The sequence below is a fragment of the Archocentrus centrarchus genome, chromosome 4, assembly GCF_007364275.1.
Source record: "Archocentrus centrarchus isolate MPI-CPG fArcCen1 chromosome 4, fArcCen1, whole genome shotgun sequence".
Classification (NCBI taxonomy): Eukaryota; Metazoa; Chordata; class Actinopteri; order Cichliformes; family Cichlidae; genus Archocentrus; species Archocentrus centrarchus.
In genome coordinates, this window is record NC_044349.1 from 6950807 (window position 1) to 7021259 (window position 70453).

A 70453-nucleotide genomic window follows, 5' to 3' on the forward strand; every position below is an offset into this window, starting at 1 on the left:
TGCTCTTTGTGGATTACAGCTCAGCGTTCAACACAATCATCCCGGACATTCTCACCACCAAACTGCACACCCTGGGCCTCCCCCCTCTCACATGTTCCTGGATCAAGGACTTCTTAACCAACTGGCCCCAGACTGTGAGACTTGGCCCCCATCTCTCCTCCACCCGCACACTGAGCACTGGCTCCCCACAGGGCTGTGTGCTGAGCCCCCTCCTGTACTGCCTCTACACCCATGACTGCAGTCTGGCCCACAATAACAACCTCATCGTCAAATTTGCTGACGACACCACAGTGGTCGGACTCATCTCAAAGGGAGATGAGGCAGCTTACAGAGAGGAGGTCCTGAAGTTGACAGCCTGGTGTTCAGAGAACAACCTGGTACTGAACACCATGAAAACCAAAGAGATCATCATCGACTTCAGGAAGCACAGGACTGACCCAGCCCCTCGCTACATCAATGGCGAGCGTGTGGAGAGGGTCCACACCTTCAGGTTTCTTGGTGTCCTCATCTCTGCTGATCTTTCTTGGTCAGATAACATCACAGCTGTTATCAAGAAGGCTCAGCAGCGACTTCACTTCCTGAGGGTCCTCAGGAAGAACAACTTGGACTCAAACCTGCTGCTGACCTTCTACCGCTCATCCATTGAGAGCATGCTGACCTACTGTATCACAGTATGGTACGGCAGCTGCACTGAGGCAGACAGGGTCAGGCTTCAGAGGGTAGTCGAGACAGCACAAAGAATCGTTGGCTGCCCTCTCCCCTCCCTGATGGACATCTACACCTCCCGCTGCATCAGCAGAGCCAGGAACATCATCAAGGACAGCTCACACCCTGGCTTTGACCTGTTTGACCTGCTGCCCTCTGGCAGGCGCTACAGGTGCATCAAAGCCAGAACAAACAGACTCAAGAACAGTTTCTTCGCCAGAGCAATCACCATCCTGAACTCACACACTCACACACTGTAACTGTGCAACACCCACATCTCTGTGCAATATTAGATTATTCATACTGAACAATATCTAACATTCCTATATTGTGTAATATCCAGTATTCATTCACTAGTGCAATATTCATCATCTTCATTTTTATATGTATGCACTTATTTACTTTTCTTACAATGTACAGATGCACCAATGTATGTATATATTTTTATACATTCTATTTTTTGTATATTTTATACATTGTTTATTTTCTGTATATTTCTTGATTATACTAGACTATAATATTTTTTTTTTTTATTTTAGAGAATTTGATTTTCTATTGCATGGCACTGAACAGGAGTGGCCCTCCTATCTCATTGTACATCCTGTATAATGACAATAAAAGGCATTCTATTCTATTCTATTCTATTCTATTCAGTTCTCATCTGGAGTCTAATGCTTCTGTATGGAAAACAATTGCAATTTTTTTTTCTGATTAAGATTTTACATTGAAAATGTAAATGGATCATCTTAAAGATTAAGGTATATAGGTAGACAATAACTGATCCACAAACCTCTCAGACTGTTTTCATCGTTTTAGATTAAAAATGAATTTACATCCTCATTTGCATCTTTTCTGACTGGCTGTAGGACTCAGAGAGTGAATCTACCACTGTGTGTGTGTGTGTGTGTGTGTGTGTGTCAGCTTTTCCCTTAGATGTGCTTTAAGGTGTTGAATTATTTAAAATATACCTAATGTACTTTTGTGCTAGCACCATGTTGAATAAACATTGAATAAGAATATCATGAAAATAACTTTATAATGACTTTAATTTTTCATCTAATTTTTTCATCTGAGGACATGTTTACATTTGCAAGTAAACTAGAGGGTGAGACATTCAGCAAAGGCACTCACTGCGAGTGTAACAGAATTATTCATAGCAGTCTTTGTAATAAGATGTTTTGTTCTGAGGGTTTGGAGAGAATCTGGCTGTGTGTGTGGAACTGTGTTGCTCTTGTAGAAAATAAATATGTAGATGCTGATTCCAGGAATGACCGCAGAGACTCAAACCAGCAATCAACAAGTTACTTGTCAGTTGGTCAAATTGCCTGTCTTCATCTCAACCTAGTTGCACACCTGCAACGTCCAGCTGCTCACCCAAACTTAGCAAACTCCAGCGTTGATTGTAAGAGCTATGAGAGGAAAACTCCACATGTTTAGATGTTCAGGTGATGTATGTGTATGTGTAGATGTATGTGCTGACACATGTAATATCCCACTTCTGTGTATCAATAAAGTTATTGTTACGACAAAGAAAAAAACTCTTAGTCAATGAATTAATTCAGTTTAATTGATTGACAGTCTAGTACAAAAGATTACACTGTTTTTGTGTCTTTATTGGCGCAGGACCTGAAAGGAGACCATTCAAGCTGCCCCCAGCTGGTCACAATGGGGACCAAACTGCAAGTATGGAAAGCTCACTCCTTCCCACTTATATATTTGGGGTTTTAAACTTGTTTATACAGCAAAGCAAAATATAGGAATATTTGGGGGGGGGGGGGGGGGGGGGCGTATGTGTTTGTTTATATAGCATATAGGTAGCAAATAAAATTTTTAGACGTGTTCATCTTAACAGTAAAACTGCTTGTTAAAGCAGATTTCTACTTGCAATGCAATTATGTACTTTTATTTTCCAGGTCTTCAATAACCTAAAAATACACGTTATTGAGATTATTTTGTCTTATTTTCCATTTCAATGAAAATTTTACGTGTCCTCTCAGTCCTGCCGTGACCCGGATTCGAACCGGGGTTGCTGCGGCCACAACGCAGAGTACTAACCACTATACGATCACGGCGAGCTACACGGGGGATGGAGACAGTAAGAGATCAACAGATGTACTATACTCCCATAGCAGTGAACCACTGCGGTTCCGGGAAACACAAAAAAAGAAAAATATGAATTATGATTACAGATTTTATCAGTTTGCCCGAACGACCAAGCAAGTCACTTCTAAAATGGAGGCCCACTTTCTTCTTTAAAAGAGAGATATCTGCAGCCTGTTTGCTTTCCTGTTATTAAAAAGGTTAATTGCAAGCGGCTCAACTGTCTTCACGCAGCAACGTAGAGCAACACATCCGCACCTTGCGTTGTGAGCGTGGCCTACGGCTTTTAAAAAACGTATTCGCATGCTGATTGGTCAAATGTTGTGTATTCGTACGGTTTCGATACATTCTCTTCATCCATTGGGTATGACGTGGCTATCCCTCGCTTGTCATTGGTAGATTAAAAAACGCGACCGGATTTCAAACTAGATCCCCTTTCAGTGTGTTGTTGAAGGAAGCGAGTGTTAACGTTTGCTACTTAGCAAGTGTCGGGCCTAAACGGCCATTAAGAGACAGATTACATGAATTAGCTATTTTTGATCAATTTTAAAGCTATCGGATTATTTTATTTTTCTCATGGCTCAAGCGATCCATTCCGGACAGAGAGGATTTTTGGACTTCAGTCCAACGAGGAGAGACGACGCAGATAAAGAGAACGATGTTCCCGTCCTGAGTTTGATCCAGTTTTCAAAGGCTCCATTTGTAACGTTTGGATCAGTAAAGCTGGGCACCTCCAGGTCGGCTGTCCTGAGGATTGAGAACCCCACAGAGTATGCTGCAGCGGAGGTCGCTGTTGACAAGATCCCTTCAAATAAAGGCTTTTCAGTGGACTGCAGCACGTTCACCATCCAGGTATGTTTTAGCTTACACTGAACACATCAGATTCCCCCCACGTGGATATTCATATCAGTCAATACACTCTTAGATATTTCTGGATTTCTATTTTTTCCCCTCCTTGCATTTATTATAAGAGTCGGTCCTTATGTTTTGTGTTTGCCGTCTCCAGCCTGGGGGTTCATTCAGTTTGGTGGTCACCTGGACGCCAACCGAAGAAGGTGGGATCAGAGAGCTCATCATCTTCAATGCCAATGGTGTCCTCAAACACCAGGCTATTCTGCTGGGCAGAGCAGAGGCACCAAAAAAGAAAAAGGTGACTATCCTCAGCTTTACTCTGAGACTCTTATAGCTACTGTAATTTTTCCCTTTTCTTTTCACGGTGTTTTCATGAGCAGTTTTGCCAAGTGTTTAAATTGCAGTGAATACATTTCTTATAACAAAATGGACTGTTCATCAATTTGTGATGAAGCCAATATTACTTAAGAGTGAAACATTTCACTCACAAAAATTGTAATGTCCATGTAATGACAGACTCAGTAAATTTGGGAAAATTTATATCAGGATGTTCATCTGTTTTGTAACAGGATCATTAAATGTGAAAAAAGTAACAGGAAATAAAGGAGTGGGCTAACCAGTGCCTTTAATTTGAGTGTCTGGTTTTAGCATTTTTATTTTATTTTTTTGTGTTTGTTTTTTATTTTAAATGTTGACGATTGCCATGTTTGTTTGTTTGTTTGTTTGTTTTTTCATATGGTATGCTTATTGGTCTGGACCACTCCAGGTAAAATTAGGCAGTATGCGAATGAATGAATTAAAGTTCATTTGAGTCTCAGACTTAAGGCCATGTTTAGGTAAAGAATATCATATCTGATTTTATCAAATAAGAAAATGTCTTGGCTTTCTTTGTACCAACACTAAAGTATACAAATCAAGGTTTCTGATGATATTCTCCAAGTTCAGTGCAGTTGTGATGGGTGCTTTCAATAATAACTGACATGACTATTTGATTTGATTTTTTATGAGTGCAGTTGCAGCCTCAATTGGAGGGCTAATTTTCATATTTGTACTTGGCACAAAAATCAAAAATTTACATTTGCACTTGTTCTTCTTTTGTTTCAGAAGAGCTTATGGGACACGATCAAAAACAAGAGAGAGGGTGAAAAAGTGGGCAGGAAGGTAACACAGCCCCCTCTGAAGATGGCAGCCAATAAGACCTTCCAAGTGTCCCGAAAGCCGCAGTACCAACGGGACAAACCCCGCAGCCCGCTTGCTTCACTTAATGAGGGTAAAGGTGCCAGGGAGAAGTCCCTCACAAAGCACAGCCCCATCGAGGATTGCTGTCTGAAATCAGAAGAGCAGAAAACCTTAAATCTGAGCCAAGAGCAACAGTCTCTGGTCTTACCAGAAAAGGAGAACATCCATCAAATTCATAGGAGCTCCCCTCTTGTTCTTCTTGTCCCGGCTGCAAAGGTGATAGACTCTGGTAACATGTCTGCAAGCCCAGACGTCCTTGCAGGAAAACCTGAAAACAAAGATTTTACCAAAATCCTCAACAGGACACTGTCTCCAATCGGGACGCCAGACAGGTTTAAGAAGCTGATGCCTTGGATTCATTCAGAAAATCCACTTCCTGCTACTGTAAATTCTGTGGCTGCTGCTGCTGACACTGAGTTACCTAGAAGCCCGATCCCATCTTTGAAAGATGCTCTGACCCTCATCGATTCTGATCTGATCCATATTAACACCAGTCCTCGAGACAATAATTCAAGTTGTGACTTTTCAGATTCCCTGGAGTCTAACAGTGAAAAAACTGGCTGTGGACCTGACAAAGATGTCGTCAAAGGGTTAGCTGATTGCCCAGAGCTGTCAGAGTCCAGTGAGCCAAGACTTACTTTCTTTGTCAGCAAAAAAGTTCACCAAGTGAGTGAGGCTGGCTTTTCAGAGGCTGATGAAGTTACTGTAAGGATAAAAAAAGGTTCTTTCGTCACTACTACAGTGATAAAGAATAAGGCACCAGTGGAGGCAAACAGTTTGAGTGGAAGGAAAATAAAGAAGTCGCGACGAAGGCTCCTGGAGAAAACACTCGAGCTGTCTGATGGCAGCAGTCCGTGTGAGTCTGGTCCAGGAACTCCTAGCCTTCCTGTCATAGACTCGGACACAGGAGTCAGCCCGTGTGACGACAGGCCTCCGATCCCAGAGTTTATCTCCTCCAGCCTGACCCTGAGGCTTGCTGCCTCACCTGCACCCATCACCTTCCCTATCTCCTCCTCTCTACCTGTGGCTCCTTCTCACTGCTCTTTCTCAATAACTTCCTCCCCTCCTTCAGTCTCTGCACTCACTGCTTTTACCGTCACGTCTCCAACACCTGTCGGCTCATCTTCTCCTCATCACTGTGGCCTTTTGTCGAACTCTAAAGTATACGAGCAGCCCGCAACTGTTTTGACACCTCCTCATGTTCAGGAAGAGTCGTTTCCCATTCATGTGGTGGCAAAGAGTAAGAAGAGGAAGAGTGAGGAGTTTTTGAAAATTGATGGGAAGATCGAGGATGATAGGAAAGCCGAGCAGGTCAAAAGGAGCAGGGTAGTGACTGGGAAAACCGAGCCCTCCAGATCAATCCAGGAGCGGAGAGGTGGCTCACAGCGGCAGAGAGCATCAGGTGGGCCTTCTTCATGGCTGTTCATGTCTTTATTGAGATGCCGGCTACCGCTTGTGTTTCTGCTGTTTTCAATGTGCTTTATACTAACAGTTCTTTCTGTTATGTTAACATCAGAGACAAGAGGATAAAAAATAGAAGCATCTCCACAAACTGATAACTTTGAATCAGCACTTGTGCACATAACACATAATATATTCTCTTTTTGTATCACATATTTAGTAATATCACTGAGATAATAAAAGGAATGCACTGATATATCATCCAAATATTGGTATCAGCCGATAATGTTCCTGCTGACTGATATTTATGGATATCATTGGTTGATATTTATCTGTCACATCAGTTTTGCAAACTAGCTACAAAACCAGTACCAGTAAATGTTAAAATACTGCAACAGGTCAGTTCATTTAAAAAAGATTTTTTTTTTTCCCCTGAAGAATTGAAAAGATATCTTCTGTCAGCTAAATCATTATTTTAAGTGGTGGCATTGCAATCTCTACATACAAAGGTATTACACTGAATACAAAGAATTTGAATATTATTTTTTTTTTTTTTCCCCAGGCTCAGTACGCTCAATGACTGCATCATCTCTAAAGACTACGAGGTCTGCAGTTCCTGCCCAGGCTAAGCAACCAAGTTCCAAAGCCATCTCACGAGGTACACAGTGATGTGTTGATGAGTGTGGGTTAAAGTGGTACTGTTGTGCTTTACCGCACTGTTGCAATAATGAACATTCATATAAACCAGAGCCAAAGTTTCAAGTAATAAGTTGACTACTTCAGGTAAGCCAAAGGCTTGCGGCTTCAGACTGATCAGTTTACTCCCTTTGTCTTTTCTTTGACCGTGATGGAAAATGTCACAAAGGCTGAGAGGCAGGGTACACCCTGACAGGTCGCCAGTTTGTCACCGAGCTCTCACGCTCTGGGTCACTTCACTTGATTGGGAACCTCTCTAAGGGAATTGACTATTCCATCACAGCCATGGTCATCTCAGTAACACAGCCATAAGACAAATACACACTATTTTGATCTGTGAAAAGTTACTGTAGCAGAGTCCAAAAATTAAAATATGGAGCCAGAAATGAGCATAATATGTACACTTAAGGTGCATTAATGTGTAATCACAGCAAAGCTAAGACCCGAATACTGAAGGTAATAGAGTGCCAAGAGAGGAACTGTGGTATTGTATGAGGACAGACAGTGGTGAGGTGTGCAGTAGGAGTAACAGATGGATTCATGGTAGGGGTTGAATTACATCAGGGATCAGCTCTGAGCCCCTTCTTGTTTGAAATAGTGATGGACAGGCTGACCGATGATCAGGAGTCTCTGTGGACTGTGATGTTTGCAGATAACAATGTGATCTGTAGTGAGAGCAGGGAGCAGGTGAATGAGAGCCTGGAGAGGCGGAGGTATGCTCTGGAGAGAAGAGGAATGGAATTAAGAAGCAAGACAGAATACATGTGTATGAATGAAAGATGAAGTGCTGTGATGACCTCTAATGGGAGCAGCCGAAAGATCAGTAATAATTTTCTTCTGTTGTTCGCAGGTGCTCCCTCTCTAAAGACTCCCTCTATGAAGACGGCAAAAGTGGTTGCTGTAGCACAGTCGAAGCTGACCTTTATTAAGCCTGCACAAACAGGTATCTGGTGGCTGAACATTGTGAAATGAGCTTTTGAAATCTCTGTAAATGTATTTTGCTTTTATATTAAAATTCTTTTGTTTTGCCTCCGCTCTCTCGTTTCAGCTTTACCGAGACACCCGATGCCGTTTGCTGCCAAGAACATGTTTTATGACGAGAGGTGGATAGAGAAGCAGGAGAGGGGGTTCACATGGTGGATCAACTATGTCCTCACCCCGGATGACTTTAAAGTCAACACTGAAGTCGCCAAAGGTAAGCGGGCGGCAGGCTTTCACTGCTCAGACGTGAGACGGGAAGAAGATATTCTTAATAAGAGCATGAAGATATCCGACCTGTTAAACCTGGTCTCTATTTATGTGTCTCTCACGTAGTAAATGCTGTGTCCCTCACTATGGGCAGTGACGACAAGTTCAGTGTGCCCAAAGCTCCCACCAAAGAGGAGATGTCTTTCAGCACCTACACAGCCAGACGCAAGCTAAACCGCCTCCGTCGCTCCGCCTGCCAGCTGTTCACATCTGAGACCATGGTCAAGGCTATTCAGAGGCTCGAGCTGGAGGTGGAGGCCCGACGGCTGCTTGTCAGGAAAGACCGCCACCTTTGGAAGGACATAGGTAAAGATTCCTGCGTTACGAAAGCTCAGTGGTGTGAGATTCCTGTCACTGAGCCCTGTTTATTTCATCTTTCAGGTGAACGCAGAAAAGTCCTTAACTGGCTCCTCTCATACAACCCGCTGTGGTTACGGATTGGACTTGAGGTATTCTCACACATGAGCGTTTTCTTCTGCTGTTTAGCGTTTGCCTTTTCTAACAGTATTAGTTTTTATTTGACCATGAATATTGCTTATCTTCAGACGATCTATGGGGAGCTAATCTCGCTGGAGAGCAACAGCGACACCTTGGGCCTGGCTATGTTCATACTCCAGCGGCTGCTGTGGAACCCAGACATCGCTGCAGAGTTCAGACACCCCCGAGTGCCTCACCTTTACAGAGATGGTAATTTTTAAGAGGGTCAGGTTGGGGTCAGAGCTGCAAAAGAACAGGAGGTGTAGACTTTTAGTTTAATTGAATCCAGAGTAATTAAAAGGGGGGCATTGTTTGTGTTATCAGCTCAGGTTTTATTTTGTGTTTCCCACTCGAGCTGAAACACAAGTCTCCTTTGCCTTATCATCACCAGACAGAAACACTTTTATTATAGAAAATTAATAACTTGGCCATGAGTGCAACTTTAATTAACTAACTTCTTGTTATTCCTTCACTGCCTCTAACTTTTAATTTCCTTCTAACAACACAAGAGCAATTATATTTTGCACTGGAATAGACATGCTTTACATTAACAAGACAAAAAAAAAAATACAAATTTGGGAATATACCTGAGAAAACGGATAGCACAACCAACATGAATATAGACACGATGCTTTCAGCCAGTATCTCTAAAATGAGAGAATGTAGTTTTAATTAGGGAGTCAGTGTGTTCTCAAACCCCAGTGTGTGCAATCCTACTATCAAATTATGCTCTAGAACTGCCTGAAGTGTGCAGCTGCAGTGCTGTTATCAGTTAATGCGATGATTATTTGAATGGTTTATTGATTATTCAAATTAAACCTTTATTAAGATCCCATGTAGGGAATTTGGTTTCTGGATAACAGTCAAACAAATAAATACACGAGAAATGGTGACGGTAACATGTAGCACAACTTTCAAAGTAGTTCAGAGTAAATATAAAGCTATAAAAACTACATGTAGGTCTTTATTATTGGAGATAAAATATTAAGTCGTTCTGCCCTGTGAGGTTGCCACAGAATGAATGAGATCAATCTTATCCAAGTCCAAAAACAGCTGCAGGAGCAACTTGTTAAAACTGATATATCCCGTGTTTCAGTAAGGCAGCTGAAATTAGCTCTGGGGTGAATAAATGTCAAGATTTAAAAAAAAAAATCTATCAAAAGAATAATAACTGAGATAGTCCAGCCAAACAAACTAAAATACAACTGCTTACCTCCCTACCTAACAGCATATATAGGTGAAAATGAATATACATTTGTAATGATTACTTCTAATCTTTAGTAATTATTACAAATATTCAATTTAATACATATATTTTTGAAGTATTTGTATTTTGAAGTATTTTTTGGGTCCAAAACACAAAAGTAGTCAATTAACACTAATGTGAAACACCAAATTCTCACTTTTTGTGTAGCCAGAAACAAAGAATGTTTCACCTTTTTCCCACTTTGATGGAGTAACTGGTTACTTGGATGAATTATTTGGTTGACTCTGATAACCTGTCGTGAGGGTTAAAGTTCAGTGTTGATTCACTGGAGGTTCTCTGGGGTCCAAAGACATGCAATTAGTGGGGTTAGGTTAGCTGGTGATTCTAAATTGCCCATAGGTGTGAATGTGAGTGCGAATGGTTGTCACTGTGTTAGCCCTGCGAAAGACTGGTGACCTGACCAGGGTGTACCCTGGTCAGGTCACCCTATGACAGCTGGGATAGGATCCCCCCACCCCACCATGACCCTGAATTGACTAAGTGGAAGAAAATGGATGATGAAAAAGAGAGAATAAGATTTCCTTTGTGAACTGTAACTTTATTCTGCACATCATCACTGTGTGAATGCCTGTTTACCTTTCCCCGGTTAGGCCATGAGGAGGCGCTGTCCCGCTTCACTTTGAAGAAGCTTCTGCTGCTCGTGTGCTTTCTGGACAAAGCCAAAGAGTCACGGCTCATTGAACACGACCCCTGTCTGTTCTGTGTTGATGCAGAGTTCAAGGTAGGCCAGAGCCTCACTGTATCCACAACAAACACTGGGGGAGTCCCTGTTAATAAAACTGCACATTTTAATTATCTCTCCATGGAAAACACTGATAGTCCTCAGGGTTTTGTCAGTGTAATCTGTCTTTAAACACCACGATGAAAACTCTTTAAAGTACATTTATTTATATAATGCCTTTCAAGACCAACCTGAATGCCAGTTTACAAAGATGAGTCTTCAGCTGCTTCTTGAATCCGCTGAGCTCACGGGTCAGATGGACTGGAGGACAGAGAAATCCAAAGAGGGGGTGCAATGATTGGATCACAAACCCTGATCAGAGGACCTACAGTAAGAGTCCTGCTGCTGACATATGGCCATAAAAGTTTAATGCTGGTACTTCGAATTGAATTCTAAATTTAATGGGGAGTGAGCGTACACTTACTATTTATGTGTTCAGTATAAAGGTCTGACTGATCCAAATAGTTTTCACTGAGGTATGTGAAGAGTGAATTGCAGCAGTCCAGACAAGATGAAATAAAAGCATGAATAACAATTTCTGTTTGAGATTTCCATCTTTAGATCTTTTTGGATTGGGTTAACGTCTGCCGTGCCATATGCTGCTTGACTCTTTAACAGGCAAGTAAAGACCTGCTGCTGGCCTTCTCGAGGGACTTCCTGAGCGGCGAGGGGATCCTCCCGCGGCATCTCAGCTACCTCGGGTTACCCGTCTCCCACGTTCAGAGGCCTCTGGATGAGTTCAACTTTGCCGTGAAGAATTTGGCAGTTGACTTAAGATGTGGCGTTCGTCTCGTGTGAGTGAGCCGACACAAATTCTAATGCAGTGCTCTGATCCCAAATGGATATTTGCTTCTCTCAGAGGTCAGGCTCAGATAGGCAGCAGTATCCCTGATCCTCGGGGGAAGTGGGAGTTAAGGACTCTCAGACGAGAGAGTTTCAGACGGGGGATTTCCTCCCCTGGATTCTCACTGAAGGATTGTCTCTTTGACAGCCCTGACAGTGGTTCAGTTTCTCGTGTGTAAGTCTGTCAAAGGATATGATGCCATTTAATGTTACTTATTTCTCAACCTTCCTGCTAAAATAAAACATTCTCACCTTTTAAGATGGTATTTTAAAAATCTTCTGTATTTGCCCCTCAGGTGAGTGCAGCATTCAGGCCCTGTCCACATGTGTGTGGGTATTTTGGCAAGTGGAACTTTTTTGTGTGCATTTTGGCCTTTTGTCCACACTTAAGTGGCATTTTAGGTCACTGAACACAGAGCTTTTCAGGGATGTTCAGAAACTCGGTTTATGTGTGGACCGGGAGTTCGGCTCACAGCGCTAAAGGTGTGCGCCTTTCTCTCGATTTTTGACCTCAGATTTTGCGCTGTTGTAGGCTTCTGTTTGGCCAACATGTCTGTGTAGTTAGGGTTATATCGCCACCTGTTTGCTTTAGAGCGCTCTCGATGGCGTTGCTTGCGTTTTCATGTGGAAGGAGATGTTTTGTTTAGGGGGCTCACAGAAACCACATCACTAAGAGTAATGATGAAAGCTATGGATTGTCATCAGTTTTTTTAAATAAATATATGATGTTGCTTCCAGGCGTGTGATGGAGCTCCTCGCCCAGGACTGGAGTTTGTCTGTGAAGCTCCGTCTGCCGGCCATCAGCCGCCTGCAGAAGGTCCACAACGTCGACATCGCTCTGCAAGTTCTCAAAAGCAAAGGGATCGACCTCAAGGATGAACACGGTAATTCCTGAATTTCTCAACATCAGATTGAATGTCTGCTCAAGAAAATAAGACTTGTATTTGGCTGTCTAAGATATGAAGTGTTAAATATTTATTGTTTTTATATTCTAGCACTTTTTAAAATTTCATCACCTTTGGTCTTCTGACCTTTTTCTTACTAAATTTTAATCAGCTTAACAAGAAAACAGACCAAAGCAGGAGAACAAAGAGCTTGAAACATATTTAAGTGTTTTTATTTTCAGGCTCAACCACTGATTCAAGAGACATTGTGGACGGACACAGAGAAAAGACACTGAGCCTCCTGTGGAAAATCATCTTTGCATTTCATGTGTGTATGCCTCTTTTTTTTTTTTTTTTTTTTCTCCCCCCATTTGGGGAAAAGCAGTGGTTTTTATTTTTCAGCAAGTGAAAAGAGTTGATGTGTTCAGGTGGAGGTGATTCTGAATGAGGACCAGCTCAGGGAGGAGATCGGCTTTCTGAAGAGAACCCTGAGGACCAAACGGAGGCTGGCCTCTCTGAAGGCCGATCGGGGTCTTCGGCCGACGCCTGTGAAGACCAGGGTGCCGTATGAACACAGCAGCAGCAAAATGACCCTGCTCATGGACTGGGTCCGTGCTGTGTGCGACTTCTACAACCTGCAGGTGAGACTAAATAGTTTATTTTCACCTAACAAGCCAAATAATACATTTTCACATTCAGAATTGAAGGAATGTGATCAAAAATAAATGAAATTTTGGCACTGTGAACAGGCAGTGTTTTCGAGCATCGAGGAAACATTTTTATAGATATAACTAAATATTTTACTTGCGATTAATGTTGCATACTGAATAAAACATTCCCTTGAGCTTATTAAACTCTAATACAACACATTTTTGTGTATTTGAAATATTTCTGAACAGTTTTGCTGGTAGCGTATCCTCTTCACCTTTATAGTCTGTGTGGGTTCTCATCCTCAAGTGTTTTTGCATTTCTTTGCAAATAGATAAATAAATAAATTCTCCACTTGCTGGTGGTCTACTCTGGTCTGCTGGGTCTCAGTTAATTTGTAGTGCATGTCTTCTAACACCCATGCAAAGAGCACAGTCATACCAGTCGTTTGCGTGACTTAATATCTTCGTGCTTTTATTTCCAAATACACAATTAAATCAAGCGGCAGCCTCCAGGGTGAAGAGTGAAGGTGACGAAAAACATGCCAAAAACTGCAGCTCCCTGAGAGGCCTCTTGAGGGTGCTCCAACAGAGTCAATCCCCGAAAGTAGCCCATAACACTGAATTGAACTGAGTCAAACCGGTGCCTTTCAAATTAGATAAGCCAACACAAAATCAAATTCCAGAAACAGATGGATGAGGTCACTATGGCCATGTCCATCTTCCGTATACAGCCTGTTGGATACACAGGCTTTCACTCTATTGTGTCAGTTCGGAGTTTGATTTGAGATTTTTTTAATTTATTTATTTTTTTAAATTTTGAACATTGCATATATGATATTGAAAATATGACAAAACATCACTACAGCCTCACCATTAATTGGCTAAAAAGGGCTAAAATGTACTTTTTTTTTTTTTTTTTTCCTTCTATTTTAGCCCTTACGTACTGCAGCAGTCTGAAATGTCTTCAGAAATTCTAGTGGGATACAACAAATGAAGTCTCTCTCCGTCTGTGTGTGTGTGCGCAGGTGGAGAACTTCACTGTGACGTTCTCGGATGGCCGCGTCCTCTGCTACCTGATCCACCACTACCACCCGGGTCTCCTGCCAGGAGCGTCTGTCAGTCACCGCACCACTCAGACTGTCGAGTGCTCACCGAGGGGCCGGCTGGAGCTCAGCTGCTCAGCCAGCGACTCTGACAGCTCCTTTGACTCCCTGCCCACAGGCCCAAACGGTACGTCAGCTGTGTGGTGCAACCTTAGTGCAACCATCTGTCGGGGTAGGGGAGCGCTTTTTAAAAATGTTCAGTTTGGATGTTTGTACATCACACAGACATTTGTAATCTATCAGAATGTGAAAACGGGGAATATAAAACAAACTCTGAATTATTTAAAAAGAAAAAAAGAAATGTAAGAAATACAGATATTTCACAAAAATATAACAGTATGTTTTTCCAATGTGTTAATACAGTTATTACATTACAATAGTTTAGTTGTTTCTTTGTAGATTTCTGCACAGCAACTCTTGGGAAAAGGACAAAGTCTTTAAACTCAAATGCATAAAGATTTGTGCCTTTTATTATATCCTTTTTTTTTTCCATGTCTCTAAGAATAAGATTATCTTTTTTTTTTTTTTAAGTCAGCTCAGAAAAACTGTGATGCCATGTCCAAAGTTCATTTTTTTTTTTTTTTTTTTCAAGTTTACAAAATATATTGCAGAGTTGTTTCCTACATGTGCCAGCAGTGTCTGTTATTTCACCAGCAGGCCCAGCTTCACCATCGCTGGAGTTTAAAGAGCTACTGGAGAACGAGAAAAACAACTTCAGACTGGTCAACGGTGCAGTGGCTTTTCTGGGTGGTGTGCCCGCCATGATCAACCCGGCTGACATGTCTAACACAATCCCCAGTGAGAAGGTGAGACCAGATGGGAGGCGTTTCTTGGCACCTTGTTAGGAGCGCATGTCATTGTTTTGGTGTAATTCAAAACCGCTGTTTGCTACTCCAAGTCCACATTCATTGTGTTTTATATGTACTTAAATAACAAAGAGAACCTCCACATTCTTCAGTAGTCTGATTTCCCTCTCTGCTTTCCCTGCCTGCAGTCTTATAGTGCGTATGTGCAAATGTAAAAACATTAATGCAATCTAACAGAAATGTAGCTTTCTAATTCAGCGACTCTGTTAGGTTTATAAATGACTTTACAAGAGAACGATGAGTTTCTGATTTTTATACGCCCATCAAAAGACGGGACGTATTATGATCACCGATGGCAGGTGGGCAGCGTCCGCTCACTAACTCGAGCCTACGTTTACCACACGTCATGGGTAGATGGTTTATGATTGGGATTGTATATGGGATCACTGGCTTCAAGTTCAAAGGTCAAGGTTGTATGGTTAAATCTTTTTGTTAAGTTTTTAACATCCACTTTATATCTGAGAACAGGGTTAAAACAGTGTGATGGGTGTATTTTGTCCCACTAGGTGGTGCTCTTGTTTGGATATATTTTTTCCCCATGCGAGCACAAACATCTTGTTTTCTAGGATCGAGAATTTTTGTTTTTTTGTGAATTTTTTTTTGTAATTATTTTATTAAATACTGAAAGTTATTCAGTCTACAGGAGTTTAGTTTTGTTTTCAACACTAATTTCTCTTAATTCTAGGTTATTTGTTTATCTATAATAGATCACAAGAGATCATTTTAACTGATTTCCAGGTTGTGATGTCCTACCTGTCCTTCCTGTGCGCTCGTCTGTTGGACCTGCGGAATGAAACCAGAGCGGCGCGGGTCATACAGGGCGCCTGGAGGAAATACAGGCTCAAGAAAGATCTCGAGCTCTACAAGGTTGGTGGTTTTTATTTAGTAATCAGATTAAATTAAATGCATATTTATGTCACATGTGAATGAGACCCGTTAGCCTTGTATGTCTGATATGAGCATTAATAACTACAGTAACTACAGGTGTCAGGTGTGTAGGTGTCAGCGTGTGATGCTTTTTTTTTCTCATTTTAATTTTGATTTATTGATATTTTTGCTGATTATGTTCCAAAGAAAGTGAATACTGGACTAAGATTTATGAAGTAGACAGAAACATGACTACAAAGTAATGCTCTTGGCTTCAGGTTAAATGCAAAAGAATCACTTTAACATTTATTTTGTCCTTCACTAGCTAATCGCCCCCCAAAAAAACCAACTCAATTAAAATGTGTTGTTGTACTTGTACTTCAGCTTGGTTGCACTATTACTGAAGGTAGTGAGAACAGACAAGCACTGAAGGAAGATTTTTTTAAAAAATGTTTGTTTTTTTTCAGCAATATGGATGTTTGTCGTTATTTTCAGGAAAGAAACATGGCTGCCATGAAAATCCAAGGACTGGTAAGGAGTTTTCTCCAGAAGTGCAGAGCTGAGAGGCAGAATCAGGCTGCTGTCGTCATCCAGAGCTTGTGGAGAGGTTACGTAGCCCACAAAAGGCTGAGACTTAGAAAAGAGGCTCATCTTCGGGCTGTGCAGCACGAAGCAGCAACCCTCATCCAGGTGTGTGTGTGTGTGTGTGTGTGTGTGTGTGTGTGTGTGTGTGTGTGTGTGTGTGTGTGTGTGTGAGTGTGTGTGTGTCTATTAGATACCTGAGGAAGAGAAGAGCTGTTTAATAAAGTTTAAATTTGGCTTTTTGAATTGGTAGCTAGACTTTGGCTGATAAAATAATCCCATAGCAGATGCTATCAGATTTAACCCTGGTTGTGAATCACTCTGTTTGAGGACATTTGGATATTCATGGTCATCCAATAACGTGCTGTCTTGTCAACATTGTGATTTAGCTTTTTTTTTTTTTCTTTTTTTGGGGACAGTTTCACTGTGTTTTGTTACAGCAAGGACAAATCCTGCATAATGGAGCTACCATGTGTTTATTGTTCTTTGAATAAATGGTTCTTATCTTGTCTGTGCAGGCTCAGTGGAGGATGTTTTCAACCATGAGGGCTTACCAGCGCCTCAGATATTATACTATTGTTGTCCAAGCACAATGGCGAATGAGGAGGGCAGCCTCTGCTTATGGAAAAATCTACTGGGCAGCAACAGTCATTCAGAAGTATTCACGAGCATGGGTCTTTTCAAGAAGAGATCGGGCACATTATCTCTTACTTAGGACTGCTGTGGTAACAATGCAAAGAGGCTACAGAAGATGGAAAGCTCAGAAGATACAAAAGGAAACCCGCGCGGCCGAAGTGATACAAGCTGCATTTAAGAAGTGGTGCTGGAAAAAAATGGAAAGATCCGCTGCTGCTGTCAGAATTCAGTCCTGGTACAGAATGCAAATGTGTCTCCGTCAGTACAGAAAGATCAGGGGAAGTGCTGTGCTCATTCAAGCCCAGTACAGAGGCCATGCACAGAGGCGCCGCTTTCACGTGTTGAAACTGCAGCACCACTGTGCTGTTGTCATCCAGAGTGCCTTCAGAGGGCATGTTGTCAGAAAGGAGGTGGCAGAGATGAGCTGCGCTGCAGTCGTAATCCAGCGCTGGTTCAGAGCCTCCCGCACAAGAGACATAGAAAGGAAAAAGTTTGTCAGGATGAAATGTGCTGCTGTTACCATACAGGCAGCTTATCGTGGGAAAGCTGCCCGAGAGTGTCTGAAAAAACAGCACAGGGCAGCAGCTGTGATCCAGGCGACTTTTAGGAAGTACACTGCCCAAAGGCGCTACTTGCGCTTGAAAAGAGCTACAGTTAAGATGCAGCAAAAGTATAGAGCAACAGTTTTGACTCACAAGACAAGGAATGAATATAATGCTCTTAGGGCTGCTGTGCTCACTGTACAAGCTAACTGGAGAGGTAGAGTGGACAGGAAGAGGATAGAAAAGTGGCACCAGTGTGCATCTCTTATACAGGCCTATTATCGTCGGCACAAAGTGCAAGCAGAGTACAGATCCAAGAAGTCAGCAGCTGTGGTTATACAGAACCATTACAGAGCTTTTTTGGCTGGAAGGAAGATGAGGAAAGCATACCTAGAGAAGAAAGCAGCATGTGTTACTCTCCAAGCTGCATTCAGAGGCATGAGGGTTAGGGGAGAGCTGAAGAAAAGGCACCAGGCAGCGACTGTCCTTCAGGCTTCAGCCAGAATGTTTTTATGTAGGAAGCGTTATTTCCTCCTTCAGGGTGCAGCAGTTGACATCCAACGCCGATACAGAGCTCTTCTGCTGTGCAGGGTGCAGCAAAATGAATTCAGAAAACTAAAGCAGGCCACCATAAAGATACAAGCTGTCTTTCGGGGGTTTAGAGTAAGGCAGGATCTAAAGAAGAAACACAATGCAGCCAAAACAATCCAAGCACAGTTCAGGATGTACAGAACCCGTATGGCTTACCTTGCCATCAAGTGTGCTGCCATCATTATTCAGGAAAGGTACAGGGCCAAAAGGCTCAGGGAGCAACAGATGCAGCGATATAAATGTGCAGCTGTAGTAATCCAAGCAGCATACCGTGGCCACAGGGCCAGGAGGAAGATTGCTGAAATGCACCGAGCTGCTACAGTCATCCAGAGAAAGCTTTTGGCCATCCGAGATAGAAAGCAGTTCCTAGCTGTCAGGGAGGCAGTTTTGGCCTGTCAGAAGAGGTACAGAGCAGTGACCCTGGCAAGAAAAGTGCACCTGGATTATCTGTCAAAGCTAAGGGCAGTTGTTTGTCTGCAGGCAGCCTACAGAGGTTATGTAGTTCGAAAGCAGCTGCATATCAAGCATGTGGCAGCTATAAAGATTCAGTCTCACTTTAGAATGTACCAACAGAGAACCAGTTACAAGAGGCTCCGCTGGGCCTCAATTGTATTGCAAGCACGTTACAGAGCTAACAAAACAATGAGAGCAGAGGTGCACGCCCTGAGTGTTAAGAAAAATGCAGCTGTTGTCTTACAAGCTGCCTTCCGTGGGATGAAATCCAGACAAATGATCAGAGAAAGGCATCAAGCTGCCAGTGTTATCCAGAGAGCTTACAGAGCCCACTGTGAACGCAGGGAGTATCTGACTCTGAAATCTTCTGTGCTGACCCTTCAGAGAAGATATCGAGCCTCTGTAGCAGCAAAGGAACAAACACAAAGATATCAAAAACTGCGCAGAGCTGCTGTTGTCCTTCAGGCAGCATACAGAGGGCAGCAGGTCAGAAAGGAAGTTATTCGTTGGCATCGGGCTGCTACTGTGATCCAGTCCGCTTTCAGAAAGCTCAGAGAAAAAGCCAAATTCCAGGCCATGCGTCTGTCTGCCATTATCATCCAGAGACGCTATCGGGCTGCTGTTCTTCAGAGGAGAGAAAGGGGAAAGTTCCTGAAAATGAGACATTCTGCTGTCGTCCTTCAAGCAGCTTTCAGAGGTCGTCGTGTCAGGACTGCCATTGCCATGATGCACAGGGCAGCCACTGTCTTTCAGGCAAACTACAGGAGACATCAACAACAATCAGCATTCAGGAGACAGCGGTGGGCAGCCTGTGTCTTACAGCAGAGGTTCAGAGCTCAAAGAACCAGAAACTTGGAGGTAAAACATTATCAGGAGGTTAGAAACGCTGCCATCGTTCTACAAGCTGCCTTCCGTGGAATGAAATCCAGACAAATGATCAGAGAAAGGCATCAAGCTGCCAGTGTTATCCAGAGAGCTTACAGAGCCCACTGTGAACGCAGGGAGTATCTGACTCTGAAATCTTCTGTGCTGACCCTTCAGAGAAGATATCGAGCCTCTGTAGCAGCAAAGGAACAAACACAAAACTATCAAAAACTGCGCAGAGCTGCTGTTGTCCTTCAGGCAGCATACAGAGGGCAGCAGGTCAGAAAGGAAGTTATTCGTTGGCATTGGGCTGCTACTGTGATCCAGTCTGCTTTCAGAAAGCACAGAGAAAAAGCCAAATTCCAGGCCATGCGTCTGTCTGCCATTATCATCCAGAGACGCTATCGGGCTGCTGTTCTTCAGAGGAGAGAAAGGGGAAAGTTCCTGAAAATGAGACATTCTGCTGTCGTCCTTCAAGCAGCTTTCAGAGGCTGGCGTGTCAGGACTGACATTGCCATGATGCACAGGGCAGCCACTGTCTTTCAGGCAAACTTCAGGAGACATCAACAACAATCAGCGTTCAGGAGACAGCGGTGGGCAGCCTGTGTCTTACAGCAGAGGTTCAGAGCTCAAAGAACCAGAAACTTGGAGGTAAAACATTACCAAGAGGTTAAAAACGCTGCCATCGTTCTACAAGCTGCCTTCCGTGGAATGAAATCCAGACAAATGATCAGAGAAAGGCATCAAGCTGCCAGTGTTATCCAGAGAGCTTACAGAGCCCACTGTGAATGCAGGGAGTATCTGACTCTGAAATCTTCTGTGCTGACCCTTCAGAGAAGATATCGAGCCTCTGTAGCAGCAAAGGAACAAACACAAAGATATCAAAAACTGCGCAGAGCTGCTGTTGTCCTTCAGGCAGCATACAGAGGGCAGCAGGTCAGAAAGGAAGTTATTCGTTGGCATTGGGCTGCTACTGTGATCCAGTCCGCTTTCAGAAAGCACAGAGAAGAAGCCAAATTCCAGGCCATGCGTCTGTCTGCCATTATCATCCAGAGACGCTATCGGGCTGCTGTTCTTCAGAGGAGAGAAAGGGGAAAGTTCCTGAAAATGAGACATTCTGCTGTCGTCCTTCAAGCAGCTTCCAGAGGCTGGCGTGTCAGGACTGCCATTGCCATGATGCACAGGGCAGCCACTGTCTGTCAGGCAAACTTCAGGAGACATCAACAACAATCAGCATTCAGGAGACAACGGTGGGCAGCCTGTGTCTTACAGCAGAGGTTCAGAGCTCAAAGAACCAGAAATTTTGAGTTAAAAAATTATCAGGAGGTTAGAAATGCTGCCATTATTCTACAAGCTGCCTTCCGTGGAATGAAATCCAGACAAATGATCAAAGACAGGCATCAAGCTGCCAGTGTAATCCAGAGAGCTTACAGAGCCCACTGTGAATGCAGGGAGTATCTGACTCTGAAATCCTCTGTGCTGACTCTTCAGAGAAGATATCGAGCCTCTGTAGCAGCAAAGGAACAAACACAAAGATATCAAAAACTGCGCAGAGCTGCTGTTGTCCTTCAGGCAGCATACAGAGGTCATCGTGTCAGGACTGCCATTGCCATGATGCACAGGGCAGCTACTGTCTTTCAGGCAAACTTCAGGAGACATCAACAACAATCAGCATTCAGGAGACAACGGTGGGCAGCCTGTGTCTTACAGCAGAGGTTCAGAGCTCAAAAAACCAGAAACTTGGAGGTAAAACATTACCAAGAGGTTAAAAACGCTGCCATCGTTCTACAAGCTGCCTTCCGTGGAATGAAATCCAGACAAATGATCAGAGAAAGGCATCAAGCTGCCAGTGTTATCCAGAGAGCTTACAGAGCCCACTGTGAATGCAGGGAGTATCTGACTCTGAAATCCTCTGTGCTGACTCTTCAGAGAAAATATCGAGCCTCTGTAGCAGCAAAGGAACAAACACAAAACTATCAAAAACTGCGCAGAGCTGCTGTTGTCCTTCAGGCAGCATACAGAGGGCAGCAGGTCAGAAAGGAAGTTATTCGTTGGCATCAGGCTGCTACTGTGATCCAGTCTGCTTTCAGAAAGCTCAGAGAAGAAGCCAAATTCCAGGCCATGCGTCTGTCTGCCATTATCATCCAGAGATGCTATCGGGCTGCTGTTCTTCAAAGGAGAGAAAGGGAAGAGTTCCTGAAAATGAGACATTCTGCTGTCGTCCTTCAAGCAGCTTTCAGAGGCTGGCACACCAGGAGGGACATTAGCCAACAAAACCACGCTGCTGTTGTGATCCAGTCGTGCTGGAGAGGCTTGGTGGAGCGGCGTCTCTTCCAAAGAAAGAAAGATGCAGCCGTGAAACTGCAGCAGAGGATTCGGGCCGTGCAGGTCGGCAGGAAGGAGAGGAACAAATACAGCCAAGTGAGGCGAGCTGCCATCACGCTTCAGAAACACTGGCGAGCCTGGATTGTGAGACAGCAGGTAAAGTTTGTTTGCAGTCGGTAACCTTGTACAAAATTAAACAGGATGTGCTTGCAGTACTGTAATTAAGAGAAACTACAGCTTATTTGGAAGAAGACTGTGTTCAAATGTGATTTGTAGCGGACAATCTAAAAAAAGTGCTGAACAAAAAAAATTGCAGGTTACATGTAAGCCAATGTTTTTCAGGCACTAGAGGCAGCCCGGGCAGAAAGAAGGCTGCGTTTTACATCAGCTGTGTTTCATCATCTCAGTGCCATAAAGATCCAGCGAGCACTCAGAGCTCACTGGGCGTTGGAGTCGGCTAAAAGACAGATCCATTCTGTCATCACCATACAGGTACAGTGAAGAAAAACCCACAATACCACATCTAGTGAAGACTACAACAGTTTTTATAAATGACCCCTTTGCTTTTCTTAGCGACTGGTGAGAGCGAAGCAGCAGAGGAGACGTTATCTGGAGGACAGGCTGAAGGTGGTTACAGCCCAGAGAGCAGTCAGGCGCTGGCTAGCCCTCCGCCACAAGGCTGCATCTGTCATCCAGCAGGCTGCCCGGAAATTCCTTCTCCTCAGGCGCCAGAAGAGGGTGCAACGGGGTATTTTCAAGGCCCAGGTACAACAGTCACTGCCGAGTGTGGTACACATGATAGCTGTAATTCTAATGGTAAGGTTCACAGATTTCCAGGTGGATCTTAAATCTATATTTAAAGTGTGGAAAAGTGTCCAAAGTCCATGTGAAGTTCAGTCACCTGAACAAGTCTTTAAAGATTTGCTAAATCTCTGCTTTTTACAGGATTGCATCCAATCTCATTGTACATAATGACAATAAAGGCATTCTATTCTATCTGTGAAACACTGTCAGAAGGATACACAAAGAAAGGACACACTTTAAAAAGTGCAATCTTTTACTGACTGTGGAAGAATTGGACACATTTTCACTGCGAGTTCCACTGACCGTAAATTTGGAAGAGTTTAAACATTATGGACTGTTGTTTTTGTGAACTTATCCTTTAATGGGGAAAAGTAAAGCAGCAGTTGTTTGCTTTCTAATCTCTACATTGATATGATATTGTCCACCAATGTCATTTTTGATCATTTCTGTCATTGTGCTGTTACAACCTTCAAAGTAGGACAATAACAGCCTCGCTGGGATCACAAGGTGTGATGCTAATAGGCCGTAATTACTGTAATTTTGCTGTTAATGTTGAATACTGGCAGCACGGTGGTGTGGTGGCTAGCACTGCGCCTCACAGCAAGAAGGTCTGGGTTTGATTCCACCTTGGCCCAAGACTTTCTATGTGGAGTTCGGATGTTCTCCCTGTGTCTGAGTGGGTTTGCTCCCACAGTCCAAAGACATACAGTTACTGGGGTTAGACCCTGAACAGGATAAGCGGACGAGAATGGATGGATGGATGGATGGATGGATGGATGGATGGATGGATGGATGGATGTTGAATACAGAGACTACTATGACGTGGATGACTGAGAACCTACACAGACAATACTGTTGTAGCCTGGGCGGCTTAGTGGTGAAGCCGGCGACCACATACACACGCCGCATTGCAGTGCGGGCGGCGCGGGTTCGTGTCCCGGCCCGTCGCCGATTTGCCCGTGTGTCTTCCCCTGTATCTTTCCCCCATTTCCTGTCTCTCTCCACTGTCACGAAAAGCCGCTGTGGCCAAAAAAAATGCAAAAAAAAAAAAAAAAAATACTGTTGTAACCATAATTTATAATAGCGAGATGTTTGCTTAGAATTGATGGCAGTTAAATAAGTTCATACACCCCCCCCCTCCCCAGGCTCTGTGGAGAGGACACCGCTCCCGCACACTGAATGACAATCCCAAGGTTGTCAAGCTGAGGCATCGCTTACGCCAGATCACTGCCGGTGTCCGAGAGGAAGACAAACTGTGCAACAAGACTTCATCGGCGTTGGACTACCTCCTTCGTTACAAACACTTTTCCTACATTCTGGAGGCCTTGAAGAACCTGGGTAAGACTTTGCACTGTTTACTCATTTCCTTCATACTGAGTACAGAAATGGTTTTAAAAAGCCTTTCCCCTGCGGGTTATCCTGCTGCTTTGCATGTGCCAAGTTGTGCAACACTAAACACCTTGATTAAAACAGAGTGCTGACCAATCAATATTCCTGGCTCACCCCGCTGCAGCACTGAACAAATATCAAGCTTATTCATGTTATGGAGACAGTAAGCCAAAAGAAATGATAAATGCTTACTTGTTATTATAACCCCCCCCCCCCCCCAAAAAAAAAAAAAAAAAGGTGGGTAACTGTGTAAAATTAAATTAAGAGGATCCTGGGTTTGAACTGGAGAAGAGCCCTTTTGTGCAGAGTTAGCATGTGCTCCCTGTGGTTGCACAGCTTTTACTTCCAGGAGCTTTGGTTTAACTCACTATGGAGAAATAGGCTGGGTTAATGCTGCTTATCTTTGACCAGGACACGTTCACCCATTCCTGGCGTGGGGGGTCAAGGTGTATGTGGTCACAATCATTGGTGACTTTGGAAAAATGCCAAGCTCTCTGTTGTTTGTGGTTGTGTGCTCTAATTAAAAAAGGTTAAGTCATGTTCCCAAATTTTAGTCTATATGTAGTCTACAGTGTGTGAACCAAAATGTATAATTCTGATTCTGAGTGCATCTCACGATTTTCCCTGGCACCGACTGAGGACTCATTGTGTGTTTGCATGTTGCACGCGTGCACAGAAACCACCACCAGGCTGTCCCCAGAGTGCTGCGAGCGGCTGGTGGAGAGCGGAGCCACCAACGTCATCTTCACACTAATCCGCTGCTGTAACAGGAGTGTCCCCTGCATGGATGTCATCACCTTCTCCATCCAGATCCTCCTCAACCTTTCCAAGGTACTACAGACAGAAAGCAGCGCAGTCTATTTAATGCTGTCTCTTGAAGTAATCTAGTACTCAAGGTCTAAAACATAAAGGTGAATTAGTTAACATACAGTGTTTTCACATTAAAGCTGCTCTTTGATCTCAAAGGTGGACAGCTTTTTTTAAGCCCCACCATCACATTAAGTTGCTTTAACAGTCTGAACACACAATAAATGGGGAAAATTTATTAATTTATTTTATCATATTTTGGTTAACTGCACCCTTAAATTCTGAGTTCCAGCATATTTAAGAATGATACGGCAGAATGACCATGTCTACATGTTAAAAGATAACGGCTGGGCTGTGATTTCAGCTACTTTTACATGTGAAATGATGACTGAGGAAAAAGTTAGAAGCAACAAAGTCTCTGTGCACACTCACCAAATGACCAGAGGTGAGACAGAGCACAAACAAGAGAGCTGCTCCTGTTCAAGAAGAGCACAATATAATTTTGAAGTAATCGGAGAAATCTATAATCAAAGTTGCTAATGGCTCAATAGGATGGCAATTTTATTGCAACTGGTAAAAATCAGTGGTTGGTCGGTAACGTATTGAATTTTTTCACATGCAGCAACAGATATTAGACATAGCGGCTAGGGATGTCACTATAGCAGAAATGTAGTAGTTGCTACCAATACCATTAGAATTGCACAATTCTTGATGCCCAATTCGGTACAAAAACATAAAATCATCCCACATACTTAAACATAAACTGCTTAATTAAAATCATTTTAAAACAGGTCTCCAAACTGAAGTAGTGCCAACTGCTGTCTACTGAAGGCAGCACACTGACTCTTCAGATAATCTAGTTATAATATCTAATACAGAGGTGATGACAGAGATCATCACAGATTCCTCAAAACTCAGCATGATTGTGGCTTTATCAGCTTTGCTTAAGACCATCATAACAGGCAAGGCTTGAGGGGATGTTGTTCATTTTGCAAGTTTTTATCCATCTCAACCATGTTCCAAGGTCGTTCATCAAAAAGTGGTTGCAGGACTAACCTTGTCTTCCCTCTCTCAGTTCCACAAGACCATCGAGGCGGTGTATTCAGTGGAAAACTCTGTGGAGACACTACTGGATCTGCTGCAGAGATACCGCGAGAAGGCAGGGGATAAAGTGGCTGAAAAAGGAGGAAGCATCTTCACCAAGGCCTGTTTCCTTCTCGCTCTCCTGCTGCAGGACAAGCACCGCACTGAGGTCCCATAGATACTGTACCATAAATACCGATATAAAAGTATATTTTTCCACAAGATAAAATGCTAACTTTATTTTCTTTAGGAGGTCAAGAAGCTGCCCAAGGTCTTGGATAGGATCCACAGTATTTACCGCCTCACTGTTCGCAAACACAAGATGGACACAGAAAGAACAATTATCAAGCAGAAAATGAACGCGTCAGTCAATGGGAGCTTCTTCGTTCCAGCGACGCCTCGTAAATCCCGCGCTGCACCAAAGTATGGCTATTACTGAGTTAAAGTATGCTGATGGTATGCTGTGTGCTTGCAGAGGTAACAAAGTGTTTTGTTTTTTTTTCCCTTTCAGGTTTGCACCAGATTGGGTTCTCAGAAGAGACAAACTCAAAGACATTGTGGACCCTCTCAGAGCCATTCAGATGGTGGCAAACACACTGTCCATTGTGTTGTAAATAGACATGCTGTTATATATATTTCTAAGTCAATTAGCTTTTTTTTTTTTTTTTTTTTTTAAGCATAAAAAATGTTAATTTTTTTAAAATAAAATTGATCTATTTTAAATGTGTTAACATGTTTCTTTTGTGGATCTACTTGCAGTCAGAAGTGATGCAAGTTTAACCTTTAATAACACATCACAGGTCACCATTTGCTCCCAAATTGCAGCTCTTTATTAAAACCCTTTTGATGTAATGCTTGCCTGTGAAAATATACACAGTACTGATTTTTAGCAGGTAATAGCTACAATATTCTTTTTTTTATTTAGCATTTTTAGCATCATAGAGCTGAACCTGATGAAATCATGATCAGCGAGCCACTTTAGTCTGTTTGAAAAAGTTTTGTGGAGATTGTAAAAGAGCAGTCACAGACAGTACAAAAGATGGACCTCTATCTTTTATATTGTCTATATTAGCAGGAGGCTATTTTTAATCTTTAACAGGTAGGGGACTGGCCAGTGGTGGCCAGGGAAGGCCTCCAGCACCAGAATATGTTACTATATATAAATTTAACAGTGCATTAAAGAGGGAAGCTTTTATTTTAGCCATTAACGTCAGTTCAGTAGAGCCTGTAAAAACAGTTGAACTGTGTTTTCTGTAATTTTGGAGGAATTTGGTCAAATCTGAAAAAAGACTAGAGGATGGAGGCTGGGAATGACATGACAATGGCAGCTGCAGGAAGTTTTTACTTGAATATCGTTTTTAAAAATAGAAACAAAATGGCCTCAGTGGTGGTGACCACCTTTTGTTACATGGTGTATGACTGGTGAGAGTGTGCAGGAACTGCCTGTACACTCTCACCACATGAGGCCTGGCATTGTTGTGCACCAGGAGGAACCCAGGACCCACTGCACCAGCATAGGATCTGACAGTGGGTCCAACTATTTCATGCCAATGCCTAATGGCAGTTAGGGTGCCATTGCCCAGTAGAGGTCTGTTGATCTCTCCATGGATATCCCTCCCCAGACCATCACTGACCCACCACCAAACCAGTCATGCTGAATGATGTTACAGGCAGCATAATGTTCTCCACAGCTTCTCCAGACTCTTTCACATCTGTCACATGTGCTCAGGGTGAACCTGCTCTCATCTGTGAAAAGCACAGGGTGCCAGTGGTGGACCTGCCAATTCCGATATTCTATGGCAAATGCCAATCAGGCTTGATGGTGCTGGGCAGTGAGCACAGGACCCACCAGAGGATGGTGGACCCTCAGGCCACCCTCATCAAGTCTGTTTCTGATTGGTCAGAGACATTCACAGCAGTGGCCTGCTGGAGGTCATTTTGTAGTTCTAGCAGTGCTCATCTTGTTCCTCCTTGCACAAAGGAGCAGTTGGCTGATGGGTTAAGGAGCTTCTACAGTCCTGTCCAGCACTCCTAGAGTAACTGTCTGTCTCCTGTAATCTCCTCCATACTCTTGAGAATGTGCTGGGAGACACATCAAACCTTCTGGCAATGGCATGTATTGATGTGCCATTCTGGAGGGGTCGGACTACCTGTGCAACCTCTATAGGGTCCAGGTATCATCTCATGCTACCAGTAGTGACACTGACCATAGCCAAATGCAGAACTAGTGAAAAAACAGCCAGAAAAGATGAGGAGGGAAAAATGTCAGTGGCCTAAACCTGTAAAACTATTCCTGTTTTGGGGGTCGTCTCATTGTTGTCCCTCTACTGCACCAGCTGTTAAATTCATGAACACCAAAGCAGCTGAAACTGATTAATAACCCCCTCTGCTACTTTGAGAAGTGTGAATTCCTTGTTATGACCATAGACTGTATATAAAAGATGGATGCATTGACTGTGTGTTATTGGTTCTGAGCAGGACCAGGCCATCTAAATTTCAAATGCATCCTTGATGTATGAAAATCTATCTTGCCAACAGGTATTTCACCACACTGTGTAGAATACTGAGTACAGGGAGACTGAATCTCATTTTCTCATAGACCAACAGGTACTATATTCTGATCAAGCACCTGCTTGAGACCAGGAAGCAGAGTTGCAGTCTTACACGCCTCTCTGCAGCTTCTCTCCTCCTGCCATCCCCCCAAAACCCCATCCCCATAGAGTCGGTGCCTGCTCCCAGACCACCAAAAAACAAAGCTAAAATCAGCAAAAAGCTATTTAAGCATAAAAATTCAAAAACAATAAATAATACAGCTTCATCAACTGCACCAAAAAATAAAACAACTAAATGTGGATTGTTAAACATTAGGTCTCTCTCTTCCAAGTCCCTATTAGTAAATGATTTAATAATTGATCAACATATTGATTTATTCTGCCTTACAGAAACCTGGTTACAGCAGGATGAATATGTTAGTTTAAATGAATCAACACCCCCGAGTCACAGTAACTGTCAGAATGCTCGAAGCACAGGTTGAGGAGGAGGATTAGCTGCAATCTTCAATTCCAGCTTATTAATTAATCAAAGACCCAGACAAAGTTTTCATTCTTTTGAAAGCCTGACTCTTAGTCTTGTCCATCCTAATTGGGAAAATCAAAAACCTGTTTTATTTGTTATTATCTATCATCCACCTGGTCCTTACTCAGAGTTTCTGTCTGATTTCTCAGACTTTTTATCTGATTTAGTGCTCAGTTCAGATAAAATAATTATAGTGGGTGATTTTAACATCCATGTAGATGCTGAAAATGACAGCCTCAACACTGCATTTAATCTATTGTTAGATTCAATCGGCTTCTCTCAAAATGTAAAGGAGCCCACCCACCACTTTAATCATACTCTGGATCTTGTCCTAACATATGGCATAGAAACTGAAGACTTAACAGTATTCCCTGAAAGCCCCCTCCTGTCTGATCATTTCTTAGTAACATTTACATTTACTTTAATGGATTACACAGCAGTGGGGAATACGTTTTATTACAGTAGAAGTCTTTCTGAAAGTGCTGTAACTAAGTTTAAGAATCTAATTCCTTCATTGTTATGCTCTTCAGTGCCATGTGCCAACACAGTACAGAGCAGCTACCTAAACTCTGCTCCCAGTGAGGTCGATTATCTCGTCAATAGTTTTACATCCTCACTGCGTATAACTTTGGATACTGTGGCTCCTCTGAAAAGGAAAGCTTCAAATCAGAAGTGCCTGACTCCGTGGTATAATTCACAAACACACAGCTTAAAGCAGATAACCCGAAAGCTGGAGAGGGAATGGCGGCTCACTAAATTAGAAGATGCTCATTTAGCCTGGAAAAAGAGTTTGTTGCTCTATAAAAAAGCCCTCCGTAAAGCTAGGACATCTTACTATTCATCATTAATTGAAGAAAATAAGAACAACCCCAGGTTTCTTTTCAGCACTGTAGCCAGGCTGACAAAGAGTCAGAGCTCTGTAGAGCCGAGTATTCCTTTCACGTTAACTAGTAGTGACTTCATGGATTTCTTTACAAATAAAATTTTAGACATTAGAGAAAAAATTATTCATAACCATGTCAAAGATTATTCTTCATGTTCGGCTGCTTTCAGCACTGCTGGTATTTGTTTAGACTCTTTTGCTCCAGTTGATCTTTCAGAGTTAACTTCAATAGTTACTTCCTCCAAACCAGCAACATGTTTATTAGATCCCATTCCTACTAGACTGTTCAAAGAAGTCTTTCCAATTATTGATGCTTCAATCTTAAAAATGATCAATCAGTCTTTATTAGTTGGCTATGTACCACAGACCTTCAAGGTGGCTGTAATTAAACCTCTACTTAAAAAGCCATCACTTGACCCAGCTGTCTTAGCTAATTATAGGCCAATCTCCAACTTTCCTTTTCTCTCAAAGATTCTTGAAAGAGTAGTTGTAAAACAGCTAACTGATCATCTGCAGAGGAACGGTTTATTTGAAGAGTTTCAGTCAGGTTTCAGAATTCATCACAGTACAGAAACAGCATTAGTGAAGGTTACAAATGATCTTCTTACAGCCTCTGACAGTGGACTCATCTCTGTTCTTGTCCTGTTGGACCTCAGTGCAGCTTTTGATACTGCTGACCATAACATTTTATTACAGAGATTAGAGCTTGCTATAGGTATTAAAGGTACTGCACTGCAGTGGTTTGAATCATATTGAATCATAGACTCCAATTTGTTCATGTAAATGGGGAGTCTTCTTCACACACTAAGGTTAATTATGGAGTTCCACAGGTTTCTGTGCTAGGACCAATTTTATTTACATTATACATGCTTCCCTTAGGCAGTATTATTAGAAAGCACTGCATTAATTTTCATTGTTATGCAGATGATACTCAGCTTTACCTATCAATGAAGCCAGATGACACACATCAATTAGTTAAACTGCAGGAATGTCTTAAAGATATTAAGGCCTGGATGACCTCTAATTTCCTGCTTCTAAATTCAGATAAAACTGAAATTCTTGTTCTCGGCCCCACAAATCTTAGAAACATGGTGTCTAACCAGATACTTACTCTGGATGGCATTACTTTGGCCTCCAGTAACACTGTGAGAAATCTTGGAGTCATTTTTGACCAGGATATGTCCTTCAATGCACATATTAAACAAATATGTAGGACCGCTTTTTTGCATTTGCGCAATATTTCTAAAATTAGAAACATCCTTTCTCAGAGTGATGCTGAAAAGCTAATTCATGCATTTATTACTTCTAGGGTGGACTATTGTAATTCATTATTATCAGGCTGTCCTAAAAGCTCCCTGAAAAGCCTTCAGCTGATCCAAAATGCTGCAGCTAGAGTACTGACAGGGACTAGAAAGAGAGAGCAGATTTCTCCCATATTGGCTTCTCTTCATTGGCTCCCTGTTAAATCTAGAATAGAATTTAAAATTCTTCTCCTCACCTACAAGGTCTTGAATAATCAGGCACCATCTTATCTCAAAGACCTCATAGCACCATATCACCCCAATAGAGCACTTCGCTCTCAGACTGCTGGCTTACTTGTGGTTCCTAGGATACTTAAGAGTAGAATGGGAGGCAGAGCCTTCAGCTTTCAGGCGCCTCTTCTGTGGAACCAGCTTCCAGCTTGGATTCGGGAGACAGACACCCTCTCTATTTTTAAGATTAGGCTTAAAACTTTCCTTTATGATAAAGCTTATCGTTAGGGCTGGATCAGGTGTCCCTGAACCATCCCTTAGTTATGCTGCTATAGGCCTAGTCTGCTGGGGGGTTCACATAATGCACTGTTTCTTCTCATTCACCTTATTTACTTTGTTTATACTCCACTCTGCATTTAATCATTAATTGATATTAATCTCTGGCTCTCTTCCACAGCATGTCTTTCTCTCCCCTCAGCCCAACCGGTCGCGGCAGATGACTGCCCCTCCCTGAGCCTGGTTCTGCTGGAGGTTTCTTCCTGTTAAAAGGGAGTTTTTCCTTTCCACTGTCGCCAAGTGCTTGCTCATAGGGGGTCGTTTTGACTGTTGGGTTTTCTCTGTATTATTGTAGGGTCTTTACCCACAATACAAAGTGCCTTGAGGCGACAGTTTGTTGTGATTTGGTGCTATATAAATAAAATTGAATTGAATTGAATTGAATTGCCTAATATTACCAAAAACGGCTAGACCTCTGAAGGTGTGCTGTGGTATCTGCACCAAGATGTTAGCAACAGCTCCTTTAAGTCCTGTAAGTTGCAGTGACGTGCGGTGAGGGTCGTGACTGGTGAGGCACTGACGTCATCACATCAGATTTACAAACATATAGCTTATTCACCATTTGATTGGCAACAGTTGTTTTGTTTAACATTAACATAGTCTGAAGCAAACCTTTTAGCTCCGGTGTTGGTCTTCCTTTAATTATTATCTTCTGCTTCGATTGAAAGTCCAGTTTAGAAAATTCTTTCAGTTGAGTTATGTAATCTTCCATGTTGAACATAAGGCCAAGCAACAGGAAAAACTAACTGGCCTTGCTAACTGTTTATGGTAGCTTGCCGCCGAGGAGTCGTAGAGTCCCTGGGATCACCAGCGCCCCCTACCATGAGGCACGAGAACTGCGTGCCTCACCTAGTGTCTCTTCGCAGCAGTTTCATGATCGCTCAACACAAGAATGCATTACACACACATACAGTTGTTAATGAAAAAACAAAAAATAAACTGTGCATTATATACACCAGCTAAAATATGGAAATTTAGTTCATATAGTAAAAGTGCAGTGAGACCGGAAAGTAATCCGGTCTCACTGCATAGCATGCCAGCACAGTTAGTAGTCATTGGCAATGACTATACTGAGCCGCACCACGGATTGCGCAATCCGTGGTGCGGCTCGCCGGGCTGGTGCCTCACCGTTCGTCTCTTAGTATTTGACCGGCAAATGCGAAAATTCAGCGATTTTGAAAAAACTAATCTAAAAATGGTGTAGTTAAATGGAAAAGAACTTTAAAATACAAATCACTGAATGAATATAACGATTTAATTTATTTTTTAATTTTATATTTCCACGATGACAGGTGAGGCCGTGCCTCACCTGCCTCCCCTGACTGCACGTCACTGGTAAGTTGTGAGGTGGGGGGCCTCCATGGAGCAGACTTGTTTGACCAGCACATCCCACAGATGCTCAGTTGGACTGAGATCAGGGGAATTTGGAGGCCAAGTAAACACCTCATACTCGTTTTTGTGCTCCCCAAACCATTCCAGGAACCATTTTTGCTTCCTGGAATGGTTATCCTGCTGAAAGAGGCCACAGCCATCAGGGAATACTGCTTCCATGAAAGGGTGTACATGTCAAAGTAACATCTGCATGGATGGCAGGACCCAAAGTTTCCCAGCAGAACATTGCCCAAAGCATCACACTGTCTCCACCGGCTTGCCTTCTTCCCATTGTGCATGCTGGTGCCAGTTTAGGTGCCAGTTTAAGATACAAAACAAAGTTGTAACCTTAACATAATTGTGGATATGAACCATTGCATGAAAACAGTTTTCAGAATAGAAGTAAAACATACCAGTAATGTTAGGACAAAGTGAGTCAATGGCTCAATGTACCCCAGAAGGTTTGTTCTGTACCTTGTAACCTGTGTACTTAAAGTGTTCTTTTCTGATGTTCCACAAATAAGATAGCAAGGTAGTAAAAAAGAGAGCTCAGCATTTTTAGATTATCTAAAGTGAGCAGCAAGTCAAGTGTCAAAGCGAAGGTCCAGTTGTTCTGTAGCAAAGGACCACAAGGTAGAAGGACATTGAAGATTTTTGATGATAGTGTGGAGTCTGAACTTGTCAACCACACCAAGGAACTTACAGATCAGTTTGATGGGCTAACTCATATATCTAGAGTGCTGTACAAAAGTCTTGACCCACCCCTCATTTCTTTATAATTTGCAAGATAATGAGAAATAGGTGCATCAAATTATTGAAACATAAATGGAGATACAGGATATAGGGCTAAAGCAAAGTGTGTACTATGGTGAGCAGGCATTGCATGGTGGATCAGAATCTGATGGTACTTATTCTGTCAGCTTTGACAAGATCCCCAACACCTGCGGCTGAAATGCAGCCCTAAACCATGACAGAGCTGTTATTTTAAAGAAATAGATTTTTATTTTGCAGTAAAATCATCAAATGTAAAAAGTGGCTCTTTTTATCCCGTTCTCTCCAATGATGCTAAATGAGCGACTGAGACAAGAAAGGAAAGTGTTTACAGAGTTGTAGAGGACTGTTTTCCCATGGACTTCTATAGGATTGGAAGTCTTTTTGTGACCACAACCATTGCCCCCTGGTGTCCTTTAAAAAGAATGCAGGTTTACATGGCATTTAAAAAAAAAACTTTAAAAAAACTTAAAAAAAAGGTATGTCTTCACTTAAGAGTGATTGTAGAAGAAATTATTATATTTTAATTTTGATCCATGCACTTACACAATGTGAGAAATATGTCTTTATGAGTATGTATGAGTTTTCCTTATACTGTGATAAATACATGAAGGCAGAAAACAGACCAGATCAGATAATTTGACATTTTTCAAAATTTCCACATTTGTAAGCAGAAGATCAGTAATATAATTTTAACTTTTCACTCTCTTTTTCACATCTTTTTTTGTCTTTTCTAATTAACTGAGATCCTCTCGGCATGTTGGCAGGACAATCACTCCACTATTACATCTCTGACGCATTGCCACTTTACCAACAGGTAATCCGTTGGCACACTTGAACTCTATTATTTCATCATGAACTAAATACTTATTATAGTCATTTGATTTGAAAGTGATATTATGCTGCCTCATCTCATCTTCATTTGCAACACAAGGATCTGCAAGACACAAAAGACAAAAAGGGTTTTGTTAATGTCAGAACTGTTTCCGAGGATGACCGGAAAAAGTGTTTTTCATATAAACGATAAAACCAATCTATATTTATGGAGCCATTTCCTGTTTACAATGTGAGTCACAAGGACAGCAAAATGAAATGTACAAGTCCTAAACCTCTGTCCAAGGATTCAAGCAATGTACTGCTTTGTATAATACTGAAAGGTCAGAGATATAGCTTATATAGAGGGAAGGCTTCTGTCTATCACCTGTTCCATTGTCATCTTTGAATTTGGTTGACCTTTAATCATCTGGAATGTTCTCCATATTTGTTGAGGGCATCCCCATGTCTTGCTTGATTGACCTGATAAGTTGAGAATCCCATGTATATACTGCACAATATATATAGTAACCAGTTGTCCATCCCTTTTATATTCCATAATTTATTCTAGCATCTTTGCATTCTGCACCATTGCACATATGAATATGCATATTATTATTGACTGTCATGTTGCTATTGTCTGTACTGTCTGTCCATTCTGTTTACATCGAGGGCAAAGAAAACGTCGGTTTGTGTACATACTTGGCCAATGACACTGATTCTGATCATTTTCACAATAAAAAGTCATTGAATGGAATGCAAGATGAATATTAAGATCGGTGAGAGCTGTAACTTACTGAGGCATCGCATCTGTCCAGTCCATTTACCATTGTAGCAGGTTCTGTAGGGCTCTCCCTCCATAGTGTAGTAACTTTGACACATGTATTCAATAGTTTCACTGTGGTTGTAACGTTCTTTTGTGGTGTTCTTGACGTCTCCATCCTCCAGGGCTGGTGGTCTCCCACAGAGTGGAATTTCTGAAAATAAGTAAAGGGCCAAGATAGACAAAAAGATGATAATATGGTGCAGTTGTGATACTTTCAAACCTAATGGCACATCCTTTGAGAAAGATGCTCCATTATGCTGAGAAACAAACACTTAAGGGACTCTGCCATTTTTTCTCACCATGAATAAATGATTCTTTGGTAGCAGCCTTTGAGGCTTATGCTTGATCAAAGATGTTCAGCAATTAAAAAAAATGTTTTTTTTTCTTCCTTGTTTTCTCAAATATGGAATAAAATTAAAGAAATTAAAGAAATGAAACTAGAATTAGAAGAAAAACAAGGCAAACCTCACCTTGACAAAGTGGATTGGGTTCCCACCCATCTCTGGTGCATGTGGCCCGGGTGGCACGATCTGTTCTCCTGTAGCCTGATCTACATCCATACCTGACAGTATCGCCCAGTTTTTTTTGCTGAAACCAAGAATCACCCCAGTGCAACAAATACCTGTCTCTGGGACGGCTGCATGCAACCTCTGGAAAGTTATAAAGACTTGATAATCTTCATGAAACTGAAAGTCATCTTCATGTGTTATTGAATCACAACAAAGCAAAAACAGTGACCTTAGAATACGTGTCTAAAGCTCTTGTAGTTTTATACCTTGACACACTGGTCTGATAGTCCACTGTCCATCCTCTTTGCAAGTAGTCTCAGCTGAGCGACTGCGACTGCGACCTTCTGAAATCCAGTATCTGTCCCCACATGTCACTCTTACCTTTTCACCAGGGGAAAACCTATTTCTATAAGAAGGTTCGTATATGGTTCCTATGACTGGTGGCAACATCAGCTCACATTTTATTGCTGCATTTGTTGGGAAATGAAGCACATTAGTTAGTGTGTTGTACCAAGACAGAGCAGTACCATGACATCCAGATATCCAGCACCAGTTCTCACTAGTCATTAGCATTTAATGTACATATAAACTGGCTGTAAGTCTGTTTATATTTACCTTCACATGCAGGTGTGGGGATCCACGCTGATCTGCCTCCTGAATTTGTGCATCTTGAATCTCTTTCTTGAACACGTTTATATCCTGGATTGCACGTATAACTCAGGACGTCATTTTCATTGTACTCATTAACGTTTCCAGGAACAACACCATCTTCAATCACAGGATTTCTACAGTTTACAGCTGTTAAAGAATAAAGTAACAGTCATGAATACAAGTAAACCATTTGCTTATAAAAGGCAAATAAGCAGTAACCACAGATTAAGCTGATGTGAAAGTAAGATTTTTGATAAAATAGTATGAGATCATTTTCCTGGGAAACAAGCAAAGCAGTTAAATTTTCTGATTAATTAAACTTTCATTCCAATTTGGTGATTTTGTTTTTCTTGTTTTGTTTGAAACTGATATTTTTGGACTTCCTGTGATACCTTACCTACATCAGGAAAGTAGATTATGTATAAATGTGTTCTTGTTTTAGGTTTTGTCCACGTAGGAATGACTGTGTTAGTGGGCAGGCAAAAATTTCCCCAAACTATCCAGTATCCAAGTGCAACAAGGATTTTTTCAGTTTGAATACTGATCAGTCCATTTTATATAGAAACTATAATTATTTGAATCATTGGAATGCACATATAGTTCAGGACTTCGTGTTCATTGTACTCGTTGACATTTCCACGAACAAAACCATTTTCGACTGCAGGTTTTCTACATTTTACAACTGTTGAAGAATAACATCACAGTCAATTAGAACGAGATCATTTTAGTTTGACAAATGTCAGTGATATTTTTCTACTTTGTGCTAGGCCAAATTAACAGCCTGCTGCCTGTATAGCAATACTTCATGGACAAATGTGAGAGTGGTACATATCATTGACCAAAAGGCAATTATTTCCCCAAACTATCCAATATTCAAGTGCAAGAAGGATTTTTTTCAGTTTGAGTACAGATCAGCCCATTTATATCCAAACTATAATTATTTGAATCAGAATTTTGGTCTAAATATCACTACAAGGAACAAAAATGCTAGACACTGTCAGATGAGTTACCCTTTGAAAGCAAATATTTGACATAATCAGGTATGCAGCTCTGATCATCTGCTTTGTGTCCTTACTAGGTGTCTGTAACTGACTTTTGTTGGTTGTTATCAGGTTACATGTGAGAGACTAGTGAGCTACTAGTCAGCACCAAAAATTGTGGTTGACTAAACAAATTATTCTTATTTTATTAATGTAACATGGCAGTTACCTGTTTCAAAGATGGCCATGTCAGTGTAAACCACCTGACCGAAGTGATGTAACTGTTTTGTGCACTAGCCTTCAAGGAGGGCGGCGCTACTGCTAACACTGTTAATGCTTGCCACACTCAGCAAAATAATTTGATAACGTGTGTGTACAGCATCATGCATATTTGATTACAGAGAATGTGATTAATAGGTTTATATAGACCATAAATAAATATACATTATTTGTATGTCAGTGTTTAACCTGGACTGTTAATTTTCTTCAGTTCTCTGAATGTTTTGGGTTTTTTATCTAGTAGGTTAGTCAGATTTTTTTCTCTTGTTTAGCAAATTAGTTGCCAGGAACATCAACAGTTAGAAGGTGTTTGGTTATTATTTAACTGCTGAATGGAGCCCTTTCTAAAAGTACTCTTAGTGCTTTTTGTTTCATTGTTGACCTTTGCAGCTAATAAAATTCACCGAATGGCTCCACTCTCCATCTTTATTGCAAAAATTTTCTCTCTGGCCCATCAGAATGACTTTGCTGGACTTGCAGCTAAATCGAACTATGTTGCTGTAGGTCGCTTCCTCTGCATTCCCCATCACTTTTTCATTACTGGGCACATGAATTGATGGATACTGCTTGGCTGGAGTGAAAAACATTAGGAAAAATAACCCCTCAAATTTTAAAATAATTATCTTCTTTCAGCATCAACATATCCTGTAATAATTGAAATGTTAGATAAAGGACCGTTGGAATCACCTGAGTACTGGATCTTACCTTGGCTTTTCACAGAAGTCAGAGTATGCATCCACAAAAGCAGGAAACAGCTGCTGGTTATTACATGCATTTTATCTTCTTTAACCTGATTCACCAAACAGAACTAAACACCAGAGACTCAAAGATTATTATAGGCTAGAGGAGCTTTTCACAGGAAAAAAAAAAAAAAAGAGATTGCTCAATGATGTACACAAGGCTGACCCTGCCTCCAAACACAATCTCAGGCTCATGGAGAACCAACACAAAAAAAAAAAAAAAAAAATATATATATATATATGTATATATATATATATATATATATATATATATATATATATATATATATATATATATATATATATATATATATATATAAATGTCACAATTTTTAAGGGTATTTATTTGCAATTAAATGATTTTATGCCACTGTGTGGTTACTGTGTGACAATCCAAAGAATAAATAAACTTTTACGGGGAATATTCATTTACTTTTGCTCTCCTGTGAATCATTTACTGGAATCAATAAGGCAAACAAAACATGTTGCATCTCAGAGAGAGAAATACAAAGTAAAGCACCTTTTCACTTCAAAAACACCGTCTTTACTCCCAAACTGTATGTGAACATAAACGCAACAGTTTGAACTGTGCAACAAAACAAACAAAAAACCTGGTAGGAGAGAACTCCACAAAACCTGGCCACAAAGAAAATTTTGCTCTTGAGCAAAGTAGGATTTTCCTTCATTTCTTAATATGGTTTCATGTTATTGTCACGTGGTGTGTGTGAAAGTGAGGACCCAATAGAAGGCAGGCAGATGAAGTGTAACAAACTGTGAGCCTTTATTATGACTGGTAAATAAACAAACTAATAAACAGAATAACTAAGATCTAAACTGGGGAAAAAAACTGTGAAACACTAAGGCCCAGTTTCCCATACAGAGTGTCTAATCCTGGACTAAATACTTTTTCCTATTTTGGTCTTCATTGACTTTTTTCCTTTTAGTCTAGGACCATGCTTAATCCATGACTGGGAAACCGGCTGTAAGAGTACAGAAAACACAGGAACAGGACACAACCATAGCAACAAATTTTCTAATTATGATTTTGTTTTCAGTTTGAGTACAGATCAGCCCATTTTACATACAAACTATAATTATTTGAATCTGATTTTTGGTCTAAATATTACTATAAGGAACAAAAAATACTAAACCCTGTCAGTTGAGTTACCTTTTGAAAGAAAATATTTGACATAGTATGCAGCTCTGATTGTCTGCTTTGAGTCCTTACAAGGTGTTTATAACTGATTTTTGTTGTTTGCTGTCAGGCTACGTGTGAGCGACTAGTCAGCACAAAAAATTGTGGTTGGTTAAACATTCTTATTTATCTGAATATTTTCCCATAAGTCTTGAATTGTTTTTGCCTTGGAACTCACCTGTGGATGCAATTTTCGCCCAGTTTCTTTCTTGTTGCTGAATCATGAACTCTGACCTTAACTAAGGCAAGTGAGGCAGTTCTTTAGATGTTGTTCTGGGTTTTTTGTGACCTCCTGGATAAGTCGTTGTTGTGCTCTTGGAGTAAATTTGGTAGGCTGGTCACTGCTGGGAAGGTTCCCTACTGTGGATATTGGCTCTCACCGTGGTGAGCTGGAGTCGTAAAAACCCTTAGAAATGGAGAACTGAAGAAGCGTCTTGGATGAGAAATGAAACGTCTTCAAGAAACTTAAAGAAGTCCGGTCGCCTTTTTTTTCCAAGCTCCAGAGACTTCTATAACCTGGATCACTGAGATATAAAAATTAAATCTGAAAAAAAAAAAAAAGAACTCAGGGAGGGGGTAAATACTTTTTCACAGCACTGTATAGCTAAGATATAAACTGTTTGCTGTCCTACAAGTTCTGCACCACTTTTCCCTCTTTTACTCACTGACATATTCTTTTTTTTTTCTTTCAGGCAGCTCGTGTCTCTTCTAGTTAATTAAAGCTTTTATAGGCAAGAAAGTGGGGTCATCAACCTGAAACACTCATACAATCTCACTCTAATAGCTGATCTTTCTTTGGTGCACCTAACCTGACGTTCATTTGTCTGGACCACACATAGGCTTGAATGCATAATGGTGTGTCCTTATTATACACTTATCATTCATTCATACTGACAGTAATAATGGTGGAAGAGGTACTGAGATAACTGCCTTAAATAAAAGCATGTAGAAATAGTGCATTCTAAGCAAAAGTCTTCCATTCAGTTTCACCACTTGTTGCAGTCAGTTAATCAAATTTGTTACATTAGCAGCACCTGGCCATAGTGATGTTAGGTACTGAAGCCCCGAGGCCTGTGCCGAGCAAAAGGGGGCGTGTCCAAATGACCCCTGTTTCGAGGACCGTGGAGTTTTTTTCAGAATAGCACGTGACAAAAGCCAAACGTGGCCCTGTTTTCTGAAATCACGTGACTGCTTCATTATCTATTTCGAGTTGCTGACTTGAGAAATAGAGGAAGTGTTCTGGGTGATCTGAGTCTGGTCCACTGTTATAGTGGCATAATCAGAAGCACCTGGAGCATCACCTGTACACATAACTTCAGTTTCAGCGCACCTGCTTCTTCAGTCTTCTGTGAGAGAGTTTTCTAAGGCTGTGGAAGTTATACCAAAAAGAAGGCAACAGTAGTCACGTCAGGTTCTAAGGCAAAGACCCTACAATTGTCATGGTCCTGGACTGGTGGCCCAGTGTTTTGAGTTCTTTTAGTGAAGTTCTGTTTTCTGTGGAACTTTGAAAAACACAAATTATTTGCTAAGACTTTGTGTGATATGCTGATTTTGGGGGAGAAAAGTCTGGAGAGCTGCCTTCCAGAGTCCCTCAAATGAGAACGACAAACAGAAATGAGTCCTTTAGTATCACACTACACTATAAAGACCTCTCAGAGTTGGCAGTGAACTTGTGCAGGACTGAAAGAACTTACTTGACTTGCCATAGAACACCAGGGCCCTGTAGGAAACTCATTAATTTATAACAAATTTGGGATGCGCACTCAAAAATGTTTTCCATTATCCCACCTGAAGCAGAAGATTTTCAAAGCTAATCAGATCCTTCCTGAGGTCCAGCTGTCACAGGAACATCTTGCTGTGACCATCCAGTTGCTCTTCTGATTTCTTACGATGATAAACTTGATGAAATTACATCAAGAAAGGTCAGAAAGATTAAACTGTGCATGATAGTTGTCTCTCTTTTTGAAGCACATTTGTGCAATAATCAGTTTTTTGTTTTTTATTGTATTTTAATTTTTTTATGTAAGCTTGATTAAAGCAGAAAATGTCCAGGCTAAGCCTGGTAAAGGCACATTTTGTTCTGTATTTGGGGCACAGGATTTATGCACAGAAAACATGTAGAGGCAGAAAACCCAGACTTAGTGAGTAAATATGGTTTTATTAAAATGACCACAAACAGCACTAGTGCTTGACTGGTCTAATTCTTAACTCTGGTTGTCTTTATCTAATGTAGTCCAAAAAACAAACAAACAAAATAAAAAAACAACAACAACAACAAAAAAAACAAAACACAGTTCACTGGCAAGTTGGTAACTGTATCACACCATGTTCACATCTCTGACGCATTCCCAAAGCGCCAGCATGTCTTCCTCTTGCACAGACAAAATTGATTACCTCATTATGTTCTGAATACAGCTTATCATCTCTTGAATATCTGAATCGAATATTGTGTCTGTTCATGTCCTCTGTATTCACAGTGCAGGGTTCTGTAAGACATAAGAAAAATAGTCTGTTAATGTTAGTAAAATACAGAATAATGGTGTCACGGCTGGGTGCTGCAGGCAGGGCAGAGAGGACCTCAAAGCAGGACGTGAAGCAGGAGCAGACTTGTGCTTAACGTTTATCGAAGAAAACACAAAAACAAAGCTGGACAGGGGCCAGCTACACGAAGGCTAAACACCTGAAAACTCAAAAAACACTCAGCACGAACGTTAACCTAAATGTAAACTTAGGACCCGCCAAAGACAAGAGCAGGAAATACACAAGGGTTAATGAGGGGAGTAACAACAGGTGGGAAAACAGCTGACCATAACCAGGCAGAGGAGACAGGGGGAAGCAAAACTGAACACAACACACAAGGAACATGACACTATCAAAATAAAACAGGAAGTGGAACAAAACACAAAGCACCCAAACCTAACAAGAAATCCAGAGTAACATACAATTAAACAGAAAGCCTAGCCACAACAAACTGAGGATCTAAAGAGTAACAGCCAACAGATGAAAAATTATAACAAAATGGAACTAAACAAAAAGGAACTCAAACCCTGGGCCACCGGCCCACAGCCATGACAAATGGGGGCAAATCAAAAAAAACACAAAGTTATTTTATAGTGTTGTGTAAAGAACTTGGCGGCTATGATATGAAACATGCTGTACAAATAAAGTTTATTTTCTCCTGCTTAATTATAATGCCCCTGTCAAAAGCTGGAATGGGACACAGATCAACCACTGCTGCTGCTACTCTTCTGAGCTAATTACATTTACTGCTAATTTATCCAGACATGCTGCATCTAAGACATGTTTCTGTGGCACAGACATTTTTAAGATTAACAGAGCTCTTGAAAAGTCACACTTCCATTTAAACTCAGCTTTCTCTAAATGCAGTAAGCAGGCCAGGTACTATTTATTTTGTTTTGTTGTACATGTTTTTGAGCAAAGTTCTTTCTTATTTGATTCACTGTTAATATCAACATCACATGACAGATTTGGAATCACTGCCTCCATCTTTCAGTGTAATACTTAATTCAGTTCTCACATTTGAACCTCACACAATCAAAAATACATGCATGTTTACCAAATATGAAAATTGCAAATTACTACTTAAAAATCCGCAGCTGGGATTTTTACAGGTTTTTGAAGGGAACATTTCATAAACGTCTAGCATCCCTCCACCCACTGCTCTTTATTTACAACTGATTCAAAAACATTATTATTAAATAAAGCCATTCACAGGCTTGCCCTCTGAAACACTGCAGACCCACTGACTGCAGCCATAGAACCTCTGGAAGGTCTTTATTCATCCCTCCAATCTCCAGATTAAGAACAAATGAGAGCAGAGCCCTGCACTACAAAGTAAGTTCAACATGTCAACATGGGCCATTATCTGTTTGCACTGTGAAGCAAGTCAATCAGTTTTGCAGCAATTGGGTGAATCTGAGCAGACAGTACGGCCCTGTACACTTCACAATTCATCCTGCTACTTCTATCAGCAGTTCTACCGTCAATAAAAAGTAGTGTTCTGGTTCCACTGGCAGCCATACATCGCCATAACACTGGCTTCAGTATGTTTGATAGATCATGTGGTATACTTCAGATCATGACCTGTTTCTCTCCTTCTCCATACTTTTCTCTTTCCATCATTCTGGTATAGATTTCTTCTGTCCAAAGAAGCTTTTTCAGAACTCTGATTTAAATATTTTGCAGCAACGTCTAAGCTGGTCTTCTTGTTCTGAGTGGAACCGGTTGCAAACAATTCATGAAGGCATCTCTTGATTGTAGATTTTGACAATGACATACCTGTCTCCTCAAGATTGCTTTTGACTTGGCTGTATAACTGCCAAGTCATCCTACTGTATAAATAAAATTGAACTGAAAAAAACTGAAGTTGAAAGAATTTTGTGATTATCCACTTTAGTTTTCTTCTGTGGTCTTTTAGATCTTTTGGTGTTGCTGGTATTATTGATTTGGCCAGTCCCAAGGTTTTTGCTGTCTGATGAGTTTATTTGGGTTTTCCAGTCTAATGATGACCTGCTTCACTTGCATTGACATCTCTGTGGACCTCATTAAGAATAATTTGTCATGAAATAACAAGGGGACAGGCCTCATCTGGCTATGAAACTGCTGGCCAGTAAGTTTGAGCCTCTGAAGCAAACAGTTAATGCCGTTCTTTTGTTAAAGACCTTAAATCAATGCTGGAAGTCTGTACATCACTCACTTGGCTGTTTGATTTAAAATTTACTGTGGTGGTGTACTGAGGTAAAGTGTGTCACTGTCTTCTCAAACTATCTGAGGATGACAGAGAATATACATTTTCTTTACATCTATAAATGTGCTGTTAATATATCTGTTTGGGCACATCAGTACTTACTTGTCCATTTTCTGTGTTTTCGTTTTGGTGTTAATTTTCTTACAGGTTATTCCGTTGTAGATGTGCTAGAAGACCACAGGTAATGTTGGGCACTTCCAGACATACAGTGCCTTGCGAAAGTATTCGGCCCCCTTGAACTTTTCAACCTTTTGCCACATTTCAGGCTTCAAACATAAAGATACAAAATTTAAATTTTTTGTGAAGAATCAACAACAAGTGGGACACAATTGTGAAGTGGAATGAAATTTAATGGATGTGTCAAACTTTTTAACAAATAAAAACCTGAAAAGTGGGGCATGCAATATTATTCGGCCCCTTTACTTTCAGTGCAGCAAACTCACTCCAGAAGTTCAGTGAGCATCTCTGAATGATCCAGTGTTGTCCCAAATGACTGATGATGATAAATAGAATCCACCTGTGTGTAATCAAGTCTCCGTATAAATGCACCTGCTCTGTGATAGTCTCAGGGTTCTGTTCAAAGCGCAAAGAGCATCACGAAGACCAAGGAACACACCAGGCAGGTCCGAGATACTGTTGTGGAGAAGTTCAAAGCCGGATTTGGATACAAAAAGATTTCCCAAGCTTTAAACATCTCAAGGAGCACTGTGCAAGCAATCATACTGAAATGGAAGGAGTATCAGACCACTGCAAATCTACCAAGACCCGGCCGTCCCTCTAAACTTTCATCTCAAACAAGGAGAAGACTGATCAGAGATGCAGCCAAGAGGCCCATGATCACTCTGGATGAACTGCAGAGATCTACAGCTGAGGTGGGAGAGTCTGTCCATAGGACAACAATCAGACGTACACTGCACAAATCTGGCCTTTATGGAAGAGTGGGAAGAAGAAAGCCATTTCTCAAAGATATCCATAAAAAGTCTTGTTTAAAGTTTGCCACAAGCCACCTGGGAGACACACCAAACATGTGGAAGAAGGTGCTCTGGTCAGATGAAACTAAAATCGAACTGTTTGGCCACAATGCAAAATGATATGTTTGGCGTAAAAGCAACAAAGCTCATCACCCTGAACACACCATCCCTACTGTCAAACATGGTGGTGGCAGCATCATGATTTGGGCCTGCTTTTCGTCAGCAGGGACAGGGAAGATGGTCAAAATTGATGGGAAGATGGATGGGGCCAAATACAGGACCATTCTGGAAGAAAACCTGTTGGAGTCTGCAAGAGACCTGAGACTGGGACGGAGATTTATCTTCCAACAAGACAATGATCCAAAACATAAAGCCAAATCTACAATGGAATGGTTCACAAATAAATGTATCCAGGTGTTGGAACGGCCAAGTCAAAGTCCAGACCTGAATCCAATCGAGAATCTGTGGAAAGAGCTGAAGACTGCTGTTCACAAACGCTCTCCATCCAACCTCACTGAGCTCGAGCTGTTTTGCAAGGAAGAATGGGCAAGAATTTCAGTCTCTCGATGTGCAAAACTGATAGAGACATACCCCAAGTTACTTGCAGCTGTAATTGCAGCAAACGGTGACGCTACAAAGTATTAAGGCAAGGGGTCGAATAATATTGCACGCCCCACTTTTCAGTTTTTTATTTGTTAAAAAAGTTTGACACATCCAATAAATTTCATTCCACTTCACGATTGTGTCCCACTTGTTGTTGATTCTTCACAAAAAATTAAAATTTTATATCTTTATGTTTGAAGCCTGAAATGTGGCAAAAGGTTGAAAAGTTCAAGGGGGCCGAATACTTTCGCAAGGCACTTTAATAAATCGTCATCATTACGTGGTTAAAATCTCTTTTTTTACACTCTAACTTTATGTTTAACAGCTCTATTCTTTTCTTAACAATGATCACACTTCTGCAGTACACAAAATTCATAAATGGAAACCATAATTACTTTTTATTGGACCCATAACTTACGAAGGCATCTAATCTTTCCAGTCCATTCACCATCAGTACAGGTTTTGAATGGTCCACCCTCCATGACGTAGTATGCCTGACAGACATATTCAACCCTGTCATTATGTTGGTACTGGTTCCCAGTAGTTGTTTTGGTGTCTCCATCTGAAAGAGGTGGTGGTCTTCCACAACCCTGGGGAGCTACAAAAATGTGAGTAACAGAGAAAAAAAGTTCAGGCATTATTTTGTCACATTAATCACATTTTAATCCTGATAATTATCTATGAACTCTGATTTAATGTCTAATGACTGTCTAAGCCAGTTATTAGCTTAGTTGAAGCCTGGCTGCTCTATAGAGCCATAATATATCCAGCTAGAAATACATTTTTTCTAATAATCCTCAGCTGTGCCCTGAGGCCTCTTGTACAAACTACAAATACTGAATTCAGACACGCTGATCAGCCCACTGGATGATTGTCAGTTTCTCAAATCATCACAGCTTTAGCATCGTGTTTAACAGTAAGAGGTGTTTGTGCTGATATGCTGTGTTTGGTTTTGGTCTGTACAAAGGACATTGTTCCAGAAGTCCTGTGGTTTGTTCAGATGAAACTTTACAAATGATTTGCCTGAAATATCCAGATGCACACTCTTTAAACTTCTAGTCTTGTAATGTGGAAATTTGTAGCTCATTATTTCTGCTGAGTGGTGCAGAGTGATCACCACTGAATGACATGATATCTACTTGCAGACAGAGGAGGCTACTTACTGTTGTTGGATTGATAACCTCTGACCACAGTCATTTAATCAACTGATACAATTTCAAATTGAAAGATTCAAACAAAAACCGCTGATCTTGTGGCATTAAAGTTTCAGAGCGCTGAAATGTTTTTGCCTCATAAAATCAAAGTTTCAAATCCTCTTGATAATTTGGAGTTAAAACTGGGACTAAGAGTCATTTACATGAAACCATACTAAATGCCAACAATGGCAATAACAATCATTTTCCATCCTTTCCACTAATAAAAATTGAGTCACGAGAAGAGAACTGACTTACCTTCACATGCTGGAAGAGGATTGCTCCACTGTTCATTTGCCAAACATTCAACTGTTGCATTCCCTTTAATAATGAGGGTACTGTCTTCACAAGTAAATGTTAGGTATTGTCCTCGCATTACTTGACTGCCTGGTGAATCTGTGGTGATTAATAGACTCGGTGGTATTTCAGGGACTGTGCAAATCTCTGTTTGAAAAAAGAGAATCCGTCTCTCAAGACCCGACAATATTAGAGGAAAAACTACAAGAAAAACTAATCAGACAAAATCCTAGATGTCCAAGGATGTGGCGACAGTGGAAAGGAAGAACAGAAATTTAACAGGAAGAGACCTCTGGCAGAACCAGGCTCAGGGAGGGTTACCCAGATTTTTTAGTTCATGTTTTGGTTTAGCCTCACACCTCTCATAATAATCTTAAAACAAAAGTGAAAACACCAGAGCAGGATTGGTACGGGACACTCGCAATGCTAAGTTTCTAAACACTCACTGCTTTTTAGCCTCTACCAGTTTCTTATTGCTGCAATCAAAGTGTAATTAATGTCCAGTTTTATACAGTTCTTTTTTTGATAGTATAATCTAGTTGCCTTACCAATTTTATAGTGTCATAAAAAAGGATTACAGGAAACCATAATCTAAACCTACAAACTGTACTTAATTGGAAACTACATTCTGTCATGGTCTCCGCTCTCTCCGGATTGGTTTCCTCTCGTGTTATTTCTTTTTTGTGAGTTCTGTGGGTGTGTCACACAGATCAGCCACTCCCGGCAGCAGCTCTCACACCTGTCAGGAATCACGAATAACTCACCTGTCCTTCCAGGTGACTGGCTGGTATTTAAGCTGTGGGAAAATGTTCAGCCTTCGCTAGATCGTTGGATCAGCAAGGTAGCTGTGATGATTCTTTCATGTTCCCCTTTTGAAAGGCTCATCGTTATATATGGATTAACATTCATTTGTGTGCAGAGCTCTGCCTGTTTTCTGACCCGGGGATCTTATGGAGTTGCAAGTGTAAGTGAGTGAGTCACCTGCCCTTTGAGGTATTGGAATCGCGAGTGTTTGTGTCTGAGCTGCCTGCCAGGACCTGCTGACCCGCCATAGCCCTGGACTGTCTCTTGTAAATAATTCCTTGACCAAGTGTAAATAAAGACTCTGAACTACCCACTGTGCCTGCAGTTAGGTCCTTTTCCCCAGTGGATCATAATAGAATGATCCAGCCAGTTGGACTCAGCTGACACAGCCTCACTCCAAGGAGTGCTCTCATCTCTCAGAGAGCAGCTTCAGAAGAATGACCAAGTTCTCTGGCATTTGATGGCGGACTGAGCATCGGCAACTCATAAGATGGATGGAGTTGGAAAATGCCCAAGATTTTTCTGACTCAATGCACAGGGTACAGGCGGTTATTAATTCTCCAAATTCTTTAATAAATTCAAATGCATGCTTGTGAACGGCGATAGCTTTGACTTGGCAGCTCAGCGCATATTTAATCTGCACCAAGGAAAATGGCGAGTGTCTGATTATGCCATTGATTTCTGGATATTAGCCAAGGTGTCATGTCCTGGGCCGGTGGCCCAGTGTTATGTTTTCTTGGTGTTTGTTATTTTCTCGGTTTCTATGTTGTCATCTTGTTCCACATGTTTTCCTGGTGTCTAGTCTGCGTCTGCGTCTTTGTCTCCCCCTTTCTGGCTTCCTGTTTTACTTTGATGGTCATCTGTTCCTTGTCTTCAGTTTTGCTTTCCCCCCGTTAGGGTAATCATAATCACCTGTGTGCCCACCTGTTTCCTCTTCCCTCATCAGCCCCTCTGTGTATTTAAGTCTTGTGTTTCCCATGCTCCTTGTCGCGTCGTTGACGTTGTGTGTCCGTGTGTTCCTGTGTTCCTGTGTTCCCTGTGCCTGCCCTTCGTCTCCCTGTGCCTCCCTTCCAAGGTTTTTGTATTTGTGTTTCCCCGTTGAAATAAATCCCCTTTTTAGTTATGTTTGCTTCTGGAGTCCTTCATGTGAGTCCTTCCTCGTCCGTTTCCTCCCCGGCCATGACAGAACGACGCGACCATAGTAAAGACCCTGCAAGCTCCGGCCGCTACAACGGCACTCGCCTGGCGCTGGGGGGACCAGCTTTTTTGAATGGTCCCCGGCGACGCCGCTCACCGCCCCCGCCTAAACCGCAGGTCTGCCGCGTGGGCGGACTGTTTTTGGCGCCGGCCGCTCCCTCACCTGCCTCTCCGTTCGCTCGCCCCTCTTCCCTCTCACAGACGGAGCAGCAAGGGAGGAGGAGGGTTTCCCGGCAGCTGCGGGAGGAGTTTTTTTCCGGCGCCGCGTGGTATAACGCCACGGCTATCCCAGCCGTCTGCACAGGCGAGTCTTCAGCCTGCTTCCGTGGGGTGGAAGTTTGGCTCTCAGCAGCAGAAAGAGCAACTTCAGCCCACCGACACAGTGAGTGAGTCTGTTCTGTTCCCGAAAGTGACTGTTCCTGTTCATGACGTCATGTACTCTGCTGCTTCCTCCCTCTCAGAGGAGAGCAGGAAAATTCTGATCCGAAGAGTGGACCGATTATGCTTGGACTTGTTATCTGACCCGTGTAAGGAGGAACAGGAAGTCATCACCACCAGGCTTCAAGACCTGATTGCCAGTTTCCCTTGGCTGTTGGACTCCTTGCACGGGTTAGTGAAAGACTTTGTAATCACCACCCTTCACCTACAGCCAGCACCACAGACCACTGCTGCAGCCTCTCAGCCACTCCTGTCAGTTCCCTTAGCTTCTTCCCAGTATTCCCAGTCAGCTGTAGCTCCCGCTCCCCCTCAGTTGCAGTGTTCCCAGTCAGCTGTAGCTCCAGCTCCCCCTCAGTCGCAGTGTTCCCAGTCAGCTGTAGCTCCAGCTCCCCCTCAGTCGCAGTGTTCCCAGTCAGCTGTAGCTCCAGCTCCCCCTCAGTCGCAGTGTTCCCAGTCAGCTGTAGCTCCAGCTCCCCCTCAGTCGCAGTGTTCCCAGTCAGCTGTAGCTCCAGCTCCCCCTCAGTCGCAGTGTTCCCAGTCAGCTGTAGCTCCAGCTCCCCCTCAGTCGCAGTGTTCCCAGTCAGCTGTAGCTCCAGCTCCCCCTCAGTCGCAGTGTTCCCAGTCAGCTGTAGCTCCAGCTCCCCCTCAGTCGCAGTCCCAGACCCCTCAGTTAGCTCCAGCTCCCTCTGTTCACCCTGCTCCAGCTCCCTTAGCTCCAGCTTCCCCTGCACCCGTACCTGTTCCGCGGGTGGGGGCAGCCACGGACGGGCCGACCTCTGCACCCGTACCTGTTCCGCGGGTGGGGGCAGCCACGGACGGGCCGACCTCTGCACCCGTACCTGTTCCGCGGGTGGGGGCAGCCACGGACGGGCCGACCTCTGCACCCGTACCTGTTCTGCGGGTGGGGGCAGCCAGGTCCAAGCCTTCGCATCGGTTTTCTGTGTTAGCTGCAGCAGCAGGGTCTCAGTCAGCTCTAGCTCCAGTCGCTCTCCCTCGCCTTCAGTCAGCTCCAGTAACTCTTCCTCGGTCCCCAGTGTCAGCTGTTTCAGTGCCCTCTCAGTCAGTTCCCTCAGCCCCTGTCTTAGTTCCTTCGGTTTTGGTCCCAGTTCCCTCAGCTCCTGCTCCTTCTGTAGCTCCAGTAGTGTCAGCTCCCTCTCAGGCCCCAGTGTCAGCTAGCACTCGGTCTGTTTCCACGCAGCCAGATCTCCCTAGCTCTCGGTCTGTTTCCACGCAGCCAGATCTCCCTAGCTCTCGGTCTGTTTCCACGCAGCCAGATCTCCCTAGCTCTCGGTCTGTTTCCACGCAGTCTGCTCTCTCTCGCTCGCGGTCTGTTTCCACACAGCCAGATCTCCCTAGCTCACAGCCCGCTCTCTCTGGCTCCCGGCCTGCTTCCACGCAGCCAGTCGTCTCCCGGCCTGCTTCCACGCAGCCAGTCGTCTCCCGGCCTGCTTCCACGCAGCCAATCGTCTCCCGGCCTGCTTCCACGCAGCCAGTCGTCTCCCGGCCTGCTTCCACGCAGCCAGTCTTCTCCCGGCCTGCTTCCACGCAGCCAGTCGTCTCCCGGCCTGCTTCCACGCAGCCGGTCGTCTCCCGGCCTGCTTCCACGCAGCCGGTCGTCTCCCGGCCTGCTTCCACGCAGCCGGTCGTCTCCCGGCCTGCTTCCACGCAGCCGGTCGTCTCCCGGCCTGCTTCCACGCAGCCAGTCGTCTCCCGGCCTGCTTCCACGCAGTCCCCTGCACCTCGGCTATTCCCCGAGCAGCCCCTGCTGCTCAATAAAGCAGCAGTGTGCCCTGTTCCGCGGTCCCAGCCTACGCATCCGGTGCCTCACTATGTAGGCCCCGTTCAGCCCATGGGCTCAGCTCACTCCGAGCCGATGGGGGTCTCCGCTCACTCCGAGCCGATGGGGGTCTCCGCTCAGTCCGAGCCCTCCGCGCCAGAGGGCCCCGCTCAGTCCGAGCGCTCCGCGCCAGAGGGTCCCGCTCAGTCCGAGCCGATGGGGGTCTCCGCTGAGTCCGAGCCAGGGGGGCCCGCTCAGTCCGAGCGCTCCGCGCCAGAGGGTCCCGCTCTGTCCGAGCCGATGGGGGTCTCCGCTCAGTCCGAGCCAGGGGGTCCCGCTCAGTCCGAGCGCTCCGCGCCAGAGGGTCCCGCTCAGTCCGAGCGCTCCGCGCCAGAGGGTCCCGCTCAGTCCGAGCCGATGGGGGTCTCCGCTCAGTCCGAGCCAGGGGGTCCCGCTCAGTCCGCGCACTCCGCGCCAGAGGGTCCCGCTCAGTCCGAGCCGATGGGGGTCTCCGCTCAGTCCGAGCGCTCCGCGCCAGCGGGTCCCGCTCAGTCCGAGCGCTCCGCGCACGAGGGTCCCGCTCAGTCCGAGCCGATGGGGGTCTCCGCTCAGTCCGAGCGCTCCGAGCCAGGGGGTCCCGCTCAGTCCGAGCCGGTGGGGGTCTCTGCTCAGTCCGAGCGCTCCACGTCACCCGAGGGTTCCCCACCAGAGCCCGGGGTCGCCCTTCTCCGCCGCCGCATGCCCCGCGGTCGGCCTCCAGTGTCTGCTCCCCGTCGCCGCTTGCCCCGCGGTCGGCCTCCAGTGACCCCTCCTCGTCGCCGCCGCCGCTGGCAGCGCGGTCGGCCTCCAGTGACCCCTCCTCGTCGCCGCCGCATGCCGCGCGGTCGGCCTCCAGTGTCTTCTCCTCGTCTCCGCCGCCGCCGCCGCTGGAAGCACGGTCAGCCTCCGGTGCCTGCTCCCCGTCGCCGCCGCCGCTGGGAGCGCGGTCGGCCTCCAGTGACTCCTCCTCGTCGTCGCCGCCGCCGCTGGGAGCGCGGTCGGCCTCCAGTGACTCCCCCTCGTCGTCGCCGCCGCCGCTGGGAGCGCGGTCGGCCTCCAGTGACTCCCCCTCGTCGTCGCCGCCGCCGCTGGGAGCGCGGTCGGCCTCCAGTGATTCCTTCTCGTCCTCGTCGCCGCCGCCGCTGGGAGCGCGGTCGGCCTCCCTCGTTGGGACTTTGCTTTGTGGCCCCTTGGCCTCTGCGGCCTCCTGAACTGTGTGTTTTTTGTTTTGGACTCCCCTGAACTGTGGACTGTTTTTTCCCTTGCTGTTTTTGTTTTGTCATAGCTCCTGGACTGTTCCTTGTTTCGACCCCCTGTTTTGGACATTGGAGCTCTCCGGCCTTGTGCCGTCGCTTTTGTTTCATCCGGTTGTTTTTTTTGTTTTCTCATCCCCGTGTTTTTGCTCTGGTTTTTGGACTGTATTCAGCTTGTGCCGTTGCTTTTCTTTGTTCGGTTCCTTTTGCTTATTGTTTTTTGCCCTCGTGCTCTACCCTTGCTCCAGTGCTTCCTTGTGTTTTTGGGTTTGTTCCTGGTTTTGTTTGCTCCCTGTCTGTTTTTGTTTCGGGCCCTCCTTCCTGGTCCCCCGCCTCCCGCCCTGGTCTGGTTTTGTTTCTTGTTTTGGCCGTCGGGGGCCGGCCTTTGAGGGGGGGGTACTGTCATGTCCTGGGCCGCTGGCCCAGTGTTATGTTTTCTTGGTGTTTGTTATTTTCTCGGTTTCTATGTTGTCATCTTGTTCCACATGTTTTCCTGGTGTCTAGTCTGCGTCTGCGTCTTTGTCTCCCCCTTTCTGGCTTCCTGTTTTACTTTGATGGTCATCTGTTCCTTGTCTTCAGTTTTGCTTTCCCCCCGTTAGGGTAATCATAATCACCTGTGTGCCCACCTGTTTCCTCTTCCCTCATCAGCCCCTCTGTGTATTTAAGTCTTGTGTTTCCCATGCTCCTTGTCGCGTCGTTGACGTTGTGTGTCCGTGTGTTCCTGTGTTCCTGTGTTCCCTGTGCCTGCCCTTCGTCTCCCTGTGCCTCCCTTCCAAGGTTTTTGTATTTGTGTTTCCCCGTTGAAATAAATCCCCTTTTTAGTTATGTTTGCTTCTGGAGTCCTTCATGTGAGTCCTTCCTCGTCCGTTTCCTCCCCGGCCATGACACAAGGAGACTGGGTGGGAAGAAAAGGCATTATGGGGCGCTTTTCTCTACAGTCTCGCAGAATATATTCATAATGACTTGGCCACTAAGGAGCTTCCCCCCCAGTTACAAAGTATTTTAGGATTCGCTAACATTTACCGTCTCTTCATTAGAGATTACAGCCGAGTTGTGCCACCTCTAACCACTCTCACCTATCCTAAAACACCTTTTCTCTGGACCCCCACCACTCAGAAAATCTTTGACCACCTCAAACATCTGCCACTGCTTCCATTCTGGTTCAACTGGCTCCATCACAGCCCTTCACTGCGGAAATGGATGCCTCCGATTCAGGGGTAGGAGTACGCTCACAACACTATGACCTCCTCTGCCATGGGACTGTCACCTTTTGAGGTCAGCCTGGGTTACAAACCACTTTTGTCTCAGTGGACAAAAGACATATTGCATCCTTGTGCCCCCCCCCCATAGTTTGTATCCCGCAGAGCGGAATTCCGACATTGGTGACCAAGAATTATTGGCATTCAAGCCGGCGTTGGAGGAATGACGACACTGGCTATTTCTGCTTTGGACCCATGATTCCCGTGATGTCCAGGAATACATCGGTACCTGCACCATCTGCACCTGAAACAAAAGCTCCTTGACACCCTCAACTGGATTGTTAAGACCCCTGCCCGTTCCTGGTCGCCCATGGGCACCCATCTCCCTCGATTTCGTCACAGAGCTGCCTCCCTCATCAGGTAACACTGTCATTATGACAATCAATTATGAGTTCTCCAAAGCTGCTGATCTTATTGCTCTGGCCAAACTTCCTATAGCCTTGGAGACCGCTCGTCTACTCACTGACCATGTTTTACGTTTTCATGGAGTACCCGAGGACATTGTCTCAGATTGGGGGCCACAGTTCATGTCACATGTCTGGAAGGAGTTCTTCACCGCTCTTGGTGCCAGGCCAGTTTATCTTCTGGTTTTCAACCCCAGACCAACAGTCAGACTGAATGCCTGAACCAGGAGTTGGAAACAGCTCTTAGGTGTGTGACCTCCGCTAATCAGACGACATGGATCTTTAATTTTCCTGGGTGGAGTACGCTCACAACACTATGACCTCCTCTGCCATGGGACTGTCACCTTTTGAAGTCAGCCTGGGTTACAAACCACTTTTCTCATCTCAGGAAACAGAGCTGAGCTTCCCTTCAGTCAACATCATCTTCGCAACTGCAGAAAGTTACGGAAGTCCACCTGAGCTGCTCTTCGTACTGCTGCATGGAACAAACAGCTGGCTGATCTGCGTCGTCTTCCTGCACCCACATATTCTCCTGGACAACAGGTTTGGCTGCATGTTGGCATGTTCACATATGGCTTCTTCTTTGCATGATAGAGCTTTGACCTGCATTTGTGGATGGGGCAGCAAACTGTGCTCACAGACAGTGATTTCTGAAAATGTTCCTGAGCCCATGCACTGATTTTCATGATAGAATCAGGACCGTTTAAATGCAAAAATATTGATTTTTGACCATTTCCTTTACACGCAGAGATTTCTCCACATTCTTTGAATCTTTTGATATTATCTACTGTAGTTGATGAGATATTCAAAACTTTTACAGTTTTCAGTTATCTTTATCATAAAAAAAACAGTAGATCACAAATGAATGGGAACAAGCAAACTTATCCTTTTAAGTATTTTGGTTATTGCATTTTCATACCTGTACATTGGTTAGATCCACGCCAGCCATTTTCCCCACACGTTAGAGTGAAACTTCCTTCATAACCTCTCCTGCACTTATACTGGACACGATCATTGTATCTGTATTCAGGCTGAATTCCTCCAATAATATCTGCATTATCGTAAGACAGCATCACACATTTAATCTCTGAAAAAGAAAAACACATTTATTAAACTTCTGCACTGACTGTGATTTAGATAATTTAATCAAGTAAAACATTCAGATACTTTCATGTTTTCATTAAAAAAAACAAATACACATAACTGTTCTGTATTTTATTTGAATGGTGTTCAGCTAAAGGAAAAGACAATGTTCAGTTATGGATTCAACATGCAACTGAAAGCTATAGTAGAAATGTTACTTGAAAACTACATAAAATAGTATCCAATGACTATTTGTACACTCTTGTTGTTGGTTAGTACAAAAATACAGAAAAAGAAAAGAATAATTGTGCCATTTTCTCTCACATATGAACTTTCACACAGACCAGTCTCTAATATTCATATTGCTGGCTCCGACTTTCTTAATGTATTAATTTATTTGGTAGCAGATTTTGAGGCTTGTGTTCAGAAGATGTTCAGAAATTCAAAAAATATTTTCTTTCTTTCCCCTTTTCTTGAACATGGAAAAAAAATTAAAGAAATGAATACAGAATTAGAAAAAAACAAGGTAAACTTCACCTTGACAAAGTGGATTAGGTTCCCACCCATCTCTGGTGCATGTGGCCCAGGTGGCGCCATCTGTACTCCTGTAGCCTGATCTACATCTATACCTGACAGTATCAGCCAGTTTTTTTGGCTGCCAAGACCAAGAATCACTCCAGTACGACAAATATGTGTCTCTGGGACGGCTGCATGCAACCTCTGGAAAGTTATAAAGACTTGATAATCTTCATGAAACTGAAAGTCATGGGTTATTGAATCACAACAAAGCAAAAACAGTGACCTTAGAATACGTGTCTAAAGCTCTTGTAGTTTTATACCTTGACACACTGGTCTGATAGTCCACTGTCCATCCTCTTTGCAAGTAGTCTCAGCTGAGCGACTGTGACCGTCTGAAATCCAGTATCTGTCCCCACACGTCACTCTTACCTTTTCACCAGGGGAAAACCTATTTCTATAAGCAGGCTCGTATGTGGTTCCTATGACTGGTGGCAACATCAGCTCACATTTTATTGCTGCATTTGTTGGGAAATGAAGCACATTAGTTAGTGTGTTGTACCAAGACAGAGCAGTACCATGACATCCAGATATCCAGCACCAGTTCTCACTAGTCATTAGCATTTAATGTACATATAAACTGGCTGTAAGTCTGTTTATATTTACCTTCACATGCAGGTGTGGGGATCCACGCTGATCTGCCTCCTGAATTTGTGCATCTTGAATCTATTTCTTGAGCACGTTTATATCCTGGATTGCACGTATAACTCAGGACGTCATTTTCATTGTACTCATTAACGTTTCCAGGAACAACACCATCTTCAATCACAGGATTTCTACAGTTTACAGCTGCTAAAGAATAAAGTAACAGTCATGAATACAAGTAAAACATTTGGTTATAAAAGGCAAATAAGCAGTAACCACAGATTAAGCTGATGTGAAAGTAAGATTTTTGATAAAATAGTATGAGATCATTTTCCTGGAAAACAAGCAAAGCAGTTAAATTTTCTGATTAATTAAACTTTCATTCCAATTTGGTGATTTTGTTTTTCTTGTTTTGTTTGAAGCTGATATTTTTGGACTTCCTGTGATACCTTACCTACATCAGGAAAGTAGATTATGTATAAATGTGTTCTTGTTTTAGGTTTTGTCCACCTAGGAATGACTGTGGGCCTAAATTTTACTGTATGCTCCCTGGTAGGTTGCATGAATAGTAACGGGTCCGAGCCGAGTCGTCTAGACTGTGATTGTGCAGGCAAAAATTTCCCCAAACTATCCAGTATCCAAGTGCAACAAGGATTTTTTCAGTTTGAATACTGATCAGTCCATTTTATATAGAAACTATAATTATTTGAATCAGAATGTTGGTCTAAATATTACTACAAGGAAAAAAATGCTAGACACTGTCAGTTGAGTTACCTTTTGAAAGCAAATATTTGATATAATAAAGTACGCAGCTCTGATTCTGATTTGAGTCCTTAGCAAGTGTCTGTAACTGATTTTTGTTTGTTGTTGTCAGGTTTCATGTGAAAGACTAGTCAGCCACTAGTCAGCACCAAAAATTGTGGTTGACCAAACAAATTATTCTTATTTTATTAATGTAAAATGGCAGTTACCACTCTCAAAGATGTTACAACATTAACCAGATCTACAACCAGATGGAAATGGTTACACACTGGCTATGTCAGAGTAAACCTGACTAAAGCGATATGGAACTCTTTGGTGCGCTACCCTTCAAGGAGGGCGGCGCTACTGCTAACACTGTTAATGTTTGCTACACTTAGCAAAATAATTTGATAATGTGTGTGTACAGCATCATGCATATTTGATTACAGAGAATGTGATTAATAGGTTCATATAGACCATAAATAAATATACATTATTTGTATGTCAGTGTTTAACCTGGACTGTTAATTTTCTTCAGTTGTCTGAATTTTTGGGGGGTTTTAGACTAGTGGGTTAGTCAGATTTTTTTCTCTTGTTTAGTAAATTAGTTGCCAGGAACATCACTAGTTAGGTGGTGTTTGAGTGGTTGGTTATTATTTAACTGCTGCATGGAGTCCTTTCTAAAAGTACTCTTAGTGCTTTTTGTTTCATTGTTGACCTTCGCAGCTAATAAAATTCACCGAATGGCTCCACGCTCCATCTTTATTGCAAAAATTTTCTCTCTGGCCCATCAGAATGACTTTGCTGGACTTGCAGCTAAATCGAACTATGTTGCTGTAGGTCGCTTCCTCTGCATTCCCCATCACCTTTACATTACTGGGCACATGAATTGATGGATACTGCTTAGCTGGAGTGAAAAACATTATGAAAAATAGGCGCTCAAAATTTAAAATATATTATCTTCTTTCAGCATCAACATATCCTGTAATAATTGAAATGTTAGATAAAGGACCATTGGAATCACCTGAGTACTGGATCTTACCTTGGCTTTTCACAGAAGTCAGAGTATGCATCCACAGAAGCAGGAAACAGCTGCTGGTTATTACATGCATTTTATCTTCTTTAACCTGATTCACCAAACAGAACTAAACACCAGAGACTCAAAGATTATTATAGGCTAGAGGAGCTTTTCACAGGAAAAAAAAAAAAAAGAGATTGCTCAATGATGTACACAAGGCTGACCCTGCCTCCAAACACAATCTCATGGAGAAACAACACAAAACTACCCCCCCCCCCCAAAAAAAAAAAATCAAATCAACAAACAAGACAAAAAACAAAACAGGAAGGGACAACATGTCAGAATTTTTAAGGGTATTTATTTGCAATTAAATCATTTTATGCCCCTGTGTGGTTACTGTGTGACAAACCAAAGAACAAATAAACGTTTACGGGAATATTCTTTTACTTTTGCTCTCCTGTGAATCATTTCCAGGAATCAATAAGTCAAACAAAGCATGTATCTTCTGCCCTCAGTTAACTGTTATTTAATTAACCTAGACAGCGAGCTAAACATTAATGGATTCAGCAATGATGAGACTCTGTGACGTTGTCTTCTGTTCTTTACTGAGACCCATTTTTACTTGTAAAACTGTAACAAAGGGAGAATCGAGGATGTACATAAGTGGTTTGTCATAAAACAAATTCACATCCCTAAACATACTGTCACAAGTCATTACACAAATAAACTACAAAGTAAACATTCATATGCCCTTTAGCCAAAACTAGGGTAGACAGAACTGAAAGACAGTAGCATTAGCTTGTTCTTACTTAAACTGGGAAACTGATCTATAAGCAGAATGATAAAAGAAACTACAATCAAACAGGCAAAATGCTACCTAACATACGATAAACTATTGTGCAGTTCTACACTTACAGATTATGAATCGCCAAGGCTCACAGATGATATGAAGACCCTTTTGTCCTTGAAAGCATGAGCATGACATGGCTGCTTCCCTGACCTGGCTTGCTGCCTATAGCCATTAGCCATTAGATGGCACTATTATTCAGAATCAAAAGTCAGAAAACACAACAAATGTAGCAAGGCTGACCTCTTGTGACATAAAAGAGAATTCAAATGTTGACCAACTGGGATTAAAACAAATAAACAAATCTTACTGCAAGTGTGAGGGACAGAACACTCCCCACCTGACATCAATAAGATGTCACCATTTATCTAGCTTGAGAACACTGCAAAAGGGAACTGTAAAAATCAAGCATTGTCTTTAGACACCAACAAAACAACTTCAGTTATAGGTCGCACATAATGTCTTTGCTCACCCTTACGGAAAATCTTGACCTCTATCTTTCTGACTCGACCATCTTCACTGGGAAAAGTCTTTGTGATTAGACCAAGTGGCCAATTGTTTCTGTTCTCAAGTGTCTCTTTCAGCAGGACTACATCCCCTGTTTGTAGATTTGGTCTCACCACTCTCCACTTGCGACGATCCTGAAGTCCAGTGATATATTCTTTCTGCCACCGCCCCCAGAAGATGTTGGCCAAGTACTGCACACGTCTCCACTGTGCTCTAAACAGGTCACGGCTTTCAAACTGACCAGGCGGTGTGGGTGGTGCACCAATCTTTTGGGTAAGCAGCATGGCAGGAGTGAGAATAACTGGGTTATCTGGGTCTGTAGAAACAGTTGTGAGTGGCCGTGCATTTACTATCGCTGTGACTTCGGCCAGGAATGTCACCAACACCTCATGTGTGAGCTTTGTGTTTCTTTGTTCTAGCAGCATTGCATCAAGAATCCGACGAGTGACTCCAATCATGCGTTCCCAGGAGCCTGCCATATGCGATGCATGTGGGGGATTAAACTGCCACTTACAGCCACTGTCTTTAAGAAAGCCATCGATTTTGCTGTTGTTGTAGCCGTTCCTGTCAATTTGCAGTTCTCGACAGGCGCTCACAAAGTTAGTCCCACAGTCTGATCTGAGCAACTTGGCAGCACCCCTGATTGCGAAAAAACGGCGCAATGCATTGATGAAAGATGATGTGTCCATTGATTCAATGATTTCGATGTGAATGGCGCGTGTGCTCATGCACGTAAAGATCACTGCCCACCTTTTCGCATCTGCTTGACCTCCCCTTGTTTTCCTGGCTGTGATAGGCCATGGGCCAAATACATCAAGGCCCACAGACGTGAATGGTGGATCTATGGAGAACCTGTCTTCTGGCAAATCAGACATGATTTGTTCTTGCTGTTTGCCTCTTAGTCTGCGGCATGTGACACATTTGAATATTGTGCTGCTCACTGCTTTTTTACCTCCTACAATCCAAAACCCTGCGGCTCTGACTGCTCCTTCAGTGAAGTGTCTGCCCTGATGGCTCACCTTCACATGAAAGTGTCGGATTATGAGCTGGGTAAGGTGATGTTTCCCAGGGATGAGCATGGGATGCGTTTCATTAGATGTTAACTGTGCTCTGTTTAGCCTCCCACCGACTCTGAGAACCCCATTTGTGTCAATAAATGGGCTCAATTTGCTGAGTGGACTTGAATTTTTAATGGGCTCACCTCTTTTAAGATGTTTGATGTCCTCTGCATAGAGCTCTCTCTGGACGGTGCGAATGATGGTGGCTTTGGCTTGGTGAAGCTGGTTTTCATCCAGATGTCTACTGCATTTGTGCCACCCTTGACATGTGTTCTCTGGACTGTGTATAAAGGATGCGGCGATGTGCTGAAGTCTGGCAATGGCCCTCAGTAGTAAACTCCAGCTTGAAAACCTTTCAAACCGTGCACTTCCAAGCGTATCTTTTGACAGAGTGGTGGCACATGTTGTTGCCTCTGGACGCAGCTCAGTGTCATTCTCTGGGTCAATGAGACCAAACGGTTGTTTCTGTGTCAGACGTTGGTTGGAGTCAGTGAGAAATGCGGGTCCACTCAGCCATGTGGAGTGAGACAGCTGCTGAGCAGATAATGCGCGTGTGGCATGGTCAGCTGGGTTTAAGTGAGTTGGCACATAATGCCACTGGTGAGCTTGTGTAGAATGCTTAATGCGCTCGACTCTGTTATGGACATAAACATAAAAGTGTCTCTTTTCATTAAAGATGTATCCCAGCACTACCTTGGAGTCTGTGAAGAAGCTTACCTGGTCTACTTTGATATCTAGCTCTTCCAGGACTAATTCAGCCACTTCTACTGCCAGCACTGCTGCACAGAGCTCCAGTCTTGGTATAGTGATGTCTGGTTTTGGAGCAAGTCTTGTCTTGCCAAGAAGAAAGCCCACTTCACTGTGACCTTCAGCATTTGTGAGCTTGAGATAGGCAACAGCACCCACTGCCTTAGTGGAGGCATCACAGAAAACATTTACCTCTTTCCTCTGTGCGGCAGACAGTGGAATCGAGGTGTACATTCTGGGGATTTCAAGCTGTTGCAAGTGTTTTAGAGAGCCTTTCCACCTTTGCCACTGTTCTTGTTTTTCTTTTGGCAGTTCAGTGTCCCAGTCGCACACATCTGATGCAATGTCTCTTAATATAGCTCTGCCTTCAATAATGACAGGCGCAGCAAAGCCGAGGGGGTCATACAAACTGTTAATGACTGACAGTACACCACGTTTGGTGAAAGGCTTTTCACCGCTTGTTACCTGGAATTTGAACAGGTCTGCAGACAGGTCCCAGCCCAAGCCTAAGGTGCGCTGCATGTGTGGTGAGGTCTGTCCCAATTCAAGGTCCTGCATGCTAGTTGCGAGGTCTTCATTTGGGAAGGCGCCGGTGATGGTTGAACTGTTAGATGTTATTTTGTGCAGACGTATGTTAGACTGTGCCAGCATTTTCTGAGTTCTGCACAGCACATCGATGCCTTCATCTGGGGAACAGAATGACTTCAGTCCGTCATCTACATAAAAGTGACGTTCAGTGAATTGCCTCACATCGCTCCCATATTCAGTCTCTCCCTCTACAGCTGTTCTCTTTAGCCCATAGATGGCAACAGATGGTGATGGGCAGTTTCCAAATACATGGACCGTCATTCTGAAATCCTGCACTTCTCCATCCAGATCGTGATCTTTGAACCACAAGAAGCGAAGGTAGTTGCGGTGATCTTCTTTGACTAGAAAATTGTGAAACATTTGCTCCACATCTGCCATCACTGCATATGGGTCAGACCGGAAACGGATCAACACACCCACAAGACTGTTGTTGAGGTCCGGCCCTTTAAGCAGTACATCATTGAGAGACACGTTGTTACACTGAGCACTTGAATCGAACACTATTCTGATTTTGCCTGGCTTTGGAGGGTGGTAAATACCAAAGCTCGGGAGATACCAGCATTCTTGATCTGGTGCAAGAGGAGGGGCAGATTCTGCATGACCCTTCCTGAAGATTTTCTCCATGAACTCAACATAATGCTCTTTCATCGCAGTTTTCTTTGTCAGTGTTTTGCGGAGTGACATCAAGCGATTGAGAGCTTGTTCCTTGTTGTTGGGTAGAAGCCGTCTTGGGAAACGAAATGGGAGTGGAGCCACCCAGTTATTTGCCTCATCTTTGGCAAATTCTTTGTCCATAATGTTCAAGAATAGTGCATCTTCTGCCGAGAACGCAAACTTTTCATCGTCTGGAGTTTGCTGGAAAAGATGTCTGCCTAGTTCATACTGTGCATCTTTAGAGGGGGAGCGTTTGTCTGTGTAATTCTCTTTAATATGGACCACATTTTCACAGGGCGAGAGAAAGCTGTGTCGGCCATTACTGAGAACATTTGTCTTAAAAGAGTTCACAGTGGGTTTATGGGCCCCTGAGAGGCAAACATCTCCTATGATTACCCACCCTAAATCCAGGCACTGAGCATAAGGTGCATCGTGAGGGCCATTTACCTGACTGCGGACCTTGTGAGCTCGAATGATGTCTCTCCCCAGGAGGAGAAGAATGTCCACTGATGGATCTAGTGATGGTATGTGTGATGCTATTGGTCGCAGATGAGGGTGAGCAGCGGCTGCCTCTGGAGTAGGTATCTCACTTCTGTTGTCTGGAATTTGGTCGCATTCGGTGAGTGTTGGCAATGGCATGGACACCTTTTCATTGATGTGCTCAATGATAAAGTCTTTAGCTCTGCGCCCTTTTGTGTCGGATAAGCCAGTACACGTCTTTATAGTGTATGGGAGTGCGCTACCTTGTACACCAAAAATATCAAAAAAGGCAGACCTAGCCAGTGACACATTGCTTTGGTCGTCTAACATTGCATACATCCTTCTTTTCTTTTCAGGGAATGCTCTGGGATACACATTGACTAAGCAAATCTTTGAGCATGACTTTCCTCGGAAGCCTGGGCCACATATCTCTGTACAACTGGATGAGTTAATTGTGGAGCTTGGTGAGCCAGACTCCCCACCATGACTCTGTGGTGTTGTATCAGAGTCTTTGAGTGACCAGGGGGGTGGTGATCCTCCATGCATGGCTGAAATGTGACCACTGCTATTGCATTCGGAGCAATAAATAATGGCTTTACAGTCCTTTGCTTGGTGACTTGTAGATGAGCAGCATTTGTAACAAATAGAGTGTTCTTTAAGTAGCCTCTTCCTCTCATCTAATGTTTTCAACCTAAAGCCCCTGCATTTGGCAAGTGAATGTTGCTTCTGATGTATGGGACATTGTTTGTCTGGATTGAGAGGGAGTGGTACAGCATCGTTGTCAGTTTTGTTAATGTCAGTTTTACTTACTGCAACAGGAACTCTGAATCGTGCTTGTCTTATTGCTGTCTTTTCAACCTTTGGGGATAGTGTGCTGTGAGCTTGCAAGATGAAGCTTGGATCCGTTTTCATTTCTGCATGGTCATTGACAAACTGGACAAAATAGGAAAAGGGTGGATAGACAGCGTCATTGTCCCTTTTGTATTTTGACCCCTGTCTGACCCATGACTCTTGGAGACTGTAAGGAAGTTTTTCAACTATTGGGTTTACTCCCTTTGAAGTGTCAAGGAAGCTAAGGCCTGTCAAGTAGCCCTCATTTTTCGCATACTGTAACTCAAGAAGGAGATCTGCTAGCTCCTGCAACAGGTAAGTGTCCTTATTGGAAATCCTTGGGAAATTCTCTAGGCGCTTAAACAGAGATGCCTCGATTACCTCTGGAGAGCCATAATTCTTATCAAGCCGTTGCCAGAGACGCAGAAGACCAGCCTCAGGATTGTTCACATGGACTGCCCTGATCCTCATGGCGTGTTGAAGTGACTCCCCACCAAGCCACTTGGTGAGTAAATCGAGCTCTTCGCTTGCTTTGAGGTTGAGACCTTCAGTAGCATTAAAGAACATAGACTTCCAGGACAGATAGGTTTCTGGCTTGTTGTCAAAAACTTTGAAACCTGCTGTGAGCAGATCACGGCGTGCCAGGTAGGCTGCTAAGTCTGAGATTTCAGTTCGTTGGGCCTGTGGTGGTCTGTGCTGGAGGTGTGGCTCGTCTGACCTGATGTGGTTGGATGTCAAATTTGGCTGCCCTCTGGTGGTATCCGTAGAGCACTCACATGGATGTGCAGAGGCTGGCAATGAGCTCAGGTTCCGATTGCGGGTGCTGCTTGAGTCAGCCTGTTGTCCTGTGTCAATGTTTTCTTTGTCTTTAACATCATGACTGTTGTGAAAGTGGGTGTTAACGTATTCCTGTGTTCGTCCGATGGAAGGAGGTGTAGTAACAGGGATGCCTGGATTCGTGACCTCAGTCGATTGAAGTGCTTCTTCAGCTGCAGCCTCCCAGACTTGAGCTGCAGCAAGGGCTGCCTGAGCCTCACCCTCCTGCTTCAGAGCGTTTAGTGTTGCCTCAATGCGTGCCTTTTCGACCTCCATGTCTATTTGGCGTTTGGCGTACTGTGCTCTGGTTCGGGCAGCTTCTGCGTTGGCCCGTGCTTGTGCTGCAGCCTGACTCACATTTGAGCCGCTGGACCGGCGTGAAGCAGACGAATGGCACTCTGACCTGACTTCAAACTGGGAGAGAGGTGGCGTGTCCCTTGTGTGTGACATCCTGCGTTGCTGGATCAAATGTCTCTGGTGTTGCACCTGACGTGTAGATAATCTTTTTACTCTTCTGCCCTCAGTTAACTGTTATTTAATTAACCTAGACAGCGAGCTAAACATTAATGGATTCAGCAATGATGAGACTCTGTGACGTTGTCTTCTGTTCTTTACTGAGACCCATTTTTACTTGTAAAACTGTAACAAAGGGAGAATCGAGGATGTACATAAGTGGTTTGTCATAAAACAAATTCACATCCCTAAACATACTGTAACGTTCCGTTATGTCACCCAAGCACCAGGCAGAGGTTTCGTTACTAACACCATTTAATCAGGCCGGACACACACAGAACAGCTCTCGCCGGATACAGCCAACTCTAACTCACACAAGAAAAAAAGAGACCTCCCTCCCAAGAGCGACCCCCCACATCTCCTTCCGGTTCAACCCCAAAACAACCTAACTTAAAGAGAACAATAACTGTGACACACATTTAGCAATAACGTCCATCATGGATCATTACACTGCTCCCCCAACAAAAAGTTCCTCGTCCTCGAGGGAAAAACACAGTCTCTGAGGCGGAGAGGCAGTTGACGTCGCCTCCTTGGCTTCCGAGGGGTGGCATGAACTACAGGAAACTGAGGGGGAGAACAAGGGGATGGGGAGGGAGCCATGTCCAGCTGGGAGTCCAGCTGAGCTGGAGTGTGGGGGATTTGCATGCATCCCTCAGAGAAAGGGGAAGGAGAACGACCCTTATAAGGGGCCATCCTGTCTCTGTGCAGGACCACTTTCCTGCCTCTAGGTGGTAACTGTACTCTATAAACCACTTCCCCAACTCATTCCAGGACACTGCAGGGTCCAACCCAGTTGCTGTCCAGTTTAGGACACCGTCCTTTTTTTCTCTTCGGGCTGTAGACCCACACCAGCTCTCCAGCACGGAAGTGCCTCCCTTTAGTAGTCAGGTCGTAGTTTCTCTTTTGCCGCAGTCCCGCCTTTGCCAGCTGGTCCCGAGCATAGGAATGCGCCGACTCCAGTCGGTCCTGCAGCTTCCTGGCATAGCTTTGACCCGGTGGCGCATCCGGAGCATCAGGAGGTTTCCCAAAAGCCAGTTCAGCAGGGGTCCTTAGTTCTCTCCCTAACATGAGCAGGGCGGGTGTGCACTGGGTGGAGTCCTGGACGGCCGACCTGTAGGCCATTAGGATGAGTGGGAGGTGAGTGTCCCAGTCACGCTGGTGTTCTGACGTGATGATGGCTAACTGCTGGGCCAGTGTCCTATTAAACCTTTCCACCAGGCCATCACTCTGGGGGTGGAGTGGCGTGGTGCGGGTCTTCTGAATTCCAAGGCGTTCGCACATGGCAGCAAACACCCTGGACTCAAAGTTACGGCCTTGGTCACTGTGAAGAACCCCTGCCGTTCCAAATCTGCTGAGCATTCCCTCCACTAATGTGTCAGCCACTGTCTCCGCCTCCTGGTCCGGGATGGCGTATGCTTCCGGCCATTTGGTAAAATAGTCCATAGCAGCAACCACATAGCGGTTTCCCCTATCAGTCCGGGGAAATGGCCCCATGATGTCCACAGCCACTCGCTCCATCGGTGCACCTGCCGGTTGCTGTTGAAGTTGAGCACGGGACTGGTCCAGCGGACCTTTGTGGGCGGCACAGGAGTCACAGCTTCGGCAGAAGCCCTCCACATCTCTACGCTGCTGGCCCCAATAGTAACCCTGGCGCAGGCGGCGAAGGGTCTTTGACACGCCAAAGTGGCCAGCGCCTCTACTCCCATGGCAGGCTTCCAGCACCGCTGGCCTTAGCGACTTGGGTACCACAACTTGCCACCTTTCCTCACCTGTAGCAGGATCTTTCCAGCCGCGCTGCAGCACTCCCTTGTCCAACCTTAGAGCATTGAACTTGGCCCACAGCCCTTTGGTGGCGATAGAGAGCCCGGTAACCTCATCCCAGTTAGGTCGCTGCTCGTTCTCAAGCCATCGTAGTACTGGTAGCAGGTCGGTGTCTTGCTCCTGCTGGGCCCTCCATTCTGCCATGTCCACCACTAGGAGTGCCCTGCAGGAGAGCTGTGCAGGATTATCTGTTGCTGTGAGTTCCCTCTCCTTCTCCTCCCGCTTCCCACAATAGCGGCAGCCTGTCGCGGCACATGGGCGGCGGGATAGTGCATCCGCATTGGAGTGGTGTGCCCCTGCTCTGTGCTCCACAGTGAAATTAAAGGCCTGGAGCTCCTCCAGCCAACGAGCCACCTGCCCCTCTGGTTCTCTGAAAGACATAAGCCACTGGAGGGCGGCATGATCAGTCCTGATGATAAAAGGCGTGCCACATAGGTAGTACTTAAAGTGTCTCACTGCCATCACCACAGCCAGGAGCTCTCGCCGTGTGACACAATAGCGTCGCTCACTCTTATTCAGGACCCGGCTGAAGTATGCCACCACCTTCTCACCTTCAGGTCCGACCTGCGACAGCACGGCTCCCAGTCCCACACTACTTGCATCTGTGTCCAGGACAAATGGTAGTGCGGGGTCAGGTGGGGCAAGGATCGGAGACTCCGTCAGGGATCTGCGCAGGGTGTCGAATGCCTGCTGACAGTCTTGGGTCCAGCTGAAGTCGTGATCCTTCTGCAGCAGGCGAAAGAGTGGTGCAGCTATGGAGGAGAAGCCTTTTACAAACCTCCTGTAATATGACGCCAGTCCCAGGAAGCTTTTTAGTTGCACCTGGTCTGCGGGAGTGGGCCAGTCCCTAATGGTCTGCACTTTTTCCTCCAAAGTGCTGATGCCCTCCCGACCCAACTTGTGACCAAGGAACTCCACCTCCCTCCTCATGAAGTGACACTTGTCCGGGTGCAGCTTAAGGCCTGCGGCCCTTACTCTCTCCATTACCTGTCTCAGGGTATCCATGGTGGTTTCAAAAGAGGTCCCATGCACCAGGAGGTCGTCCAGGTAGACCAGACACTGCTGTCTTGGGACACCAGCCAGCACACCGTCCATAAGTCTCTCAAAGGTGGCTGGGGCATTGCACAGGCCAAAGCTCAGGACTCTGAACTGCCACAGTCCCCTGTTCGTGCAAAAGGCCGTCTTTGGTCTAGAATCTGGGGACAGAGGCACCTGCCAGTAACCACTTCGCAGGTCCAGGGTGGAGAACCAGGAAGACCCTGCCACCAGGTCGAGAGACTCATCGATTCTGGGAAGGGGATAAGAGTCCTTTTTAGTAACTTTATTAAGTGGCCTGTAGTCCACGCAGAAGCGCATTCGTGGACTGTTCTTCTTGGGCACCATCACCACAGCAGATGCCCAGGGACTTTCAGATGGCTCTATGATGCCCATCTTTAGCATCTCACGCAGTTCTTGGTCAGCCGCCTCCTGATGAGCCAGAGGAAGGCGACGAGGACGCATTTTAACAGGACGAGCATCCCCAGTGTCAATAACGTGTTCCACCAAGTGTGTCAGGCCTACATCACACTCTGTGAGGGCAAAAATGTCTTTAAAGTCCAAGAGCACCTGCCATAGACTTCCTTGCTGCTGCTGAGTCAGGCCCTCACAGTTCCTGGACCAGACGTTTCTCACTGCTGACAGCCTCTCCTCTTCATCAGTTCGCTGTTCAACTAGTGGTAATACAGGGGACTCCGAGGTGCAAGCCGCTATTACAGCAGGGGATGGGTTTAAAGGTGGGGGTTTAAGCTGCACCCTCTCTCCTCCCGGGAGTAACAGACAGCCTTCCCCGAGGTCCAGCACACCATCAATGGCTCGTAAAAAGTCCAGCCCCAGGATGCAGGCATCCTGGACGTCAGCCACCCAGGCAGCAAAAGGCATGGTTAGGTCTCCAACCTTAAACTGAAACATCCCCCTCCCTTTTATGGGGGCCAGGTCACCAGTCACTGTCTTAAGCTGCACATTGGTTGTTTGCATGGCAGTCCCAGCTGGAATGATGTCAGGTCGGACCAGTGTTGTGTTGGACCCTGTGTCGAGGAGTGCTGTGCAGGATACCCCATCAACCACCACCGGAATGTGGCAAAAGTCACCAACTTGGGTCCAGCCTACAGTAATGACCATGCCAGGTGACAATGTGGGTGGTGTGGGGGTGTTGGTCACGACGGCCCGTGTACTCCCACCTACACGGGCCCCTGACCGTTTCCCTGCGCCGCTGCAAACCTGGGGCACTGCCTGATGAGATGTCCAGCTTGTCCACATCCCCAGCAGCTTTGTGGTCGGCGGCGTGTGCCAGCACGGGGAGAAGGTGACTGAAGAGCAGCCGCCTGGGTCATGCTGTGTGGTCCCCCCTGCCTCTCCGTCCGCTCAGCAGGTGCAGATGTTGCTCTGACCACTGGTGAATCCTCAGCCCCTCCAGGAGGTCCTGTCAGCATCTCCCTCTCCAACGCCAACTCCAGAGCTGCACTGAGTGTGGTTGGACGAGCAAGCTGTGTCTGAATACGGAGCTCTTTGGGACTGAGGGCCTGTAGGAACTGATCACGGGCGAGCTCTGTCTGCACTGCAAGGGGCATGTTGTCATAGGCCCGCCTGCAGAGGCACTCAATGTCATGGGCCAGGATACGCAGCGGTTCTCCAGGCAGTCTCCGTCTGTTGT

General features: G+C 44.0%; 3 protein-coding genes and 1 non-coding gene across 7 annotated transcripts; 1 reads left to right on the forward strand and 3 right to left on the reverse strand.

Moving 5' to 3' along the window:
* Positions 1 to 2705: 2705 nt before the first annotated feature.
* trnah-gug (transfer RNA histidin (anticodon GUG)) lies at positions 2706 to 2777 on the reverse strand. Its single transcript has one exon. It is a non-coding gene; the product is annotated as a tRNA-His (tRNA).
* A 449-nt stretch (positions 2778 to 3226) lies between these two features.
* aspm (assembly factor for spindle microtubules) lies at positions 3227 to 26648 on the forward strand. 2 transcript variants are annotated; one of them, XM_030728192.1, is made up of 26 exons: positions 3227 to 3657; positions 3812 to 3955; positions 4762 to 6298; positions 6860 to 6955; positions 7844 to 7936; positions 8042 to 8188; positions 8308 to 8547; positions 8623 to 8690; positions 8787 to 8928; positions 10576 to 10706; positions 11325 to 11500; positions 12288 to 12433; positions 12676 to 12761; positions 12862 to 13074; positions 14109 to 14313; positions 14841 to 14992; positions 15791 to 15919; positions 16415 to 16609; positions 17020 to 22068; positions 22255 to 22404; positions 22486 to 22677; positions 23862 to 24054; positions 24782 to 24936; positions 25988 to 26164; positions 26246 to 26418; positions 26507 to 26648. In XM_030728192.1, exons 1-26 carry the CDS (start codon positions 3382 to 3384, stop codon positions 26607 to 26609), a joined length of 10368 nt encoding a protein of 3455 aa, XP_030584052.1. In that variant the 5' UTR covers positions 3227 to 3381; the 3' UTR covers positions 26610 to 26648. The 2 variants fall into 2 exon arrangements, with proteins under 2 accessions (XP_030584052.1, XP_030584053.1); XM_030728193.1 differs by having other exon boundaries at positions 14844 to 14992.
* A 7499-nt stretch (positions 26649 to 34147) lies between these two features.
* LOC115778752 (complement factor H-like) lies at positions 34148 to 38801 on the reverse strand. Of its 2 annotated transcripts, none has more exons than XM_030727053.1 (6): positions 38667 to 38801; positions 36667 to 36849; positions 36318 to 36518; positions 36013 to 36192; positions 35514 to 35693; positions 34148 to 34840 (listed from the first exon to the last, which is right to left on the reverse strand). In XM_030727053.1, the coding sequence occupies exons 1-6, from the start codon at positions 38734 to 38736 to the stop codon at positions 34641 to 34643; spliced, it is 1014 nt and encodes a 337-aa protein (XP_030582913.1). In that variant the 5' UTR covers positions 38737 to 38801; the 3' UTR covers positions 34148 to 34640. The 2 variants fall into 2 exon arrangements, with proteins under 2 accessions (XP_030582913.1, XP_030582912.1); XM_030727052.1 differs by having other exon boundaries at positions 36667 to 36852; positions 38667 to 38800.
* Positions 38802 to 42034: 3233 nt separating this feature from the next.
* LOC115778750 (complement factor H-like) lies at positions 42035 to 59066 on the reverse strand. Of its 2 annotated transcripts, none has more exons than XM_030727050.1 (8): positions 58927 to 59066; positions 57165 to 57347; positions 56822 to 57016; positions 56520 to 56702; positions 55819 to 55986; positions 47690 to 47875; positions 46657 to 46836; positions 42035 to 42382 (listed from the first exon to the last, which is right to left on the reverse strand). In XM_030727050.1, exons 1-8 carry the CDS (start codon positions 58994 to 58996, stop codon positions 42192 to 42194), a joined length of 1356 nt encoding a protein of 451 aa, XP_030582910.1. In that variant the 5' UTR covers positions 58997 to 59066; the 3' UTR covers positions 42035 to 42191. The 2 variants fall into 2 exon arrangements, with proteins under 2 accessions (XP_030582910.1, XP_030582909.1); XM_030727049.1 differs by having other exon boundaries at positions 57165 to 57350.
* Positions 59067 to 70453: the final 11387 nt, after the last annotated feature.

Excerpts from the sequence above, each read along its gene's own strand:
- aspm (XM_030728192.1), top strand. The coding sequence starts at position 3,382 with ATGGCTCAAGCGATCCATTCCGGACAGAGAGGATTTTTGGACTTCAGT. Across the intron at positions 8,691-8,786 it reads GGTTACGGATTGGACTTGAG|ACGATCTATGGGGAGCTAAT; the intron begins GTATTCTCACAC and ends GCTTATCTTCAG. Across the intron at positions 11,501-12,287 it reads AGATGTGGCGTTCGTCTCGT|GCGTGTGATGGAGCTCCTCG; the intron begins GTGAGTGAGCCG and ends TGTTGCTTCCAG.
- LOC115778752 (XM_030727052.1), bottom strand. The coding sequence starts at position 38,736 with ATGCATGTAATAACCAGCAGCTGTTTCCTGCTTTTGTGGATGCATACT. Across the intron at positions 36,853-38,666 it reads GACTTCTGTGAAAAGCCAAG|CAGCTGTAAACTGTAGAAAT; the intron begins GTAAGATCCAGT and ends TTTATTCTTTAA. Across the intron at positions 35,694-36,012 it reads ACCCAATCCACTTTGTCAAG|AAATTCCACTCTGTGGGAGA; the intron begins GTGAGGTTTGCC and ends ACTTATTTTCAG.
- LOC115778750 (XM_030727049.1), bottom strand. The coding sequence starts at position 58,996 with ATGCATGTAATAACCAGCAGCTGTTTCCTGCTTCTGTGGATGCATACT. Across the intron at positions 47,876-55,818 it reads TGGATCTAACCAATGTACAG|AGATTTGCACAGTCCCTGAA; the intron begins GTATGAAAATGC and ends TTTTTCAAACAG. Across the intron at positions 42,383-46,656 it reads TGGAAAGATTAGATGCCTTC|AACCCTGCACTGTGAATACA; the intron begins GTAAGTTATGGG and ends TATGTCTTACAG.